The sequence below is a fragment of the Trachurus japonicus genome, chromosome 14 (assembly GCF_045865225.1).
Source record: "Trachurus japonicus isolate A0001 chromosome 14, Traja_1.0".
Lineage (NCBI taxonomy): Eukaryota > Metazoa > Chordata > Actinopteri > Carangiformes > Carangidae > Trachurus > Trachurus japonicus.
This window is the reverse complement of record NC_140920.1, coordinates 17,886,614-17,958,702: the sequence shown is the minus strand read 5'-3', so window position 1 is coordinate 17,958,702 and position 72,089 is coordinate 17,886,614. Positions and strand designations below refer to the sequence as shown.

At 41.2% G+C, this 72,089-nt stretch overlaps 3 protein-coding genes across 3 annotated transcripts; 1 reads left to right on the top strand and 2 right to left on the bottom strand.

Annotated features, from left to right (window-relative positions):
- Positions 1-28,767: 28,767 nt before the first annotated feature.
- On the bottom strand, positions 28,768-31,670 carry LOC146974659 (tubulin alpha chain-like). Its single transcript, XM_085798226.1, has 4 exons — positions 31,562-31,670; positions 30,226-30,448; positions 29,997-30,145; positions 28,768-29,900 (listed from the first exon to the last, which is right to left on the bottom strand). The coding sequence occupies exons 1-4, from the start codon at positions 31,562-31,564 to the stop codon at positions 28,920-28,922; spliced, it is 1,356 nt and encodes a 451-aa protein (XP_085654352.1). The 5' UTR covers positions 31,565-31,670; the 3' UTR covers positions 28,768-28,919.
- A 1,831-nt stretch (positions 31,671-33,501) lies between these two features.
- sap30l (sap30-like) lies at positions 33,502-40,874 on the top strand. The gene is made up of 4 exons (XM_085798220.1): positions 33,502-34,262; positions 35,936-36,058; positions 36,475-36,573; positions 39,381-40,874. The coding sequence occupies exons 1-4, from the start codon at positions 34,077-34,079 to the stop codon at positions 39,507-39,509; spliced, it is 537 nt and encodes a 178-aa protein (XP_085654346.1). The 5' UTR covers positions 33,502-34,076; the 3' UTR covers positions 39,510-40,874.
- A 2,999-nt stretch (positions 40,875-43,873) lies between these two features.
- LOC146974657 (heart- and neural crest derivatives-expressed protein 1-like) lies at positions 43,874-46,267 on the bottom strand. The gene is made up of 2 exons (XM_085798219.1): positions 45,438-46,267; positions 43,874-44,611 (listed from the first exon to the last, which is right to left on the bottom strand). Exons 1-2 carry the CDS (start codon positions 45,915-45,917, stop codon positions 44,516-44,518), a joined length of 576 nt encoding a protein of 191 aa, XP_085654345.1. The 5' UTR covers positions 45,918-46,267; the 3' UTR covers positions 43,874-44,515.
- Positions 46,268-72,089: the final 25,822 nt, after the last annotated feature.

Genomic DNA, 72,089 nt, shown 5'->3' with positions numbered 1-72,089 from the left:
ACGGCAATCCTCTCGGCTGCCACTGGGGGCTGGTGTCAGAAAGCAGCATTCTCCATAGACCCCCATGTTAAAATTGCTGATTTTACATCCTCAATAAACATGATCAAAGCCTGGTGTCTTCACGTTTTTTGGTCTCAACCGATAGTTTCTACCCCCGCAGACGCTCTGAGGGGGGTGAATTTCTTTTTTAACTCTACCGTTTTACTATTATTAGGTTTAAAATTCTCGCCAATTAGGGCGCGGAAACGTTGAGTGACAGGGAGACCGCTGCTTCGAGGCCAGTGGGCGGGTTCTCGGCCGGTAAATCCAACATGGCACTGTTCAGGCCGCCATATTTGGGTCACAAAAACGACTCCCCAAAACCAATGGGTGACGTCACGGATGCTACGTCCATATGTTTTACATGCATAGATGTACAGTAATGTAGTCATGGCGTCCTGAGCACAGAACAAATTCAAGACCCAGCTGTCCTTTGTTATCTGAGATTCTGCCCTCACTGTTTTGGTATTTTCGTATCTAGAATTTTTAAAAACCCAAGTTCCCACTAGATGACATGACACAGTGCAGTACAGAGTGTTCAGGTCAAGAGGAACTTCCAGGACTCACTGTCAGTTAGTGCTGTTCTGGCTTTAGCACGATGGCAAATCCTTAAAGGTGCTACAGCATGGGCTAACATCTGGAGCTAAATAGTTAGTGTTATTATTCACAGTTGCATATTTAGTTGCTAGAGTGAAGGGTTGTGGAGGAACAGAGGTCGGAGGTGAAGCGCCAGTTTTGGTCTGAGATGCTGTTGGTCCACTGCAGCATCCAGCAGCATGCAGTGATAATCTTTATATTTACTGTGCATATATAGTTCACAACATAGTCATCTGTCAGTGTCCTCCCTTCCTCTTCATGTCCAACCTCCACAAACTTCTTTATGACATCTCGTGATTCAACCTGAGTCATGAAGCTTTGAGCGTTTGCTTTGCATTTAGTAGCCCAGAGAGTGACATACAGTGCAGTGATTTGAGGTTTTTCAGCGGCACGTCAGCCACAGCAGAGCGTCAGGATGCACAAATAAAATGAAAATTGTCACTACATTGTGTCTCATTCTGTTCCACATCTTTCTCGCTCTCTCTCTGTCTCTCTCACTCTCTGCAGCAATGTCAGTCAGACAGAATGAAAATGAAAATCTCTGTGACTCAAATTGGATTTGCACTGATGAAGGTCGTTTCACTGGGAGCAGAGAGTAGACTAATTCACCAAATAGGAATTGATTCTGATTGTTCGGCAGCTCCTCCGCTTCTGCCTCTTGTGTTCCTGCTGCACAGTCTGTATTTCTCAGCATTTCCAGACAATATTTGACTGTCATTCAACATGTCTGGGTGATATTGTCCCCGCGAGGGTCATAAACACAGTGTGGTGGATTCACGACGAAGAAACCAAGTAATATTTTCCTATTTTTGTCACAATTATGTGTAGAGATGTGATGATTTGATCAAATTCTTGATACTCATGGGTCAATTTACCCATGATTTTCTACACTGCAGGTCTTGCAGTGCCTGTATGGAATATATGACACCAAACATTTTAGCCTCATTTGAACCACATTAACTTTTTGAGTAACAATGTGTATTTCTACAGGAACCAGGGTCTGAGTTCAGTTCTGGGCTAACTGAAATCCCTGGTTTCAGAAAGCTGCAGCCAACTGTTTAGTTTTGATTTGAGATTGCTGTTTATCATCAAGGTTCAAGATGAAGTCCCAGCAGAAAGTATACAACAGATGGACCAGAAGAAATATGCAGAAGATACTATCCAGCAGGAAATGTAATCTAGCGCTGAAAAGGAGTACCAAAACATCAACTTCATCGGCGTAAAATGCAGAATCTTCTTGTGACTTAAGTATAAAGTATAAACATAGACAATAACCCCAGGAACCTTTTAGTTCCTGAAGAAAAGTTTTAAATGGTTTTTGATGAAAATGTACCTATAGATCCCCCCCCTGGTGGCTGGCTGCTTTATAGGTCATAAACTTAACTCAGCAGACAAACGAAAAAAAGTGGAAGTAAAACTAATTTTCCTATTTTGAATGATTATAATCATGCAGATGTGTGTTTAAGTGTTTGTTTGATGCTATAAAACAAGTGTGTAACATCAGGATTCACAGCCTGGGTCGTGTAAAGGAAGGGCCTCAGAACAGTAGCTGCTCCAAAGGTCAACCAGATCAACCTGGCAGGGCCGTTGCTAGGAATTCTGGGCCCCCTGAAAGAATACTAAAGTGGGCCCCTACCCCCTAACTTTTCCAGTTTGTTTTCTTAGACTACGTATGTATTATCATTTTTTATTTAGCCTACTTTGTTTTGATGCTAATGCAGTCAGGGTCTTATGCAGAATAAATCAGTCATACAAAGATTAGACTACTGGGGTTTTTTGTGGGCCCTACTGGGCGCTGGGCCCCTAGAATTATCATCACCTTTCTCCCCTATACGGCCCTGCAACCTGGACAGGTCACCAGACTATCACAGGGTGATGTCTAGAGTTAAACAACTTCACACAGTCATTTCACACCTACAGGCAATTTAGAGACACCAACCAACGTACTGTGCATGGGAGAATATCATATCATTTTAAAATCAAATTCATGATACAGCAGATTCATTTTACACTTTTTCATACCTTCTTTTTGTCAGCACCAATAAAATGAGAAAAAAAAAGTTTTATCTTCAAACGAAGTGTTATACTCCCCTCTCCCCCTTCTGTCCTTTGCGGTCACCCTGCAATGATTTGAAGCAGCTTTTTTCCTCCTTCTTTTCTCCAAATGTCATTAAAAAAAGGGCAGTGAAGGGAGCATCCAGCAGGATGATACAGGCTGGTCTGGAGGGGTTGGAGGGGGGTAGGGGCGGGGGGTGGGGGTTTAAAAGGCCTTTCCTTCCCCCTCCTCTCTCCATCTCTGCCTCCCTTTCACCGTGAGGGATTTAGTTCACCCGAGCCAGTGCTGGCACTGAATACACAAAAACAGAAAAACACAGCTCACAGGGTAAATAGTTACTGAGGCAGCAATAAGAGATATTACAGATCCGCTCCGGGCTTTTGCAGCCACACTGTAAAATAATACACCAAAGAAAGCGTTAGATGTCTGGGCTTTTAAAACCGGAATGGGGCAAAAAAAAAAAAAGCAGGAGAGGCGCTTGGAGAGCTAGATAAAGGAGGGGCAGGAGAGGAGGAGGAGGTGGAGAGAGTGTAAAAATATAGCAGTGAGAAGAGCAGCGGAAAAAAGGTAGAATAGGAAGAGGACTAAAGAGAATTGGTTTGTTTTGTTGAAGTGCTGAGGCGTGAAATGCAAAACAAATTCCTATGCATGCAGACAGTAAAGTATTATGCTAAAGAAAAAAGAAGAGGTGGTTGAGGGAGCAGAGTTTTCCTGAGAGATCTGTGCAACCATCTCCCTCCTTCCCTTCCCCCCGAAAAACACCTTCAGAAATAAACTGGACTTTTTTTTTTTTTTTTTTTTACATATTGTTCTGCAGCCTTATCAGCTGGCAGCAGCAGAAGAACTCCAGAGAGACACAGCTAAACCTTTGTTTATTTAACATCTTATATATAAAGACGTTGGTCTTTGTCCCTTCTTCACCAGCCTCACTTTCTTTACTCTTCTTATCACTGATTGGCTCCTGTTTTCACACTCCTCTCATTTACCTGATTGAGTTTGCCTGGGCACTTCTCTCATTCACTCTCGTTTCACTGGCAGATACACTTTTTAATCATTGTTTCTGTGATGACTCTATTTTGATTTGTTGCATCAAATACTTATTATTTGTGTCCTTTTAGGAAACCAGCATGCGTGTCTTCCCAGTCATATTAGAAATGATTATTTGAGGATGAACTATTGTTGAATTATTGATTCTCTACAGCTTTAACCCTATAAAGTCTGAACCATTAAATAATTTTCAGAAAATTCTTTTTTTTTTTTAATTGGACCCTTTATTGGAAAAATGTTTTTTTAACCCCCCCCCCCACAAAAAAAAAGAAATTTGCATATCAGATTTGCATAGAAAATCTCCTTACATACCTGCTGTATCTCTTTTGATACACACATTTTCAACATGGTTCTACTATATAATAAGTTATGAAATATTATGTAGACTAGTTTTACTTTGCATCTAACTATTCATATTGAAGTTTCAGTAACAATTTTAAAAAATTTCAAAATTGGCAAAAATATCCATGAGAAAACACATTTCGGTCACTGACTGACAGCGGCCATATTGTCCCAAGTGAAGGCCTGCTGGTGCATAAATAACTGCTCCCTGGTGGATTATCTGATCATTGCATGTATCTGATTTTCACAGTGAGGATCTCAAAAACTCAAATTTGATATGGCAACATGGGTTAACTCAGCCATGATGCATCCTGACCTGATGCCCATGGTGACAATTAACCTTTTCTGAATCTCAATTAACCATCAGGATTTCAACAGGAACTCTTGAGATTATTCTCAATTACAAATTTATGTTAATATGAATACGAATGTGTTGGAGTCCTGCACAGATGCTTTGCCCTCTGGTTTGTCTGACAGGGTTCTCCAAAGCCAACAGCTACAGATATTTTCACTATGCCTCAGACCAATCTGGTGCTCGATTGTCTGTAAACACCCTCCGTCCCCTTTTCTTCACACCCATCAATTTCTTTTTAACTTTCAGCAACACACAATCAAAGCATCAAAGCACACCTTCTATCTTCTTTTTGGCCAGGTGTGCAGAAGGAAAGAAAAGTAAAGTCCTCCAAATGACCACTTTCATCCCTTTGGGTTTGAGGAGAAATTGTCCGCCATTATCTCCATCTGTAAAATCCATCATCTCTCACTTTTCTCTGTTGTTGCGGCTTTTCACCTCTGCTTCGAGTGCAGCTGTGTGACCGAACAAGTTTCTTTCAATGAGATGAAGCTGTGGTGTTGTGGTTCAACTGATTTTCAGTCTACATTTTGTCTCTAAAGAGTTGCATTTTAAATCAAGTTTGAAAAGATACTCACAGTATCGGCCACTGTCTGAACATTTCTCATTGATTGATTTTTATTGATTTAAAGCATCAGTTGCACACGCTACATGCTACAAGATATGTAGATTTACAAATATCCACATACTTCACTGAGCAAATTTCACCAACAAAATGTGCACAAACTTGATACAACGCAAGTGTGACCATGACTGAAGAAGCAACAGCAGTGACTGAGAGAGAAATATAATGAAACATAAGTCAACATTCCCTGTATGCAGAGCACACACACTACCACCTGCCTTTATATTAGCTACACAGACAAAGGCATTGTGAGAAACACAGGTTCACTATCTACACACACACACACTTGTCTGCCAGCATGTGGTCTCCAAATAGAAAGTTTTAGAGTCCTACTTTGGAGTTCAGTTTGGATAATCAAATCCCTTTTGTTTATTAATTTTCCAAATATAATTTCCTGCTAAAAGAGGCGTATATCCATGAAATATGCATCATTCCACCCAGAAAAAAAAATGATAGGAAGAGGCAAACAAAGAAAGCAAACACTGAAATTCTGTGGTAGAGAAAAAGACTAAAAGAGTCTTTAAAAAAAAGGCTGTTAATGACTCACCAAGTGAGTGATGATCTAATTTTACCACAGACAACTTCACTTCTCCCCATTTCTCATCCTTTCTTTAAAACCACCGGCACATCCTCCTTTAATTATATTCTCCTTCAGAGATGAGACATTTTTATATTCTGGCTGTGACGTCTGCTGTTGGCCCTTTGCCATGTCTGACATCGAGCAACATTGAGTAACATAACATGACACCATTAGACACCAGAGGAAGCCAAGAGATACACAAAGCAATCAGAAACATGTTTCATCATCAGTGACAAGAGTCCCTATAATTTAATGCTGCATTACAGCCCTCTGCTGTTCAGCTGAGGCAGATGAGCATCAAGGCTTCGACATGTGAGCAACATAGGTTTGATTTCAGATGTAGAGGTCTGACCTCAAAGTCGTTGGCTGTATTGTTCCAGTTTTGTCCCATTTCTTCATCATTTCTATCTTTGTAGAAACTGCAGTAACAGTTCAAAAAATAGACACGAGGGCCTTAAAGGGACAACGAGGAGTTTTGGAAAAGCGAAGCGTTTTCACACTACATTTATGAGCCTCCGCGCGCACCGTAGAATTCTTCGACCGGCGCAAGACGGACTCATGTTTTCATTCATCAATAATTAAAGTCAGAGGTTCAAAGAGGTTCAGTTACCGTCGTAGTTCTGACCATAAACAGCGATTCGGCGGCGTTATTCTCATAACTTGAAACTCCGCCACCACTAATAATAACAAAATAACGACAGAGACAAAACGATATATTTATCAAAAATGGGCCCATTAACAAGTGTGGGTAGCGTAGATTCATCCACATTAACGTGAGACTTTTTTATAACCAAATAGAAACTCCTCGTTGTCCCCTTAAAACATCCACTTTTTTTGAAAAAAGTTACTTACAATGATGCTAGGTAAGACGAGCCATGGTTTACGGTCTTTTCAGATGACGATGGTGACACAGCTTCCTGTTCCTGTGTTATGGGGAATTGCATGACTGGTTAGCACATTTGATCAGAGGCTAGCCTGCTAGTTTGATCTGGACCACACCTGGTACTCCAGGAGGCCCCGCCTTGTAGGTCACAGCTGTAAATTAACATCATAGTTGTTGTTGTTTTTTTTAAAGCTCTTGTGTCTATCACAAGCAACAAGGATGTTTCTTAGGTGTCAGTGCTAAGAAAAAAATAGCATTAGCACATCTTGTAACGAGAACAGGAGGAGCGGCAAGGAGGAGGCTTCATTCCCACAGCGATTGGTTGCTGCCTTCCATTTACCTTCCTTGCTGGATAGTGGCTACTCGGATGATCAGAAATTGACCTTTGACTGTGGACAGAATTGCCATCAATTATAAAAAGCACACTAACCACCACATAAAAGCTCATCTGCTGCTCTGTTGATAACAGGGTGGGTTCAGCTTCACTGTCATTTTACTGTTGTGTAAAACAGAATCAACTTCTAATGATGTTGAATAAAGACAAGCTGAAAAAAAGGTCTGTTGTTTTGTGTGGGGAGCACAAAGGAGAAGACATTAAATTAAAATGCACACAGACGCAGCAGTCGACAGTCACAAAACTAATTAAAAGAAAAGTCGGTGGTAGTAGGTGAAGGTTTCTCCCGCATCTGTTAAAAGTAATTGAGAGCTGCAGAGATGAGTTTGATTATGTGAGAGCGTGAAGTCGCTGACTAAAACCTGTTGCTTGAGTAAGATTAAGGAGCTTTGTTGATTTGATCTCTGAAGTGGAGCTGATGCAAGATACAAGACAAACAGCGGGTTCACAAAGTACATAATAATGTCCCTGTTTACATGGTATAACCCACTCTCTCCCTCTCTATACACACACACACACACACATGAAATCATTCAACCACTGAGGTACAGACCTTGTTTATTTAATATAGCCGAGCAAAGGAAATATCTAGAAGCCTTAGACTCAAGAAACACCAAGTTAAAAAAAAAGTGTCAGAAAACAATATAAACTGTTATTTGTTAAGGAGGACTCGTGAACTAACTGGGCCCTCTCCACTCCATAGAAAACCTGAGTCCTGCTAATTCAGACCAGCACAGGTGGATTTCAATTAATCGTCAAGACTCCCTAGCCCAGGTGTTAGTAATCTCTAATTAGTCTGTGTTTCATAAAGACATTTATTCTACCATGATTACCTATCCTAGATGAAGGCCTAATTTAAACCCTGTATTGGAAAACACTCTTAAAGTGATAGTTCAACATTTTGGCAAATTGGCCCATTGCCATAATCGCTATAGTCATAGCAGTAGGTTTGTTACCTTTATTTGTCGGTGTGAGCTATTTTTTAGAACGGGGGAGCGGAGCAGCAGGCTGCTCGGAGCTACGCTATGGAGGCTAAAGGAATTTCTTGGTTTCCCTCATCAAACTCATCAAATATAGGCTACAATCCAAAAACTCCAAAACACTGACTGTCGTGGACAAGTTGTGAGCTGCACAATCACCACGCTATGAGATAATAAAGGAACGTTAGGAGACGGAGTTGTTTTAGAGGTAAATTCATGCAAAACCACTGATGCGCGTTGCGTTCAGGGACAGTTTTTCAGAAAGCAGACTCTGTATTTACCTCGAAAACGGCTGCGTCACTATTTTTCTGCCTCTTCATTGGTTCCTGGCATTGCTGAGTTTGGTGGCCTGAGGAGAGACAACTTTGGCTACGGAAGTGTGGTGGGGGTCACCTGCTAATTGCAGGGTTGGAGATTTGTTCCAGCTCGTCGTGACCACAGGTTGAAATGTCCTTGGGCAAGACGATCGTCCACAAATTGCTCCCAATAGCTAGACTATCACCACGCACAGGAGCCTCGCTGCCATCTGTGCAAGTGAGAGAGAGAAAATGGGTGAATAAGAAGCACACTGGATAAAAAGGTGCTGTATAAAAACAGTCCATTAACCACTTAGAGATGCAGAACGGGCTGACCTGACTTTGTGATATACAGTAAGTCCTGATTTTCAGCAGAATTTAGATCTGCAGAAAATCACAAGAAATTCTGGCTCAATGTATGACTTCATACCATTCAGGACTGGTGACATTAAAGCTCTATATATCTAGACAGTGTAAAGGTAGATGTTTATATTTAATTCCGTACAGTGTTATGGTAGATGTCCATGTGTAGATTCTACAAAAATACTGTGAAAGTATCAAAGCCTCAGTTCACAGAGAAATGCACAGAGCCTGTATTCAGAAAACCATGCCGTCAAGACTTCCTGTAATGTTGTATGTAATGTCACAACAAAAAGGTCACCAAGTCCCACCCACCTGGATCCACCATCTAACATGAACAGGATTTGGTTTCAATGACACCCCAATCGGCTATTGGTGACAGTGGGCAAGGCGCACCAACCTGCATCGACCCGCATCAAACGACTCGGCAAGCAACGCGGGTTATAATCGCCATTGTTTACTTCTGTTGCACTTATGATATCATCGTGATGACGTCATCAGACGTGCAGCGGTGGAAGTGGGGGGTCAGACCCGACTTGTTTTGGTCAATAGGAAAGGAGCCAAATGTCGATTGTTAGCGGGTCAACCTGTGTTTAAAAAACCTGCGTCAACGCGCTAATTTTTGTAGGAAAGCGGCTTGAGTGTTTTACCTGAAATCTGCCCCATTTTTATTGGATCACTCTGAAAACAGTCAGCCAATCAGAAGAGAGGCTCAGAACATCCTCTACTCTGATTGGTTGACACTGTTGTTACTAGAGCTCCAGAAAGAAACCTGAGAGTGAAGATGTAAAACTACACTGATAAAATACAGGACTTTAGTTGTCGCCTATTCAGGGACCTCTTTTCGCTTTTTGGAGGCCAAGCCTTCAGGTAGCATGTCCTTCAAAGATCTAATTGAAATGGTGGATTAGTCCATTGATTTTTTTTTAAAACATGTTTTAAATGAGTGCTCTCACTGATGCACAAAGAATCTTTGGATGGTTGGGTCACATTGGATCCTTCATTGCCCACGAAATAAAGGATGCATTCAAAGGAGCCTTTGAAATGGGACCTTTTCACAATCAGCCTAAAACCGCAGCCTTGTTACGCAGCTCACATTCACAGGTAAATAATGTTTATACCTGTTCTAAATCGAAGCTCTCGCCTTCGTAGAAGGTGGGAAAGATGCAATGAATTGTTGAAATAGGGACAATTGTTGCAGTGGTCGAGAAATTAAATGTGTCAGGACCAGATGAGGACTCCCAATGTAACTGACACCACACAGGCGGAGACAGCTGAGGGGACAGGGGATGATGCGATGGGGGTGGTCCATCTGATGGGTGAAAGTAAAGAGAGAGTGATGGGTTTCTGACAGGCAGGTGTTAACAGTGTCACATCAGTCGTCAGTGGGCAGCAGTGATTCACCCTCTGTCTGTCAGTGATGGAATAAAATGATAGAGCAGAGCACGCGCCCTTGTGTGTGTGTGTGTGTGTGTGTGGCAGGCAGAGAGAGAGAGAGACATCTATGGATTCCCCTCACACTCTTCAGAGACGAAGAGTAAAAGAGAGAGACAGGAATTAATTGAAATAAATTTTAAAAGAATTAAAAATGAGGGAAGTGAAGAAGAATAATGCGGAGCAGGCGCGGCGTTATGGGTGGGCCTAACGGGCCTGGGCCCACCCACTTGTACAACTGGCCCATCCAAAATGACAGGGTGAACATAACTTTAGTTAATCTAAGGTTTAATTATTTATTTATTTTTATTTCAGATAACTTTACCACAGGTTTAAATGTGTCAGCAGATAATCACACCGCAGGGAGGCAGAGGGCAGGCTACGCTGCCTCCCTTTGCGTAACTCTACTGAGTGTGAGCGGCACGTACATTCACGTTGCTTTCGTGACTTGTAAACACACAGACGCCCCCTCGGTTTTAGCGTCCAGCAGTTTAGCGGCTAATTCAACAGCAGTGATGGATAACTGTACCGGAGAGGCTCAACATGAGCTTCATTTGAGGAATAAACGGCAGCTTTTACCTGACGGGAGACCGACGCCTGAGCTACGGTAGCTAACAGCTAGCAGCTAGCAGGTTTTTACCTACTTTTCCTCTCTCCCTCCCTCCCCCCTTTCTTATACACGCACACACACGGCCCAGGTTGTCTGTCATATCTGTTGTAAACCTTGTAATAACAGCTTGTTGAGTGCAGTTAACGGTTTGAGTGTGGATTATTAATTGTTTGTTTAATGTGAGTGGTGGTCATCGCGTCCTGATGAGTTGGGTTTTAATAACAGCTGATAACGTAACTGTGTAGATGGTGTGGATTGTGATGAGAAGGTGTTGCACATATTTTAAGACTTATCTGTGCAAACCATTGTGCAAAACCTGTTTGTTGTGACTTTTTGCGTGATAAGATGATTTGCCGAATTCTTCTTCCATTCCTGCAGCCTTTTGTCTCAGTGTTAACGATGGCAAAATGTCCAGATATTTTATTACTTTATGAAAATAAATGTCTGTGAGTTAAAAAGAAGTGGGCTACGCATTTCTGATTTGATTTGGCTTTTCGTGTATTTGGTTAAACACACAAGAGAGAGAGAGAGAGAGAGAGAGAGAGAGAGAGAGAGAGAGAGAGAGAGAGAGAGAGAGAGAGAGAGAGAGAGAGAGAGAGAGAGAGCTCCACTGGGTGAGCTAGATTAACTTTAAACGGGAGAGAGAGCGGCGCACCGCGCTGTCAAAGCTCGTCTCAGCCATAGGTCTCAGCAGATGTGTGCTTTCAAGGCAATATAGACACGAACGAGTCATTCAGGAATAATTTTCAACTCTATGTAGCCTATGTTAGTGTTATTTTTTCCTAAGTAGTGGCCCATCCAAAATTACTGTGGCCCGTCCAAAATTGAAATCCTGGCGCCGCGCCTGATGCGGAGAAAGAAAGAGAGAGAGGGAGAAAGAGAGAGAAAGATCAGTGCTAAGTGGTGAGGTGGTATGTTTCATTACCCGTTATTAAAGGAGCCACATATTATCCAGGTCAGGGCAGCAGAGAGCCCCTCAGCCCCCATAGCTTAGGCTCCTCAGGGCCCTTTTAAATTTAAATGTGCTACTCATAGGTGGAGATGGAGAGAGAGAGGGAGAGAGCGAGAGAGAGAGAGAGAGAGAGAGAGGCTTCAAAAGGCGAGGAGGTGGAAGTTGCACGAGACTTAGCTAAGGAGACGAGGGAGGAGAGTGACGGCTCAGGTCGGGGTAGAGAAAGACTGACAGTTGCTAAAGCTGCATGGGGAGTTGAGGGGGAGGGACGGATGAGTGTGAGTGTATGTGGGGGGGGGGGGCGTACAAGTTAGACTTGCAGATAGAGACTTTAACTAGTGACAGTTGAGGGGATGTCCACATAATGTAATGACCTAAGATCTATGTCAAAAATGTGCCATTGTCATAACTGACTTTGTGATTTCATTCATATTGATTTATTAGTATTACAGATTATAGATTAGGCTATAGATTGCATAGGGGAGCACATTTTTCCAGTTTCCTCTGTTGTTGACATCCTTCCCCCTCCCCATTGATGAAACCATGACGCTGTCCATGGTGCTGAAGTCACACACACATCTCACCCATGTTCCGTGTTTCGTAGCAGGTCATTCTGAGCTGTGTCAGCCAAATGAAATAATTAATGAAATAATCACCACAAACACTGCAGATCTGTGTAACCAAATACAGTGCTGTAATTACTGATTATGTCATTTTCCTCAGAAGATCAGTCTGTTGGCATCACACAGCAGACGCTTTGATTTATTATTATTTTTTCCTCTGAGTCATTCTACACACTGATTGACTCTGTGACTTAGACTTGTCAATTACAGGATCACAGCACAATGAAGAAATAATTGGCTCAATGGGAGGAGGCAATTAGTGAAACATTTTTAAATACAAATGACACTGCTGACTGCATGAAAGATATTATTAAACAGACTGCAGTCTCAATCGTCACAATAGAAAACACGGCATGTGGCCAACGTGGAGGCTGAATCTGTGTGTGTAGTGAGTAATTACCTCAAGAATACAATAAAACCATCAATAAATGGTAAAATGCACTAATCACAACAGATAGAGTTGTATAGTTTTTTTTCCCGTCAGATCTGAACAAACAAACTGTGTTTCTTGGTTTCTTTCTCAGAAGCTTTTATCCATCTGTCTTGGGTATACTAGGAATACATGTATCACCTCCCTATTCCCTGACACCTTTAACCTTGTAATGTAGTACGTTAAAAATTAAATGTGTAACGGTGTGTTCAAGCTCAAACAGAGGTGAATATTCATTTGAGTTTTTTCAGCTCTGGAAGAAAATGTTTGTGCCTATGTGACAAAACTATGTGACTCCACTTCAGAAAATTACATAAGACGAGAGAAAATGGAAGAAAATGAAGGAACTTTAACTCCTGATTAGTTTGAGCTGTCACATAAACACACTGCACACATAAAGGTGTGAACATTGCTAGCATGAGCAGTGCATGGTCCTGCATACCCAAATGTTGCACATATGGATCAATCACTGTAGAACAATGGGTAACATCACAGCACCCCCCAAAAATGTAATCACACCCTGAGGCTGACTGCACTAACCTTTGTTGGTACGACTCATCTTCTAGAAATCATGAATATCTAATATACATATGGATATTTCACACTAACACTGTCAGTTTACTGATGATTTTTTTTCTTTCTTTTTTTTTACGTACAAGGTCGATTGGGTGTTACTATTTATCAGTGTTAACTGTTGCACCGTAGAAATGAAAACAAGTGAGATTAGAAAACAGAAAGGGAAAATGAGAAATGAGGATAAATCTCTTACTGCAAAGAGAAAAAGGAAAAAGTGTGAGTGTGTATGTGTGTGGATTCACATAGCTGCAAAGCAGTGGGAATTTAACTCCCAGAAAAGCTGTCGTGATCATTCAGCACTAATAACCAGGAAATCAAACTGGACACCACATTAACCCGCCGCTGCAGTGGAACATTCAGTAGCTCTCTGTCAAATTACCACATTAGTCCTAATGGTCATAGAGCGCTGCGCTCGGCCTCGGCCCTCGACCTGTCAGACTGCAGGGAGAGGAGAGCGCCGCACCACGCCTGTGTGGTCTGACACCGTTTGACACATTTTCACAATCATCGGCGTCACATGTATGGAGATTTAAACATGTGTCATGTTTCGTGAACAGCATCACAAATGAAATTTGTTAAACCCCAACACAAACATTATTTTTTTCCACTTCATAAGAATTTCACATGTGTTTTTATTCTATTTGTGATATAAATTCAATGCACAACAACATCAGAACAAACAAGGTCGATTGGGTGTAACTGTCATTTCTGACACATCTGATGTTCTTCTTTATGGAACAGTTTGATCTATTCTGCAAATAAAAAAATAAATTAAAAAAAAACTTGTTCATTGTCCAGAAATTCAAGCATTAGTGAACTCAGGGTCGGCGTTAGGACCAGATTTGCTGTTTTTTTGGTGTTGCAGGGCTGAATTAATGTGTGTTGGCCAGAGGTTTGTGTATATTTCTCAGTCTGTGGTTTCAGTTGCAACATTAGCAGCGTCATTATAACTCCTCATTGTCATGCTCACATTCAGAGACGAGAACAGGCTGTTTTGCTGTGTAATCAACCACATTATACTCTCACAGGGGAGGTGTTCACTGTCTAATCAGCAAACACAACCATGTGCATTTGTCTCCTTGCTGCCTTGTATCACCTGCCTCTGCTCCGCTAATCACCCCCATCACAGGCCCCCACGCTGGAGTAAACTCGTTCCTCTCCGGGCACTTTTTTTCTTTTTCGGCTTTGTTAATATTCACAAACACACTGATGGGACACAAGAGGCAGCACCACACGGCAAGCCCAGGTTTGTTTCTGTCTGCTCAGCATTCACCATCTGACAAGTTTCACAAGTCTGTGAAGTGAAGAGATTCAGCTTTAATGAAACATCACAGAAAGAGAAGATGTAGAGGAGTTTGACCTGACTGGCTGATTCAATACAGCCTGGTAATGGTCTTTTTTATGCTGGCTGATGCAGCTCACATGGAGAAAGAGTGTGGACGTATAGGGAGGTGGAGTTTCAGGTAATGATGACTGACATTTACAGTAAAAACTCATTACAGTAATGGTGTTTAAAGGGATAGTTCAACATTTTGGCAAATTGGCCCATTGCCATAATCCCTTTAGTTTTAGGAGTAGATTTTTTTACCTTTACAGTAATTATTGGTGCAAGCTATTTTTAGAATGGCGGAGCAGAGCCGCGAGCTGCTCAGAGCTACGCTACGGAGGCTAATGGGTTTTCTTGGTTTCCTTCATCAAACTCATCAAATACACAATCTAAACACAAACTATGAAACACACTGCACATTCTCCACGCTATGAGATAATAATGGAACGTTACGAGATTGAGTTGTTTTCGCGGTAAATTCATGCAAAACCGCTGATGCGTCTCGTAACGTTCCATTATGGCAATGGGCCAATTTGCCAAAATGTTGAACTATCCCTTTAAGCTACATATTTTCCTCTTCTTCTGTGTTTTATTGGAAGTGTTGATCCATGACAAGATATAAAAAAAAAACTTTTTAGTATAGTTTATTATCTCTCAGGCTTCTCTCAGGAACAGGTTGGTGCCAATCAGAAGAGAGGAGGCTCTAACCTCTCCTCTGATTAGCTGACTATCTTAATTCAGTAAGAATATTTAGGAAACATTGATGTCCTTTAAATAAGCTATTGTAACTTTCCTCCATCTCCCCTGACTCTGACCCCACCAGATGAGAGGTTTCTTCAGCAGTCAGTCACAGCTGCAGCTTGTGGTGAAACAATCTCAGAATGTTTCTCAGCTGATGTTTTTTTTTTTCCTTCCTTATTTTAACCTTGTCTTTGCTTTCTCTTCGGTGATAAAATGCAATTTTTGGCTTTTATAAATGACTGACTGAGCTTCTTATTGTAACTGACTTTCACACTTTTCACACTAAACCTCCAAAAACTTAATCTAATTTTCCGTTCTGCAGACATCGCAGAGCTGTGCACACACAGGCTTTTCTGTTTTTTTTCTCTTTTGGACTTTGTATTTATCCAGGAGCTTCACTGAGCAGCACTGAAAAGCTGGAGCCTGTCACTGGTGTCTTCGGTTAAAGGTTTTTTTTTGTGCCAAATTGGGCAGAGAGGAGAAACAGAACATGTGTGGAAAATTACTGTGATTTACCAGCTGAGAAACAGACTCAGAACCTTCAACATTCCGTGTCGCCAGAGCAGTTTTGTTTCTGTTTTTCAGCCGAGTTGATTCGCCTTTTCATTATGTGGCTGAACTAGTTTGGTGGATCATCCAGAGTGAGAATAAACTGTTGTTTGTATCAACAACAAAACTATTTCAGTTTTCCAAATTAACCATGGGTTACATAACTGATCTCTATAGAGATTTGGTAGTGTACTGTAGTCATCAGTAGAGGAACTCCAGCCTCATTTTTCAGCCTCATGGGCTTTTTTTTAACTTGCTCTTTCTCTTTTAACACCATCATCCTGCTGTTTTGGTTTAATGGAGCCCAAGTGGAAAATTAGCACCACAACTCAACTCAAATATTTGCATAATAGTTTCCTGGTTTTATGAAACTTCTGGGAGATTTTGCTACAATGGCTATGAAAATTAGTTTTAGTCTTGTTTAATAAGTATTTTTACATGCAAGTGAATTCTAATTTGATGCTTTAGTTTCAACTTTTATTCCAATTTCTTGCAAGTTTAAAGATTGAGATTCATGAAAACCCTCCCCAAAAAACTTGTTATTCTGAATATCCCACAGAAATGTCAGAGTGAAATAAGAACAGGGATTGAAGTTTCTGAATCATTGACTTGACTGGTCAGGCAATTTCATTTTCCTAAATATTTACCCCCCCCCCCCAGCTCACTGACAGAACAGTCACAAACCCCAAGCCATTACTCCTCCTTCACATAAATGTCAGCCAGGCAAAATGAGATTTCCTCAGACCAGAGACTGAACTTATTCAACCTTCTTGTTTATTTGAACATCAACACGACAGAGAGAGAGAGCAGCAGCAAGGAGCAAGAGGAAAAAGACGAGGAGGAGGTTTAAAGCTCTGAGAAAGAAAAAGATTCCCAGACAAACTTTGCACTAACTTCTGAATGACTTTAAATGGCTTTCACAGTCTGTCTGGTCACATTTTAGGATTCAGAAGTCATTTTATAGCTGATCACTACCCTGACAGAAACGTCAGATGAAACTCTGTCTTCTTAAAGAGACGGATTAACCAGGTCAGGTCATTGATTCTTTGCTTCCCTGAGCGATTTTACGTTTTTATAAACGCCTAAACTCCGCCAAGCTCTTTGAAGCTCCTGCCCAGAATATGTTGGTGCAGATCTCTTGGTGTCACATCCTTCGTGCAGCATCTGAAGTGGTTTTCATGTCTGACTGGACGCTCACACAGGCACCGGCAGCTGGAGGGTTTTCACTCAGGGTAAATCAGGTATTTTGCTTTTCTGACATTTCCTGTCACAAAGCCTTTCATCAAAATGTCCCAGAGCATGCAGACACCTGAACAAATTATTATGGCACATGAAAATGAAAAATGGCACCCACACAGTTGTTGCACCTGTTTGTTGCTGAAACCACAGCCTTTCACTGCTGTGGAAACAGCCTCCACTTTTCTGGTTTTCAGGCTTTCACCAGACATGTCTGCACCTGGCTGGAGAGATTTGCTCCCATTCAGCCACAGGAGTGTTAGTGAGATGCAGCACTGATGCTGGATGATCCAAGATTTAGTTCATCCTGGAGGCGCAGGACAAAGATGAGGAGGTCACGCTTTTCTGGTGAACCTGGCTTTATGCATGGGGCGAGTTGAAACAGGAAAGGGTCAAAGCTACTTCAGACATGTTTTAAACTTGTCTGCTTTCTTCAACATGTTTTTCCAACATTAAACTGTGGCTGAAGCACATCTCTCACTTCCTCGTTGAGAAATCTGAATTAGGCATTATGTCCCTTGCACCACCTGTCTGCACCAGGTGAAAGAGCATAGCAACAAGTTGGTTTTCAGAACAATATGAAAGTACATATATATATATATGTGTGTATAGTAACACTTTTTTCATGGAAGGAGCTTAATGAGAATATTGCAAATATTTGTCTCTGGATGAAAACTGAATTTAATTGGCGACATGATAATAATAATAATGTATTACATTTATATTGCGCTTGTCCCAACATACAAAGTGCTTTACAGAAACCATTATTCATTCATACACATTCACACCAGTGGTGGTAAGCTACGTGTGTAGCCACAGTTGCCCTGGGGCAGACTGACGGAAGAGTGGCTGCCAGTGTGCGCCAAACGGCCCCTCCGACCACCACCATGATCATTCATACGCATTCTCTCGAGGTAAGGTGGGTAAGGTGTCTTGCCCAAGGAAAGACACTACAGCAGGACCGGGACAAAGCAGGATTCGAACTGCCAACCCTCTGATTATTGGACGACCCGCCCCATGATGCTCTATTGAAGGAAAAAAGAAAAAACTGATTTAGCAAAACTTAACCTGGGACTGGGTAATGCCACGTTTCATTCTGCATCAACATTCTGCAAATTACTTTGATTTCTCTCTGAGACCTCTCTCAAATCCACGCTGAGCCAGCGACATGAGCAGGAGGAGTTTGAAAGCGAAGCTCTGCTCAATCAACTTAAATCCCACCACATTCAGGGGTTGGGGAGTTAATCCATAATTCATGTGAGAAGACGCCGAAAAGATTGAATTGTCACAACTCCGGTGAAGATGAGGAAAAGGAGGGATGATAGAGCTGCGGGCGGGTGGCGGGTGTTTACACGTGTTCGGATCAGATTCCCGTTGCTGCGAGAAGCAGGACTGTTTAGCCTGGAGCTTCCCCTGTGCTGTTATGTTGCTGATCCTGACCTTTAACCTCCCACTGTGGAACGGAAATGAGAATCAGCAGGGAGCGTGTTTACATGGTACACTTCTGTTATTGTGTTTATGTAAAACTCAACAAGACCTCACACAGTTTTTCTGTTCAGAGTCATTTAAATGTAATTTGCTATTTAGAGAAATGTCATTATTTGCCTTTATTTTACCCTGAAGAGACATCTGACTGAGATAAAAGCTGTACAAACAGAACACATAAAAATCAACATGACAGCACTTTGAGCTTATTAAAACAAGCACATACACATATACATGTCTCATTATTTTGACTCATATTATGTTCATTATTTATCATGTAGCAAATCAACAGTTGAAGGTGCGTTATTATGGATTATTCATTGATTGTTATTGTGTTTTTGTAAAAAATATTACCAAATCAGCAAGGAGAAATAAGCATATAATTTAATTATTATTCAAACCATTTCCTCATATGAAACATTAAGAAAATAGTTGAAATTATCACAGTTAGATTCACTTCCCATCATGTCCAACAGTTTACTGTCAGATCTGTGATGCAGCCACATGCTGTTGAGAGGCATCAGATACATGTTGTAGATATCTTCATGTACACAGGATGTATATGTGGTAGTAATATATGACAGCATCACCTTTGGGACATATATTACATTTCTGTGTGGGTATACTGACTCTTTTCTCCTTCATTAGTAAAGTCTTAGTGGAGGTCAAGGGTCATGTTTTACAAAATAAGCATTTATTCAGTGTGTGTTGACTAATTTGGCGTCTGAAATTAATTTTCAGAGCAGACAAATCTCTGGGGACAAGCGAGGTAAGGGGTCAGGCGCATTAAAATTTTTATTCACATTAAAAATTCAGTTTCTGACCTCCATAAAGGGCAAATTCACTTTTTGGATTTTGGATGTTTTTTACTTTTCTGTCAGAGTTTTGATGACATTTTTAAAGAAAAAATATGCAGAAGCTTCAAGGAAAAGCAACAAGGTGTGTGTTTTTTTGTGACACTGGGAAATGATGCCCAAACATTAGTGGCCCTCTTGGCAGGAGAGACAGATTATCAAGGCACTGAGCAAATTATTAGAATCTGTGATGCAGCCCGCCGCCGCAGCCGCCGCCGTCACCTAACATTATCAATTTGCATATGTGTATGCACCATCTGTCTGCCAAGTTGCCCTTTCTAAATGCCACGAAAGGTCAGACGGCAATAAGTCAAAGTGCCGGCGTGCTTGGCGAGAGTAGCTGCTCTTACACACTTTCTTATGCATCATTGGTGCGTTTAGCAGTAAACAGTAAACACAACACGGAAATTGATCTGGAATTAATCATTAAGTCGCTGGTGTTTTTCTTGTCGCTGGTTTGATTGAAGAGCCCAGACCCCTGCACCCTCCCCCCTCCTCCAACATTTTAATATACAGCACACTGGAGCTACAGAGGGGTCGGCGCAGTTCATCCAGATACCAGACAAATATTGATGCTCCTGTTTTTTTTTTGGTTTGTTTTATGTGTGAATCAATACAGGGCCAGTGTTTCTCTGTGAATGAAGGCGGCCGTCAGGGAGTGATCGTTTCCTGCTGGAGCACCACAACTCAAACTGAAGGCCCGGCTGCTGGAAAATGAACTTGAGCCTTTAGCTGCCAGACATTCAATAAACAGTTGACTTCCACCTCTGCTGTGTTACTTATGAACTGTATCTAAGGTGGCCCTGAGAGCTCAAAGCTTTGCATCTTAAAGGGATAGTTAACCCAAAATTCAAATTTCACTCATTATCTACTCACCCTCATGTCGACTAAAAGGGCTGGGAGAGTCCTCCGTGCCTTCTCGGACTTACAGGGGGGTCCGCGCAGCAGTATTTGTCCATATAATGGTTGTGAATGTGGCTCACTTTTCTTCGTCCAAAAAGACACACCAAAAAACATCCAAATATCTCCATAGTGCTCGTATTGAAGCCCCAACATGAGAAATTGTTCCGCCGCATTTGCACTGACACGGGAAGAGCTGTGAACTGAGACACTGGGAGCTTCCGCTACAAACAAGCTTAAAATATAGACTTATTTAATTTTTTTCTGAAGAATTTCTCATGTCGGGGCTTCAATACAAGAGGGACATTACAGACGAGCAGTATGGAGGTATTTGGATGATTTGGTGTGTCTTTTTGGACGAAGAAAAGTGAGCCCCATTCATGCATCACACAGTGACAAAGAAAGCCAACACCTCACTGACATGTTAAAGCTTCAGGCTATGTGATTTGTACTTTGGCATGCAGAGTCTTCTTCCTAATGCCAGTGGTTCGTATTCAGGTAGGTGTGGATGTTAGCAGGGGGTAATGATTTTTGTAGCCTGCTTGCTTGTACGGACTTTGTGTGGGCATTGTGGGAAATGTAGGCTCCTTGTATTTGAAGGATGCATGAAGGAAAGAACCTCCTGCTCCTGTTGGTTGTTATTCTGTCAGTGTTTTACAAGTTCAGTCCTGAATTGGTGGTTTTCTCAGGTTGGCTCCATGCTGTTGAAAACATGTTATTTCCAGGAGACTTGAGCGTTGTAGGACGGCGTAGTGAATCTCTGGGTCGTGACCTCCACAGAGGAAAACATGCTCCTCTTTTAAACCCTCATTCCCAATAAACCCTTCAGAGAAAACTCTTACACTTGTGTGTACAGTGTGGTTTTATGTTCTTATATGACTCACATCTGGTCACTCACCTCTGGCAGAAGATAAAAATATTAATAACACAGCTGCATTGTGTTCCCTTTTCTTTTTTCACTCTACATTATGTCACGAGTTGTTGTAACCTACAGAGCAGTTTTAAATCAAATTGAACATGTTGCACAAAGCCAGTATTTTCTCTGTCCTCAAATATATGATCTCCGATTTCCCATCATGTTTTATCACTACTGAGCTCATAACCATTGCACAGCTTTGTCTATGTGCAGTTTCCGGTGGCCCACAATTAATTTTGACAGTTTTATCTCTGTCCTGACTGTCGGCTGTCTCCACTCAGAGCAGATTTATTCTCTCTCATACCTTTAGTCTCTGTGAATGTCTCCTTCAGCACTGATCTGTCTTCATCTGTGGGTGAATAGCTGAAGTAATGGATTACACCCGGAGAGACAAAAACGTTTTCATTCTGCAATGGTGGCAGTGTTTTCCCTCAGCATCTCATCCCTCTGCTGTTGATGTGGATGTTTGGCTGATTTTTGCATCAGTGGAGTGATATGTTGAGTTCAATTAATAAAGTTTAATCAGGAAGACTTTCTTTACACCTCATTTATTCATAGTTCGCTGGCTTTTCAATCCCATTTTGCATTCATAATCTATCTGTATTAGCACCAACCCTACTATTGATGTAAGGAAATATCCGCATGCCACGATATCACAATATATTTTCAGTGTGGCACTGTATCAGTTATTTGATATTTTATCAATAGTTTGCATGAGGGTTTGTGACAGTAGTTTTGTGTTGTATAGCCTCCCGCTGATTGTAATTAATTTGCTGAGATTTCACTGTTGGATATTGTAGCTACATCGATTACATAGATTTCTTCTTTTTTTTCCAAGATTGAGGCAGATGTTAATTACTCTAAAAGCTAGGATATTATAGCAATTGTGACATAAATACAGGTCTGGAAGTATAAAAATAAGCTCTATTTGTTTGTGCATGTAACATCATGTTCTTTCTATTATACAAGTTTAAAAAAATCTAAATATTTCTCCCCTTGCTTACAGTATCCCAATAGATTATTTCCAGATTTTTGCCAAAGCACAGCCCTTCATAACATCTTCATCCAAGAGTGAATCAGGCACCACGGCAACTGTTATAAATTATGCCGTAAGCCTGACCACGTGTCTAGTTCTACTCAGGAGGAAATGTAAAGAACTACCATAGAATTAGAGCTGTAGCTGTGTTCATGATCACAGGTTGGTTGCTTAATCTGGAACAAAATCAAACATAGTCTGATGATTGTGGTGTTTTCATGTTTATCTATGAGTCTCCTACACATGAACATATAATCTGTCAGATGCAGCAGACATGATGTGTGTGTGTTTCAGCCTGTTGACGTGGATGGTGTCACAGTGTTGAGACAGTTTATCAGATCCCTTCCTCACAATAATCTCCGCTCAGACTGGACCTGTTTGTCCTTTCACATTCTACGCAGTGTCAGAAAATGAGTCAGTGGTGGATATTTTCCATTGCTCTCTGTGACAGGCGGGATAATTGGCTTTCAGTCACAGTCTCTCCACTGGAGAAGCAGGTGCTTTTAAGGGGCCATGCTTTTCATAGTGCTGTGTCACATCAGCTGAAGTTATGAGGAAGAATCATGTGTGGAAGACAGTGTGACGGGATGAATTTTATTTTTTTGTTGTTGTTTTTTAAGGCTGAGGGCTTCTCACATGCACAGTTCTTTTGTCACGTAGCCTAATAGCCATTGCCTAATGGTAAAATGACTTTGTCCTGTACATAGCTGCTATCAGTTGTTACCTGGGAGGTTTGCCAGCCCAACAAGTTCTCCAGGTGCAGTGATATTTTCTGAAAACTTATATTCTCACAAAATATTAAGTAATGTATGCATCTGTGATTAGTGAGAAACGGTGTAGTGCTCCCTATTTAAAGCCTCCCTGTCTTGCAGAGTGCAGTTGGTGCAACCCTGCTCAGGCTGCAGTGGCGGCCCAATTTATCCTATTAACCATTTTTCTACCACTAGAATGAGTTTAGAAACATTATTTTTGGGCCGAGAAACCATGTAGTGTTGCTTTAAGGTGTGTAAGAGTCAAATCTAAACATTTTGAAACTAAAACATGATAACCTGAACAAAGATTTTCTATTGCCTGATATTAACTTAAAGCTGTTTATACTTACCTGTCCTGAAGAAACATAGGCCGAGTGAGTTTCAATGTCAAAATGTATTCCTTTACTCACTAACGTCTGTCTCTAGTTTCAATTGCTTCTTTTCTCCTGCTGCTGCTAGCGTGCCGAACAGCTGTTGGTTCTTGGCTCTTTGGAAAACCGCTAAGCTGGTTGGCACACCAACTTCTGCAGAAGAAAAGAAGATTCCAAAAGTTGCATAAGCAAAACGAGAGGATATGTTTTCACCACTGGATAAAATTGTTAGTGACAAAACAAAATTTTTTCAGGGCGATGAAGTAAATACCTGCTCATTCTAATGTTACGTAGGCACCATTAGCGAAACCCACAACTCCCTTTACTCTTGTCTTAGCAGGTCACAAATAAATATCAAAGTGGACTGTGAAGGTGTGTAAGATTCACTGTGCAGATAAAAACATAACACATGGCCATATAAACATGATTAATTATAGGTGTTTGTCAATTTGTCATCTCTTGCATCCTCACTCTGCTGCATTTTCACTCCACTGGCTGTCGACGTCTCTATATCATTGTTTGACGTAGCCTAATGCAGGCTTTTTGTTTTTCTTTATAATCTCTACTTTATAGCTCCACTCAAGGAGAGGCTGCTCATTCAAGCCATAATTATATCTATCCTAAATAAACTCCTTGGAACCCTTCCCTGCCCAGAGCTCTGATTTGCCTCTCTTGTCAACCTCTTATGTGTTTTTTTTATTATTATTATTTTTATGACTTTAATCATCTCCATGACTGATGGCACTAAAACACACTTTTACTAAATGTTAATCTCATAATCATTTCATCTGACAACACCAAGCTCCGATAGCTTTTAGCCAGCAGTGATTCATTCATCTCTGAAGTGATATTGCTCCTCAGTGTGGCCCATTTCCCCAGGTCTCCTGGGATGTCATAACGCTCAACTTGTCACACCGGCTCTGAGAGAGAGAGGTGCCGGGACAGCTTTGAATACATTGAGAGACCACTTTACATGTTATTGCCTCTTAGAGACATTTCCCTGATGATATAAACCTCTAAATTGCAAAGTGAAAAACCTGTTAATGTTTTGGCACTCCATCATCTGCCTCTTTTAAAGTCAGTCAGTCAGCACACAATCAGTATTTCCCTCTCCTCACAAGCCGTACATGTGTGACGAGAGGCATGGGGCTATTACATTCCCACAGTGACCTGTCAGAAATATCCATTAAAAAGTCTTTATTGGTCTCAGGGCCATTAGCAACAAAAAAGGTAATCTAATTGTCTTTACTCCTTTTAATACTTTCTTTATGATCCCCGCTCTCTCCATCTTCCTCATCCTCAGCCATTGGCGTGTTTGTACATGAGCAAATATCACATTAGACAAATGACGACAAACAAAAAGAGCATCATCAGTTAACCCACATGAGTGGCTTCACATTTAACTGGACTTTTACAGTGTTTGGATTTGCTGACTGGCTGCTTCTCCAAATTAACTATTACAGCTTATAATGCAGCTCGGACCAATCTGCTGTAGCAGCCCTCTGCTCTTGGAGCCTGAGCTGCAGGGAACTGCTCCCATTCAGCCGCAAGAGCTTCAGTGAAGTCCAGCACTGATGTTTGGCGATGAGATCTGGTTGGTTGAAAACCTGGCAGCACAATTAATGCCAAAGGTGTTGGATGTGGATGTCAGGCCCCTGCTCTGTGCAGGCAGGGCCAGTTGAAGGTCGACAAATTGTAGAGATTGATATGTCCATCTTCGTTGGACAAAAAAAAAGACAAATGTATTAAAAAAATTAAATGCCTATAAACTTTTATCTTTGGTTATTACAACCACAAATAGGCCTTTATATTGTAAAACATCAACACTTAAAGCAGAAGTAAGCGGAATTTTTGTGTTAATATAAGTCTATATCTTTTGACGGCAATCACTTACATAGAGTGTTTGGTCTGAAACACGGGTCTGTCAGTCACTCTGCTCTGATGTAAGCCAAGGAGAAAACTTTTCTTTTTTTTTTTTTTTTAAGTATATTTTTTGGCTTTTCATGCCTTTATTAGATAGGACAGTTCAGAGTGTGACAGGAAATGGGAGGCAGAGAGGGGGGGAATGACATGCAGGATAGGGCCATCCGACGCGGGACTCGAACCGGGGCCGCCTGCAGCGAGGACTATAGCCTCTACACATGGGGCGGGTGCTCTACCAACTGAGCTAAACACCGCCCCGAGAAAACTTTTCTTGTATCCTACAAGTTTTATCCAATGAGGAGAGAGAACGGCATGAAGGGCTGTGTGTGCAGCCAAGGGATGCGCATGAATGTGGTGACGTAGGGACGAGGACCAATAGATCCATGACGAGGGCGGGGGCTGCTAACTCCATCGGCTGACAAGAAGTTATGGTGCGTTCAAGGCAACCCGTAACTCGTGTTTTTCCGACCTGTGAAGTCGTACCAGTTCGATCTGGTACGAGTTCAAGGGTCGGAAAAACACGAGTGGCCGTTATAGTGCACTTTCACAGGCAACAGGTCGGAAAAACACGAGTTACGGGTTGCCTGGAATGCTACAAAGTCGTAAGCCGTGACTTGAAGCCGTAAACGGTTTCAAAAGCCTGCCTGGAACGCAGCAGCCAAAACGACCGGATCGCTTACTTCTGCTTTAATATAAAACACAGGGAAAGTGTAAAATATGGACATTCAAGTTCATCCACACCACTGGGAAATTAATTTTTTATGGCCCTTTCCTGAACTTGGAAAACTTTTTTTAATATCTGAATAATAATGCTCTCTTTCCTCCTTTATTTTACAACTTTCCAGTCAATTTTTATTTTACTTAGAAACTTGTGAATAAATTCAACTTGGTTATCACCAAAACATTATCCAGGTCTAGGTATACAAGCATCAAGTTATATTTTTGTCCTGCTCATTTTCTGTAGTAATGAATTTTAAGTGTTCTGCTGCTTACACTTCTACATTTCAGCTGCAAATGTTCTCTTTTGATCAAGTAGCAACACTGTGCGAAGGTATTGCAAAGGTAGGCCCTTTTAGAATGTGATATTGCTGCTTTTACTTGGTAATAGATCTGAACCTCCTCCTCCTCTGCACGGGTCTAATCAGCATGATTTAATCCACTGCCAGTTTGATCCAACCCATTTCCAAAAGAATGAAATTCAGAGGCAACTCTATAACTGTCATTATATGCTTGCAATTAAAGGACAGTTAAAAATACAATTAACTTGCCATGGAGAGAAATTATGTGAATACAGCAGTAAGTCTTTTGAGCTTTTAAAGCCTATAATGTTGAGTTACAGGTTGGAGAAATTTGCAGTTAAATTTAAACTAGGGCAGTGAAATTTGAAAGATGGTGGTATTTGCAATGTATTATGGGAACTGTCGGAACTATAGTCTTTTAAGCTTCATTTATACTATCTCAGCTTCGCCCTTTAAGTCATAGAATAAGTGAAGTGTAAAAAATGCTGTATTACAGAGCACATGGTGTGCAGTATGTGAAGGGATTGTCATGCCAGCCTTGCCCTGGTTTATATTAATCTGTCACACTGGTGCAGTAAAACATGGAATAACACCATTGTAACGTCCTGTTGGGACCAAGGGCTCCGTAGTCTCCTTACCTGGCTTGAAAGCAGCCTCTCTCCCTCTCTGAATACCAATTATATTCTACACCAGACTGGGGTCGGGCCCCCGGTTCTCACGGGTAAAACACAAATCACTTCCTAAGTTAGTAAATGTGTGATCTGCTCTTTCTCTATTGAAAATGTCCGGTGCTGTAAAAGTCATTTAGTTTTTACTAAATGGTGCCCCTGGTGCTACAGGAGAGTCTCAGCATTTTTTGGACTTCAAGGTTTGCTGCTTCATTCTGGTGGAGTCCAACATTTATTGAACACCACTGCCCTCAAGTGACAGAATGGAGTAGAGCAACAGCAGCATCTCCACAGGCAGTGAACAGTGGCACCTGCCATTCACACTCATGTTCTGGTCCTCCCTATTGATTAGAGACCTCTAACATATCAGGACTCATTAGAACCAACAGCAGTTGCTCCATTGTTTGTGTTTCCACTCTGCTGCTTCCAGAAAGTAAGAGACTTCAATGTATGTCATAGCCAGATCATCCGGCTCTTTCTTACAAAATTGAGAAAATAAGAGATGTGCCATATTGGTTTGCTCTCTCCTACACTATATACGCGACTCACTAAAAATTAGGGATATTCACCTTTCAGGTGAAATTTCAGGGTGAAGCTAAAAAGCATTCTAACCTACAGGTGAACTTAAAGCAGAAGTAAGCGATCCGGTCGTTTTGGCTAACTTCTTGTCAGCCGATGGAGTTAGCAGTCCCCGCCCTCGTCCCTACATCACCACATTCTGCTGCACACACAGAGAGGACCGCCCCTTTATGCCGTTCTCTCTCCTCATTGGATAAAGGTTGTAGGATACAAGGAAAGTTTTCTCTTCGGCTTACAGCAGAGCAGAGTGACTGACAGACCCGTGTTTCTGACCAAACACTCTATATAAGTGATTGCTGTCGGAAGATATAACTATTTAAGACTTATATTAACGGAAACATTCTGCTTTCTGCTTTAATGTGACCTTCTCTAAACTTTTGAATGCACACGTCCAACTGTTCAATGTTTCAGTAATTTTTGCACAAGTTGCTGTTCTCTGACAAGCAGCTTAACGGCAAAATTCACAACAGTTTGATCCATGAATCAACCAATAAATGTCCTGGTTCAATTATAACTGGTTTAAACAGTCATCCTCATCATGCTATTCACATTTTGATATCATGAGACCAAGACGACACCTAATTGATCAGTTGTTCAATCAGCCGTGTAGAGGCTGGTAACTCTGTAACCCAGAACCTCAATGACCTTTGGTTGCCCTTCACGAAGAGTGGGACATTTTAGCAAACAAGAAGTCCACCTGTGAACAGCATGAGACGTCGTTGTCACGCTGTAATTGAAGCTCAAGGGCACATGACAAGTTGAGACATTTGTTGTGGTGTACTCACCACTGTTTGCTTTTGTTTCAATAAATTGTTTGAGATGACCTTTGCATGCTTCTACTGAAATGCTCTACTTTCATGATATATCACTGAGCTTTCATGTTTTCCATAAATTTTACCCAAAAGCCAAATATCCCTAACTTTTTGTGAGTAGCAGTGTATGCATTTATACATAGGGGCTTTGTAAAGTGTGATTACAGCTACGATATATTACTCATTAATCATTCTGCCCTTTGATATAAATCTTTCTGTATTGACATTTGTTCTTCACTTTAAAAACAGGTCCTGTTAATTACATTTTAGCATTTGTGTTGTAGAAAACCTGCTTATATGCATGTAAAATTGCTTTATACTAGTAAAAAATCTTCACTGGTCTATTATAAATGCTGTCACTACACCTGTAGCTTTGCTCTATGGAATGAGATCTGAATGAGATTCAAAGAAAGCGAGCAGCAGTTCAGGTTGAGAATAAGTTTATTTGACAGTTAGTTAAGATGTCACAGACAGTGAAGTTTTATTGGCCATGTTACTTGCAGTTACTCTTACATCACTGCAGTGGAATTTTTTCCCCACTTGAGTGAGTTAAATACAAAGGAATGCATTTATGTTCAATATTCCTCTCCATCCTCTTCTCCTTCACCGTCAGCCGAGTCGACTCCAACCTCCTCGTAATCCTTCTCCAAAGCAGCCATGTCCTCTCTGGCCTCGGAGAACTCTCCCTCTTCCATACCCTCACCTACGTACCAGTGAACGAACGCACGTTTGGCGTACATCAGATCAAATTTGTGGTCAAGCCGAGCCCAGGCCTCTGCAATCGCAGTGGTGTTGCTCAGCATGCACACAGCCCTCTGGACCTTGGCCAGGTCTCCACCAGGAACCACGGTGGGCGGCTGGTAGTTGATGCCAACCTTGAAACCAGTGGGGCACCAGTCCACAAACTGGATGGTACGCTTGGTTTTGATGGTAGCGATGGCGGCGTTGACGTCTTTTGGCACGACATCGCCACGGTACAGGAGGCAGCAAGCCATGTACTTGCCGTGGCGAGGGTCGCATTTCACCATCTGGTTGGCTGGCTCAAAGCAGGCATTTGTGATTTCTGACACTGTCAGCTGCTCGTGGTACGCCTTCTCAGCGGAAATGACCGGGGCATAGGTGGCCAGGGGGAAGTGGATACGGGGGTATGGCACCAAGTTGGTCTGGAACTCTGTCAGATCAACGTTGAGTGCACCATCAAAACGTAGGGAGGCAGTGATGGAGGACACAATCTGACTGATAAGCCTATTCAAGTTGGTGTAAGTAGGACGCTCGATATCTAGGTTCCTGCGACAGATATCATAGATGGCCTCATTGTCTACCATGAACGCACAGTCTGAGTGCTCCAGGGTGGTGTGGGTGGTAAGGATGGCGTTGTAAGGCTCCACCACAGCAGTGGACACCTGGGGGGCTGGGTAGATGGAGAACTCTAGCTTGGACTTCTTGCCATAGTCCACGGACAGACGCTCCATCAGCAGGGAGGTGAAACCAGAGCCGGTACCACCTCCGAAGCTGTGGAAAACCAGGAAGCCCTGAAGACCCGTGCACTGGTCAGCCTGAGGAAAGAGAGGGAGATCAAATGTTTAAGATGCATCATTAGGTTTGAATTTTAGAGCCAAAATCAGGGTCATCCAATTTGCATAGTTACCCACCAGTTTGCGGATCCTGTCCAGCACCAGGTCAATGATCTCTTTGCCGATGGTGTAGTGACCACGGGCATAGTTGTTGGCAGCATCCTCCTTGCCAGTAATCAGTTGCTCTGGGTGGAACAGCTGGCGGTATGTCCCAGTGCGTACCTCATCTAAGAAAAATTAATAGAAGTTAAACAAGGTTTGACACAACTCCCCCTTATCAATAGCTCATAATGATTTATTCCCTTACCGATGACACTGGGCTCCAGGTCCACAAACACAGCTCTGGGGACATGCTTTCCAGCGCCAGTCTCACTGAAGAAGGTGTTGAAGGAATCGTCACCGCCACCAATGGTCTTGTCACTGGGCATTTGTCCATCCGGCTGGATCCCATGCTCCAGGCAGTAGAGCTCCCAGCAGGCATTGCCAATCTGAACACCAGCCTGACCAACGTGCACTGAAATACACTCACGCTGGGAAGAAAAGAAAAACCATTAATCTTTGTTCAGTTAAATTGTAGTTATCAAAGTTAATATAACATTTAGGAGCATGTTTAAAAGCAGACAGCTGGCCTATGATGAGCAGATGGTTAGCTGAGGAGTCGATTAAAAAAAAAAAAAGTATTATTTTCTAAAATCAATTGTTGAAGGATCTGATCACATGTCATGAGCTGCACTAGAGCTAATGTGAGACTCGAGGAGGAAAAGGGCCCTTTTGTAAAGAGGCCAATTCCAGACGTGCATGACTAAAGTGAACTGACACGTTGCACATTCATTTACTCTCTGAAGAGATAGCTGCTACAGTGGCCTAAGAGGTCCATACCCTAACTGAGAAACGCCCATGAAAATGTGGACAAGCATAACTAAAATAATTCAATATTAATAAATGTAAGAATATGTGAGGGGGAATAAGAAAACAGGTTATTCCCAGTGGCCATTAAAAATCATCCACAGTCATGACATGAATTTGTCCTTTTGTCCTTTGTCCATTTGAATGCGTTGTGTTGAATTGCAGTCTCTAAAAGCCTACGCCACAGATCACAGGGAGGCTGATTATTCATACATAATACATAAGGGCTGAAGGAAGAAAGAAAACATTTTTACATCAAAATTTCGTGGTGAAATAACCTAGACACGGTTGTAGTTGAAGATTAATACAAAAGGTAATAAGCAGTCAACATGAAGGCCCCCACAAAGCCGCTGATGAATGAATCCAGATTTGAAAGGCTGACTGCAGTGTCATGACGGCCAGGCCTCTTCAAACAGGCGGTAAAACAGAGGAGTGCCTCACGTCGAGCTGATGCGCATTGACAGACGCGATGTAGGTCAACGAGCCGTCAGAAAAACCCACAGAAAACGGGTGCAAAGGCTGAGCTTTGATCCGGCCTGCGTTCTACCGAGCTGCATTTTATTTGCCATGGTTACAGCTAAAACGGAGCCGTTTAAGAGGAAGTTAGCTTAACCATCCGACATTTTAACGACCGTCCGTGCTGTTTTTTGATTCATTGATTCATCTGATTCATTTTATTTTTCTCGTTGTGAACACGACAATTTATGAAAAACAAAAGACTGGACTTCCTCACTCACCATGTTTTTTTAGGTTGTGAAGTCCGCCGAGGTGGGATTTTCGAAGAGGAAGAACAAAGGGTTAGCTCTCACTGAATGGACGTTAAGAATCCTGTGCAAGAGGTTAACTGAAGTTGGTGGTGCAACTGGGTGGGGTTATATAGTGTCTGGCCAAGGCGGAAAAGAGACGTGCAATCCGATTGGCTGTAACGGTCACGTAGCCCTTCTCTTATTGGTTGAAATCAAACTGTCATCATGTTTGAAATGCTACCAGCTGCTGTCGTGATGCTGGTGGATACGTAGTGAAAAGGTGAAAGAAGCATACAACCATAGATCTATGATTACAACACACGTATTAAAAGTTAATTTACAAACAATTGAATCCCCAAATTCGAATATACTTAGTAGTTTACTTGAGCATTATTTTTTTGCTACTACTATAGTAATCATAGGCCCACTCAGAGCGATATCCGCTCTGGGCCCACTCACCTGCTGTATTTGGTTGCTACAGCAAAATGGAAAAACCTTTATCATGGTATAATGATATTATCTAAAATGCAATGATTACTTACAGACTGAATTCAGCCCCTTGGTATTACATCAGCTCTACCTCAGGAAATATTCATTGAACAGAGGACATTTTGTTGTGTAATGAGAATTGTACTTTAAATACATTTTGTTGTTCATTGATCATATTTATATAGTTATCCTTATGTAAGGATAAGGATTTTACATGTATGTTTTTAGGCACTGAACTATGGTATGGTCAACTAAAAGATCTGTCATGTTCAGTGTTCCAGGAACTGGACAAAAGGTGGAAACTACGTGGCTTGGAGTTTGTTTTTTTTAAAGAATGTATTAATGAACTCAAGAAAATGCTGTCAGTAATCAGGATGTAGTGTGGCATGGGTGCATGTATGTGTTAGGATTGAGAGTGTGTGTGTATGAATGTATGTGTGGAAAAAGCCTGAACCCAAACCAACCCAAACTAAGAAACAAGGGCCCCAAAAACCCCCACAGTGCTGGAGGTCCAACCCGGCCCGAGTGCAGAGAGAGAGTGGCTTCCCAGAGCAGGCCCTCGAGACTCCTCCGGCCATCACAGATCTTACTCCTTCCACCATGGGCCCCCACACTACACCGTTTGAGAATTGCAGATGGGCCTATGAGAAAATCAAATCATAAAAATGAATGTGATCTATGATGCACATGTTAAAAACATGTCTGGGGACTGCAGATGAAAAATAGCCTCTTGGCTAATTCTGGCGCATTTACAGTGATGTTATTAATGTGCACTGTCCCTATTTTCAAATAAACTTATTATTAAATGAACAGGTTGTGTCATAAGGTCACTGCAAAATATGACCTCTTGGGAGATCATAAACAGTTTTGCAGTCTATTAACACGTGACCTTTCTTTCGAAGCCCTTCGTAAATAAGAATGATTTTACAGATGAAACTCAATTATGTAGTCTTTGCTGATGCATGTCTCCTTTGTTCAGATACATATTCCGGCAGCATGCAGTGATGTGGAGTCAACACAGTTGTTTTATGGCTGTGTAGCTATACTGTTACATTTTGTGACGATACCTGATCATATTTTACAAGGGATTTATGTCATCTAGAAAGATACAATATCTCAACTCGTAAATAAATAACTCACCTTCTTTTAAGGGTAAAGTTATATGTGCGTTTATTTAAATTGATTCGAACTGCTATAACTCTTTATTTATTATTCTGTGTAAATTGTATGTTAAGTCTCCGTGTTGCAGTTATAAGCTTCACGTACTCGCAGAGACGCCACCTTTAACTCCTACTCATAGTAGAAAACATATGACGCAAAGTGATACAGGAAGAAGCCGCTTGAAGATCGACGTTTGTCCGAGCCAATGGAAAAGCCAGGTTCGCCCCTTGGGCCCACCTTTTTACAAAATCGACCAATCCCGATCTGGGAAGAGAACTTCCGCCACACAGACGAAGCATGTCCCATTGTACGAGCTGTTCTCAAAGAGTGCCGCGATTGTTGCAGTGCAGGCTGTTAAATGCGTGATTTCTTCAAAGTTGTCCCATCTGTTGCAGCAGTTTGACGCCGTCTATCGCAGAGAAGTGTGAGTTTGTTGTCATATTTGAATCTTTTGGGGGACGTAGCGTGTTGTTACCGGGACAATCAGCTGCGGTCTCACCAGAGGAATTTGTCCGTTAGCGGCAACTGAGCCACCTTGCGGTCCTGCTAACACGGAGGCTAGGCGACGTTAGCAGCAGCTGTTTTGTAGAGTGACTCTGATGGACGTTTGTATGAATATGTCCTTAGCCAGAGGCTGTCGTGTTTCAAAATAAGTCGCAGGAGTCCAGACGAAACACCAGGGGTTGTTAGCTCGCAGGCTAAACCACTTAAGCGAGCTAGCGACCTAGCTAACGCCACCGGGTTGTCTTTCACAAAGGGACAACGAGTGAACAAGAGACTTTGTCGCCAACCTTACACTGACACTTCGGTGATTTTGCTTGAGCCGTAGCACAAAGAGCATTACAGTCGTTACAGGATGAATGGATTCAGCACAGAGGAGGACAGCCACGACGGACCGCCTGCTCCGCCGTTTTACGGACAGAGCTGCTGCCTGATCGAGGACGGGGAGCGCTGCGGCCGGTCAGCTGGAAACGCCTCCTTCAGCAAGAGGATCCAGAAGAGTATATCGCAGAAGAAACTGAAACTGGACATCGACAAGAGTGTAAGTGAAACTGCAACACATTGTAAATTCTGTTAAATTGATTGACTCAGAGTCCAAGGTGATGGCCAGAACTTGGGGGAAACTGCTCAGACTCTTGAGCTGTCAGCTAATGCTAGTTAGCTTGTTAGTTTACGTGAGTAAACAACAGGACGCAGTCAGCTTTTCCTTCATGCTAATGTCACTGTAGCGATGAATTGCTGGTTTGTCGACAGCGGGTTTAAATGTCAGGCTAGCGTTAGCGCGGTGCTAGCTAGCTGCCTTGAACTACGTGTAGGACAGCAGCATCAACTTTGAGCCTTTCTCTCCCTGCAACAGTTTCCTCCAGCACGTCTCCGACGCTCTTCATAAAATGGCTGTAGCCAGGGAAGCTCGGTGAGTCAGGGAAGTTAAGACCGGCAGCTGCGACCGGCGTCCTTTCAAAGTTATTATGTTTTTATTGCTCGTATTAAGTTTAATGTCGGTCGAAGTAGCTGCAATTTTTACTGAAATCAGCGCTGGTTGTTTGTGAATTAGTCCCACTTAGGTGCGTGTTATACGACAGTTTTATCCATTTGTTATAGTGGCCTACTTGCAATGTCCCTCAGATAAATTTTTGTAGCTCAGCACTGTCATGTCCCCAAAGCTGATTCACCAATCAGGCAAGTGTCACGAGGCCTCAGACCCTCAGGATCCCAAAGACCTCTGGCTTCTCAGTGTGGCAGTGACTCAGTGGTGGTGATATGTTTGGATTATATGGGAGAATGGTCAACTTAATAATTATCTCAATCGTTTTGTCTATTAAATGTCAGGAAAAAAAGCCCAGGGTGATGATTTCAGATGTGTACAACACAGCAAAACAGATCAACTTACAATAGTGATATCAAACTGGCAGAATGCAGCAAATCATCACACTGAATCTAGAGATAGATAGATAGATAGATAGATAGATAGATAGATAGATAGTAGTTGTAAAGATGTTTGATAAAATTAACCACACTATCCTCCACCTCACTCCATCTCCATTTCTTTTTTTAACCCCTTTAAAAGTCCTAAAAGGAGCCATGTTGTGTCGACTCAGACAGCACAGACTGGTAAATGATCCGTGTGCTTATTATCATTTGTTCTGCCTGCAAGTTGCTCCAGGCATGTTAGGACTCATGCAACATGTCACATGTTGTGAGCATGGCTCACGACATGCTCAACAGTTCACAGTAGGGCAGGATTTGTATTTCAAGCACTCAGCTGTGGCAGCAAATCCAGCAAGACGACAGGCTTCAATTGTTCAGTTAATGACCCCACAAACAACCTGTTGTGTTACGACTAGGCAATAGGCATGGTATCTCACCACAGAGTTACAAGCAAAACACGTAAAATAAAGTGTCAGGGTGTTGTGCACAGTCAGATTATTTATAGTTTTGACTGTTTTATACTAGTTTATATAAGGTGATGTTAGTACACAGTGGCGCTAGCATTACACCCTGCTCTGTTTGGTTACAGGTTTGAATTTCAACCCGGGTGAAACAAGTGATTACATCCTTTTAAGTCAGCAATTGAAAAAAGTACAACAGAAACAATGCATGACATGTATGTTGACGCAAGTTTTTACAATTTGGATATTAGCCAGCACAGTCTGCCTTGTGTATTAGTATGATCCTGTGTGTACATGGTTGACTAATCATCCAATTTCCTCACAGGTGCGACACCTCTACATTTGTGATTTTCACAAGAACTTCATTCAGAGCGTCCGCAACAAGAGGAAGAGGAAGACCAGTGATGATGGAGGGGAATCCCCGGATCATGACGTCGAGGTGCCCGAGGTAATGTTGACTAATACTGTTAATTCCAGACATTTGTGAGTATAGAGCAAAATGAACATACAGTTATTTTTGCAGAACAAAGAAAACTCATTTATAGGAGAGGACGAGCATTCAAAACATCAGTTTATGGTGAAATAAGAATATACTTACATAACCACCATTACTCCATCAAAGAGATTTATATTCATCCCGTATTTAGCTCTCCTCATGGGCTTTTCACTGTTTATTGTTGCAATGACCCAATTTCTCCACAGAGATCATTAAAATTTCATCCACTTTGAAAGCTGAAACAGAGGCAGAAGTAGCTGGGAGCCTTGAGTAAATCACTGAAATGTGCATGAGATGAGGGCAAGGTGGAGAATTATCCTCTCTCTGTACTGTATGTCTGACTGTCCTGTCCTGTCCTGTGTGCTCAGGTGGACCTGTTCCAGCTGCAGGTGAACACATTGAGACGCTACAAGCGACACTACAAGCTGCAGACCAGACCTGGCCTCAACAAGGCCCAGCTGGCAGAGGTGAGAGCACACTGATAACTCATCTACCTGCCTTTTAATGGATGACTATGTCGAAACATTTCAGGAACTGAACTTAGTGAAGTTTGTCAGCCATAAATCCTGAAGCTAAAAGTTCCTGTCTGTCAAACACAAAACTACTGCAGCTGCCACACGTGCACTGTTTCTTTCAGCTGTGTTTAGTGCAATTAAAAGCAATATGTTCTGGGAGCGCTCTGTGGTAGAGTGGTTAGAGCAAATCCCATGCTGTCGTCGCCCAAAGCAGTGATTGCTAGTGTCACTCCTAGTATGACTACTGACTGAGAGGATCTTTACTGCTCGTCATTCCCCAGTTTCTCTCTTCACGGTCCTATCAGTTAAAGGCATAAAATGCCCCAAAATAACTTAAAAAAAAAAAAAAGCAACATCCTCTGACAAAAAATGTGAATAATTGTAAAATAAATATTTTTGGCTTTTGATAACTGTATAAAACAAGTCATTTGGTAAAATCTTCTCAGTGTTTGGGAAAATTTAATTTATTTTCAGATTTTTTAAATAGATTATAATGTCCTAACAATTGATTAAAGCAGAAGTAAGCGGAATGTTTGTGTTAATATAAGTCTTAAATAGTTATATCTTCTGACAGCAATCACATACATCCGAAACACGGGTCTGTCAGTCACTCTGCTCTGCTGTAAGCCGAGGAGAAAACTTCTTGTATAATTTCTTATATCCTACAACCTTTATCCAATGAGGAGAGAGAATGGCATGAAGGGCTGCGTGTGCAGCCAAGGGATGCGCGTGAATGTGGCGACGTAGGGACGAGGACAAATAGATGCATGACGAGGGCGGGGACTGCTAACTCCATCGGCTGACAAGAAGTTAGCCAAAACGACCGGATCGCTTACTTCTGCTTTAATTTAAAGTAATCACAGGTTGAATCTGTGATTGGGGCGGTACGGTGAATAGCACTGTCGTCTCTTAGCAAGAAGACTCTGGCTTTAGTTCCTTTCTCAGTGGAGTTTTCATTCTGCCTGTGCCTTTGTGAGTTGATGATGACAATTCATAGCCAATGAGTCATAGGTCAACTTCACAACAATGTCTTAATGTTCTCCAAAAACACAACAGGCTTTCCAGGAATAAAAGAGGAGATTTTTTCTTTTTTTTTTTTTTTTAGATTTTTTAGATTCAGATATTTTATTCATGTACTTAGCAAGAAAAAAATGTCTTACAGATGAGCAGTTGCGACAGATGTACATGAAAGGGAACCCCAAAGAAGCAGAAACTGCTTATAAATAGGGGACCCAAATTTAACCCAAAGATTAAGGTAGTATTTCCTGTGATGTGATGGAGACTGAAAACCTCTGGTCTGTAAATCTAGTTTGTGTTTATAAAGTGAGTGAAAGGGTCTGTTGACAGTTTTCTTTTTCAGACTTATCTGGATTAATGTGTCACTAAAAGATAAAACTCTTGTTTCCCTACCATCAGTTAATCCACTCCTATAACTAAACACCAGTCCTTCAGAGTTACAGAAAGTTAATTTCACAACCTTTAACCAGCGTCCTGGGAGAAAACACGTTTTTCTTTGATTCCTTTCGGGGATAATCAGGCCAGTAGTTCATGAAAGGTCAGCAAGCTGCCTTCATTAGGTGTTCCCAGCATCTTTCTTCTCCACCCGCGCCTCCATGTTACTCATTTGCTGTGATAAACGTAGTGTTGCGGTTCCAAGTCCACAGTAATTGGTCGTGGAGAGGTTGTTAGACTAATTTGCCAAATCGACAGGTGGACTTGATGCAGCTGGCCCGGCCGCCGTCCTTATAAAAACCTCCCGTATGCAGCGCTCGCAGCCTGCCTGCCTGTGGTGGAGGGGTGGGGTGAGATGGGGGCTGACGTGACCAGGCTGTGGAGTAAAGGAATGAATGAAACTGGGGCTGTAAGTTGAATGTTTCCCCAGGCTTTTAGTCAGGTTCAGACCCGGCTATTAATGAGCCTCCCACATCATTAATAAAGCGCCAGTCAACAGCCCCACAACCAGCTGCAGCTGTGGCCTCCGAGCTCGGCCTCGATCAGGAGAACCAGCGGTTGCCGAGCGCAGCGCAGCACAGCGAGGCAGGATGTTTGTTTTTAGTCTCCTCGATGCTACTTTACAAATCCAAAACAGCCATTACACTGGCTCCAGTCCAGGCCAGATTAAAAACAACTTTTCAGTTGTTACCGCTTTCACAGATAAAACCTTTTCTCAGCTGTGATGGTATCGCTGTTTTTAAATACAAGACATGAAAAGAAGTACTTGTTTGTGTTAACAAACTGTTTACTAAGACTATAATTGACTAACAGAAGTACATGTTTTTTTCAGTAACAATCAATCTTTGAAGATAGGAATGTTTTCTACTATAGAAACACTTTTTGTAATCAACAGCCCATTATTTAACTCCTGGGTCCTCAGGAGTACTATGGTAATAAAGAAAAGAAGATTATAAATGCTAGTTAAACCAACGCTCCATGTTTTTGTTATGATGCTCCATACAGTAGAAAGGTAGATGTCCTGTCCATGTGGGATTTTTATTTTTCTTAAAGCAAGTTTAGCTTCTATATTAATACTGTGAACGTTTAAAAGCCTCAGTCCACAGAAAAATGCACACAGCCTGTATTCAGAGAGTGAGCCTTCAAAGCAGCTGTCAGGACTTCTGCAGGCTCAGAGCCTCCTCTGTTCTGATTGGCTGACACCCACCTGTTGTTATTAGAGCTCCAAAGAGAAGCCTGAGAGAGGAGACGTAAAACTACACTCACATGGTTTTTGGTTTGACCTTCACCTTCTCGTCCTCTTGCAGACGGTGAGTCGTCACTTTAGGAACATCCCGGTGAACGAGAAGGAGACACTGACCTACTTTATTTACATGGTGAAGAGCAGCAAGAGCCGCTTGGACCAGAAAGGTGACGGCGGCAAACCTCTGGACTAACAACAACAGCAACAACAACAACCAAGTGCAGCAGTAGCTACAGCAAAGTCTACAGTAACTCATAACCACAGTGACAGCAACAGCAGCAGCAGCAGCAGCAACTCTCCACAGGAGCTGGACACCACTAACAACAGCTACACCCACCAACACCAGCTCCTCCTGCAGCCCTGCCACCGTCCCACTCCTCTGCCGGACCAGAACCTGAACTCTTCGTCGTCCTGGAAGGACACTCGACAGGAACCTGGAGGAGAGTCCAGGGAGAGATGAGTTTGATCTTCTCACTCATTTCGCTCCTGTTTAACAACATGAATACAGTCAGTGCACATGCCGGTCGTCACAAGGTCGATCGTCCTCCTTCTTCTCCTCCTCCTCCTCCTCTTTATCCTCCTGAAGGTGTTTCCTCCTCGCCCTGGTCCCTTAAAGACTGTTTGGGACCAGGACTCACTCCGCAGGGTTTTTAACGTCGTCATGCTGTAATGTAACTTGTCAATATGTACAAAAGAACCACGTCCCATCTCAAGTTAACCTGGTTGAATGCAATGTACAATATAGCTGCCTTAAGAGTAAAAAGCAAAACACATTTTGGGTAATTTTCTTTATTTTTCTTTTTGCCGAGTTGACTGTTAACACACCCACCATCCGTGAGGAATGCCTGTGCCAAACAGAGACCTGTAGGACATGAATGATGCTAAGTGGGAATTTTTTTTTCATTATTATTATTATTATTAATATTATTATTATTATTGTGAGAGGAGGGCAGAGTCGCACACAACTCAGAGTGGCACAAAATTCTGAATAATGTCTAAAAACAAAATTAAATCTCCCGAGGTTGCCCCTTTTCCAACTGCCCATGATGCATTTAATGACCTGTTGTGGTGAATGATGTAGCCCGCTCGTCTCCTTTATGCCAGCTGTTGAATGGACTCACACACTGATTCATTTCTCTGTGCGTTGCAGGTATCGGTAGCTACTTTTTTTTTTTTTTTTTTTACACATGCATATATATTTCAGTTTCTTTTCTTTCTCTTTAGTTGAGCCTTAATTCTACAAGTTGTATAAAGTTGTGTTTGTTTGCATATGATTTCTGTTTGTCCTTATTTTTTTCTTCACCCAAAATCAAACGTGTGTGTATGCGTGTGTGTATGTGCATGAGTGACAGGGGTGTAAAGAGTAATAATAAGCGCCATTTTAATATTTAAAACCAGTGTGTACAGCCGACAGCGATTCAACTCTGGATTTGATTCCCGTCGTAGCTGGATGTATTTCAAGAAGCTGGACCGACAGGTTGGCCAGATGTCTGTAAAGCAGTTTTTTTTTCCTTCCTAATCTTGAGCAATTAATCAAATTAAAATGAGGATTTCTCAACTTCCAGATGCCCTTTTTCCATATGAGACTGCAGATGTCAGTATTTAATTGAAATCTGTAGAAATTGAAACAAGGTTTAATATGAAAAGGAGATGTGTGTTCTCTTAATGAGAAATTCATTACATTTGTATGTAAACACTGAAGCACAATTATCTACATTGAATGATTTATTTTCCAAATTTGGTATCTGTGTAAAATGTATAAAACAAAGTTCCCAGAATCCAAGGTTACGTCATGAAACTGATTATTTAATCTGAATTCGAGTCTAAATCTAAAGTGAAGTTAATATTTATATACATTGGATTGGGTCTTTTTTATGTCACGTTTATATTAAGCCACATGTTGTGATGAGAAATGATCATTCAGCTCTGTTTACATGTAACGTTTAATATGATGAAAGGTTTGTTCAAAGTCTTTATACACTGCTGACGCCTCCAGAAAAAACCCTCCTCCCCTTAAACTCGAATAGTTTTTTGGGTTTTTTTTTTTTTTTTTTGATGGTTTGTTTTTTAATTGTTTATTGTTTTTCTTGATCTCATCATCCTCTGTCACATCATACTGAATCTGTCCACCACACTGAGTTTGTCTCCTTTTAGACAAGGTTCTAAATTTTAGTGTCTTGTTGTATTTTCAGTTTTGCTTGTAGGTTTGTTAGCGTCATGTAGATAACATCCAACTTTATTAACACATAGGCCACATTAACCTAATTATTGTATTAGAAGAAAACACATATTTAAATATGGCTGCTTATTGCTAATAATAATTATAATAATAAATGTATTGTACAGGCAGTAACAACAGTCTCGCATCTGTTCCTTCACAGACCCATCAGCTGGTAAACATGAAGCTCTATTGTTTTCTAATGTTTTTATGAACTAAAAATGTCTAAGTTTTCAAAATTAGGATGAAATAAGGACTTTTGCCTTGGAAGGTGAAGGCTGGTGGTTTCTTCTGTTTATGCTGTTGTTTCACTAACAGGATCTGACCACTAGGTGTCACTGTGGACTCTCCTTGAGTGAAGGCGGCTGGAGGGAGCTGCTACCTGGAGACCAACACACAGGAAGCACAGTCAAAAGTTGAAGTTAAACTTTTGGTAAGAATCTTTTTTTTAAAACCAGCTTGAGAAACATGAGTTTGGGACTTAACTTTTTTTTCTTTTCTTTTTTTCAATTTATGACTTCCTCACTCTTCAAATATTTTTTGTACAAGTATAATGTGCAAATATGATAGGCTTTATGTTTTCTGAGTTTTTGGCCATTAAAACATGTTTCCTGATAGATATCTTAAAACAAAAATAATCCTCCAAATAATTATTTAGACTTTTGTTAAGAGAGGAAATTGAATGAGAAAAGAATACAGACAAAAAGAATAATTTCGGTAATAACTTTACATTTTTAACCCCTCTATCAAATCTGTCACTGGCCCCAGCAAACATATGAAGGAAAAGATAATAAAAATGAACACGTTGCCGTCACCTCAGCTTCTGTGTCTTAAAATAATTCATTTATTTACGGAACTATATATATATATATAACTTCACATCTAATGTACATTACCATCAACATTTTTGCACAGTAATAAAATGTTGTCCCTTTTTCTGTTTGTTTTAGTGTTTTACATGTGGGATTGTATGGAGGACCAGCAATGTCACAGGATAAATGATAAAGCATTTCCTTCATTTCATGTTTGATAGGTGTTAAAAGTGAGGAATATAGACTATAGCATATAAATTTCTATATGATCCAACCATTTATAAATATGTCTTGAAAAGGTTTTACAAAAACACCACAAAACACTCAAATAAACCATTCCAGGATATATTTATAATTACATTAATAAATAGTAAAATCGATTCTCTCTTTAATTCACATTAACTTTCTCCAGCTGCTTTTCCTATAAACTAAACGATTAGCTAGGCTAAATCATGGACCTGAAACCAGGATAAACAGTTGGTCATGGGACATGTATTTCAAATTCTATTTTGTCATGAATTAATAAATATATTTATGAATGGTTTATTAAAGTTGTTTGTTATTTTTGGCAGCTTTCAGGCATCCATTGGAATTATTGATAATAGGTTCTTTTTATTAAATTCTCATTAAAATGTGAAATGAAATAAACACTGTATCTCTGTTCCCGTGACACTGCTGATCCTCCAAACCGTGAATATGTGCGTCAACTTGACATTTCTGCGTCTCAGTCTAAATGTTTTTCCTCTTTTCAAACCGGACAGTGACAATTGTAATTCTGAGGTAGATTCAGTTCAGTATATTCAGTCATTTTCTACAAGAAACAACAATAACAACAGCCTAAAGAGTTTTTAATACGGCCCGAGCTCCGTCTGAGATCTGACCGTGACTCGTGGATTCATCAAAAATAATGAATGGGATGAAATCGTGAACAAAAAAATTAAAAAGTCTCTCCTTAAAATGTGCTGCCACCGGACTCTGCCGCGGTCGACTGCAGAGGGTTGTTGATGACATTTAGATTTTTATTGTTTAGTTTCCATTTGTTCCCATTTTAATAACAGCTGAGAAAAAATGCGCAACGTACAAATCAGTTTATTTCGTTATAAATCCAGGTATCTGTTAACTGCCCGAGTGGCAAATTAATGTTTTAAAATCAAGGTATTCAATACTACCTTTGGACATTTTTAGCCAACATTGTTTATGTTAATGGTGGCGCATAGCCTATAGGCTATATTTTATTAGTTTTCAGTCGTAAATCTGCAATGTAAAAGAAAAATCAATTTAAATCTATTTGAGCGAATTTAGGCAATTTGTTTTCCGTCTTGATGACTTGTTTCAGCTGATGCCAAATGGAAATGTGTTAATTTATACCTAGATTTAGCCTATACATTTCGCTCCTATTGGAAAATAATTAAAAACAATTCAGACTTAACTTTTACTAAAAGCGTGATTTCTGATTGAACAAGTGGAAATAATAATAATAATAATAATAAGACTTTATTAAGGACACAATCAGAGGTCCATAGGGACTAACATTAATTATGATGACATTAATGATGACAATAAATAGTGAAACGTGTGTTTGCTTTAATTTCTGACACTGTTTTTTGCATGATTTCTACGTGCGCGCGCACTACTAGTTCTGCTCAAATAAGGAATTAAAGAAAATCTAACAAAATGTAATTTTAGTGAATTTGCGTTGTTCTTTCAGACCAAAACCTCCTCCTATTTTACTCTTCTCATCATTCGTCATTTATTTATTTTCTGCTTGAGCGCCATCACCGCACCAGAGCCACAGCGACACACCTTCTGAGGGGAGACAGATGTTTTCTGACACCATGGCAACATCTGGTCTACAGTACCGGAAACAAAGAAAAAAAAAAAAAAAGCAGAAATACCACAAACATCACACACCTACAGTCAGACCTGTGAGTCCACACCGGGAGAAGAAGAAGAAGAAGAAGAAAAGAGGGTCAACAAAATGTAAGCGTCCATCGTGGTGTCCGCGTGCGCCTTTTGTCCTTTAATTCTCTCCCCTTGATTTTGCGCATCATTGCACGTGCACGGTGGTGTGTTCAAGTTCAATCAGTCAGTGGTTGTTTTTTTTAATTATTAATGCATCTGATTTGAATCCAGAGTCTCTGGCGAGGAGGATGAGGAGGAAGAGGAAGGTCACTGGTTGAGCTCCAGGGCCCAGACCTGCTGCGGCCACCCGGTCCGGCCCTTCACCTTCTTCTCGGCTCCTAGAGACTCCTGCATGCCCTCGGTCTGGGTGGAGGACGAGGAGGAGGAGGTTTAATTTAGTCAGTTACAGGAGAGGCTGCTTAAATTATCTGACAACATTTCCCTTTCCTGGACCTAGGACGTTTCCTGTGACGTCACTCCACGACATATTAATGTCACAAATTCACCCTGCAGATTGCATTAGGAAAATATGCTGCTGACAAACTAAATGTAGTCAAAAATGATTTCACATGGACTATGTAATATAGCTTAAATTATATAGGCTAATATATCTATATGTAAACAGCTTATAACAATCTAATGCTTCACAGACACCATGCGCGAAATTTCATTTAATTGTGTTTTTAATCAGAGATGGAACATGTATTAAGAGATGTGTTATACTAAAAAAAAAAAAAAAGTCAATGTATGTGTTCTAATGGTACTTTGCAATTATTAAAGTGATGTGTAGTTGAAACAAGTATTATGTGACCTTTGAGCGTTTAAGGGTCAAATTGTGAATTAAACAAAACAAAACGTAATGATTTGACTAATTAGGAGTTAATGGAATAATGAAGCAAACCCACGAGCCCACATTCTGTAACGAATTACATTATTTATTTACATAAACTGTGAAGCAAACAATGTACAGGCCTATGTTTTATGTTCTCTGCAACTTCCTGTATCAAATCCTGATTTAAGATTGTTGCAAAAAAAGTTCTTTCTATTGAGACTAAAAATCCTGTTTTAATGTAAAGTAAATAAAAACACTTCTTGCCTCCACTGAACTGTATTAGCACCAAAGCTGCAGGTATCCATGCACAGACTTGAAAGTAAGATAAAATGCAGTTAATGTTTGGATCCAACTCACCAGCTCTCGTTTCCTCTTCAGGTCCCTGTTCTCGATCTTCTTGATCTCGGCCTTGAAGCCCTCCGTCTCCCCGGTGTCTTTGGCCAGCACGTCCATCAGGTAAGCGATGTAACTGGTCGCCAGACGCAACGTTTTTATTTTCGACAGTTTGGTGTCCGCGGGCACGTTGGGGATACACTCCCGCAGCTCGGCGAAAGCGGTGTTGATGCTCTCGGTCCTCCGGCGCTCCTTCTTCGGCCCCGACGCTCTCCTCTTCCCCATCCCCGCCTGCAGCTCCTCTAGCCGGGCGTCGTGCGTCGCTCCGGGCGCCCCGAGCTCCGCGGCCGGGTAGGGCGCCTGGATCTGGAAGTCCGGAGGCATCTCGCCGTGGTTCACCACCCAGCTCTGGAAGTAGGGCGCGTCCTGGTGGCAGCGCTGGACGAACGGGAAGGGTTCGTGCATCAGGTGGTGGTGATGCTGGTAGCCCCCGATGAGGTTCATGTTGAGCTGGGGAGCGAGCGGCGCAGGTTCCGTGGTGTCCGTCGCCCTCGGTCTCTCTCAGCTGCGGCCCCACAACGGTCACTGCTCGTCGATGTGCAGCCAGCGGGACTCATGCAAGACCTCAGCGCGTTTCCCCCTGAATTCATCCACGACGGAGCCGAGCGCAGCCACCGAGCTTTACATGGTCGTCATGGTGGAAGCGGCTTCGGCCGAGGAGGCGGGACAGGCCGCGGAGGGAACGGGGTAAATCCAGAGAGCGAATCTCGGCGCTGCGCTCCGCTCGTGCTCTGCTCTTGAAATCTCCGTTTGCCAAAGAGGCTGCTCTGATTTTGCCCAAGAAATCTGACCCCCGCTGAAGGTGTGAGGGCCCCCAGGTTTATATGATTTGGATGTCAGCGTGGAAAGGAGGCAGCCAATAGAGGAGAGCGCCCAGGATGGGAGGAGAGTCTGGAGAGCTTTGTAATAACATGCGCCATGGTGCCATAATCTCAAGGCAGCGAGTATCTTAGTTGGGAGTCGCTGTTGTTGTTGCTGCTGCAGATGTGAGGGGAAAAAAACAGATTTTTTTGGAACACCTCGGGTTTGAATGTCCCTCTCTTGAAGTTTGGAGAGGTTTTTACGCACGGGATTTACGCACCATCTCCGAGGGGCAGACCTGTTTAATTAGGTGCTGCTGTGATTCAGCGGTTTGAATAAGGAATTATGTGATTTCACTCATCAGCTCGAGACCGATCATCATGTGGGAAAGTGAAGAGTGTGGCTGCAGCAGGGGATTCAAGTGTAGAAATAGATGATATGATAAATAAATGGACATTTGAAAAGTCCTTGCAATAAACACAAATAATAACATATTTATTATTTTTAAAGATCGTAGTTCGGCCATAAAACTGATTTCCAGAATAAAAAGAACAAATACGTGAAGTCAGACTCTTTATCTCAGCCTGCAAACACGAGATTATTTTCCACTTTTCCCACATTTATCCTCAGCTCCTCCAGTCTGATGCCTGTGTGGTGATTTTTCATATTTTCTTGAACGCGTAATGGTCTTTTTTTTTTCTTTTGCATGGAGAGGCTGAATTTAGTGACTTTTATTATCAGGGCAAGTTGGCCTGAGCAGATTATCCGTGTCCAGTAATAACAGCAGGTAAATCTCAGGGCACAGTGAGAAGTGTAGATGGTTTGATGAATTGTGTTGGGACGCACGTACGCACGCACGCGTCATACCACCACAGTATAAGGAGGTATAAGAAGAAAAAAGCGCGGCTTTATCTGAGCATTAATTCGCCCCCACAGCTCCTCACACACACACTAAAACACATCATCTTATCTCCATCGCCTAAAAACATTATCCCATTACATTACACGACCTTGACGCTATTTAGAAACCATTTACGACCGCGTCTTATCTAAATACAGCCATAAATCAGGAGGTGTCACCTTCCTGCAGCGGGGGCTCGTGGAGCTGCGTCTATTCCATAAAAGCTGCGCAGGCCCCGCTCACTGTTTACACCGCCGAGGTCTGCAGCCGTGCACGGTTCACCTCCACCTCCACCTCCACCTCCCCGAGCCCTGATAAATAATCATCACTCACACGTTTCTGCCGCTTATAACAACTATAATTATAGGTTATTAACTTTTTAACTAACACGTAATTTAAGGGAAGTTCTGTTTTCACCAATTTTCTTTGTGTATTCTTGAATATTCATATATTTTTGTAATGTCATATTTCGATCTGTTCATAACTTTACTTCATGATGATTTTACAGGTTTTTCTATCGTCTTCTCATTCGTCATGAAACTTTTCTCCTCCCGGGTTGAAATCGTATAAAACATTGTAAAAAAAAAAAAAAAAACTTTGTAATTCCATCCCATTACCGGGACCTTTACATTTACTTTTTAATGTTGATGTTTACTCTCTTTTACAAAAATAGAAAATAAAACTTCCTTTGTAGTTCATAAAAATCCATATTGTTAATTATCTTGAGTGTAATTCCGATCAGATGAAGACATGCAGATCCATGTCAGCGTTTAGTCCGTAGTGAAAACCACAGATCTTTCGAACAAATAATAAAAAACTCAATAAAAATGTGTGATAGGGAAAAAAAAGTGTAATAGGGAAACATCTGCGTGATCTTCAGGCAGGTATGTGACGGAAAAATGCATTTCTGATATAAAACAATTGAAAAATTGTTTTAAACAATTGAAAAATTGTTTTAACACCTCAACATTCAGTCAGTCGTCATTTTATTTTAGTTCACTAACATTTGTAGCCTATATTTTTATCTCTTATTTTCTCATGAAACCACACAGCCTGTAATCTGAATCTACATGTTTGTTCTCACTTATAATTCAGAGACAGTGAAATTTTCCCTTTTTTTCAACCGTAAACTTTGTTTACTCAGAGATGAAAGGGACAGATTTGCTTTTAACTTTGTCAACATAGTTATGAGCAGTTAATTACTAAATGCAATTATGAGCTGCTTTAAGAAAAGATTTAAACGTTAGGAGAGGTGATTCATTCGTTATTGCTTAAACCACTTGGAACAGCAAGTTAGAATTACTATTGTCAGAATTTGGACAGTTTGTATCATAATCATGTTTTTTATTGGTGTGTTTCAAAATAAAAGCACCTCAGAGGAGCAAGAAGAGAAAATAATATCTGCAGTAAACCAGTAAAATCACAGAAATTAAAGATAAAGATCCACAGTGACTGACACAAATTAATTAAAATTAAAAACACATTATTTTATGAACTTACATAAAAACTAAACAAGCGTTTTATGAATAAAGACATTAATACAACATTCAGTATAAACACAGGGGCCATACAATGGTGATTTAACATTTCCATTAGACTTTATTGTAAAACACTTTTATTACTCTATAATGATGTGAGTATTTTAGGCCCATGCAGCCTCAGCTGCTGTTGATTTTGAACTCCACATTTGTCACATTTCAATTTTAGGTCTTGGGACTGTATTTTATTTTGTAAGGAGGAAATGCAGCAGCTGCAGACTCACAGTGAGGGATAGCGCTCTCTGGTGACAGGTGTTAATGTGTTCACCTGGGATTTTACCTTTTCTATATCCCTACATGGAGCTGCAGAGGCTGGCAAACGCAGCCTCTTCCACCACCAACTTCCATTTTCACGTCTGTGTGACGTCAGATCTTTTTGGTCCTAAGACAACAGAAAATATCATGTCAATTTTACCAAAAGATGTTTAAAAAACTGCAGCGTGTATGCGTCAGTTTTGAAGATCTTCAGGTGTTTGGACAGGAAAGCTTCCAGGCTGTTACTTGGTGTAAACGCACCAACCTGTCTGTGATGCCGAGGCCACATTCAGCTGTGTTTGACTTCATTGCGGTCACTGGGCTTTTGGTGGTGCGTACGTTTGGGCTTTGTACTTGTCGGATTTGTTATACACAACTGTGATTTTGATTTGGAACAGTCCATTTGAACAATAGAGATGTTAATATTGTCACCTTGAATTAATATTGTTTCACAATTTATAGGTAACGTTGATTTGTTGTTGTTTTTTCTCTCCAGGTTCATATAGTGTCAGCTATGGAGAGAAGAGGGTTTTCTCTATGGCTCTGTAGGATTTCCACCCAAAAAAGATGATGCTATCATCCAAATTTAAACGCCCGAAGACACTGAAACTGACAACTATAAATGGCAACTTTTGACATTTTAAGGTGAACAAATTTGATGTCTTAACGCAGACGTCAATATGGACATTTTGGACCAAACGGCTTTCCGTATCCTCCTCTGTCCTGCTCACATGTTCTGGTGCTGTCAGGCTGAGGAACACCATGCAGCCTCCTGAAAGAAAACCTGACACTGTTGATTAAGACGTCCACTACGCAGAGATGAAATACAATACCGGTCATACTCCCGCCTCCTCCCCCCACTCTCTCCATTTCTTTCTCCCTCTGTATGTATCACTTTCTCCTCCACTTCTTCTTCTCATCATTCCTTCTTTCAATTCATCACTTTCCTCAAACATTTAACCAGAACCTTCCCCCTCTCTCTCTCTCTCTCTCTCTCTCTGATCTCTCTCTTTCTCCTGACCTGCTATCGCTGGACGTGCTGAAAGACCTGGGCAGCAGTAATAGTCTCTTCATATTTTGCTTTCAACCGCCGTAGACTCCAGTCATCTCTCCCTCTCTCCCTCTCTCCCTCTCTCTCTCTCTCTGCCAGGGGAAACATCCAAAATAGGTCATGAGGAGCCATCTTGGCCGTGTTATGAATTCTCCTCATAATTGTTTGTGTCATCGTGTAGATTTTTCAATAGACGCTGCTTCCCTCCTCTTGAGAGTGCTTACCCTCAACTCCACATTTCCAAACAAATATCCCCGCTGGTTGGAAGGTCCGGGGCGGGGGCTCGGGCCTCGGCACGGAAACCGCCACAGAACAGCTCGGACCAAAAGTGTTTGTCATACAACAGCAGCTCTGACGCCGTCACGCAAACCCTGATTGAAGTGCTGGGCAGAATTAACTTGTGGCGGCTTCTTCTCCTCCTTCTTCTGGGAAATACATGGGCAAACTGGGTCATGCCGTGGAAGTGGCGCAGGAGGCAGCCCCGGTGCATGATGGGAAAAGGAACAGCACCCCTGAGTCGTCTGTTGATCTGAAGTGGAGCAGGACAAGACGAGGGAACAAAGGATGCTGAATGTGATCTGTGTCGTGCCGCGTTCAAGGTCACATCAAGGTCAGAGCTCAGAGGAAACGTCATTAGACGTCAAGACTCAGAATCAGACAAGACGGTTAGAAATCTAAAGCTGCAGATACACTGACAACGCTTTATTTGTGACGCTCATTTCAGAATTATTAACATCCAAAAATCATTAGATAAGTCCAGAGGAAACTAGATGATACCTGAGATGTTGGAAATCATTTTTCAACACCTAACTAGTCAGAACATCAGTTTCTCTTTCCTCAACCTGCTTGTTTCTCTATTATTATTGTTCATATTTTTGTCGCCCTACTCACTCCTGTTCACCTGTATAAACAAGTTTCAGCTGAATCAGAAACATGTTGTGATGTGACCCCACATCCAGTCTCATCCTCTGCAGCAGCTGGTGGTGTTCAGTGTCTCTCATTTCTATAGTCTGCAATTATTCATTACAGGCCTTTGACCTTTTTCTAGTTATTATTATTGACACAGGTTTTTTTTTTTCTCTCGCTGCACTGAGGCCGGTTGGAATAATAAAAGTTGTTTATTGTGAAACAGGAAACTGTTGACCCTCAAAATATACTATATATATATGTATATATATCGAAAGATATTTGAGGGATTATTACAAAAAATTGTGTTTATGTAAACTTTAGGAATATCAGATGAGTAATTGGTTTTTTGCTTGTTGATACTGGCTCCAAAAATTTCACATTGAACTCTAAATAGAATAGAATTAGAATGGAATGAAATAGAATCACTTCTATTATTACTGTTAAAATACAGTGAAATTTCTTCTGCCTCTCCTCCACTTCTTAACATAGCACATCTCCAGTGACACGGTTACACTAATTTCTCTATGAAAAACACTCTCATACCCATTAATAAACTGTACACACTATGAATAAAGTATATAAAGAGAGATAATATTAAAATATTGCACATTAGAAACAGTTCTTAACAGAATAATTGCTCATATAGTAAAACAGTGAAAACGGCCGTGGCTAAAGTCGTTCTTTGACTCCTCTGGTTAAAGCTGCAGTGACGGTTCAGTGATTAGATCACAGTGGTTTAGGTATGCTTGATGCACAGAGTTTGATCTGTATGAACAGACTCCAGTTGAAGAAACTTTATAGTTTGGCACTAAGGAGTTTAACCAGACCATTGACTTTTACTGCAGCTTCTTCTTCTCCTGCTGCTGCGTCTCACTTTCTTCTTCTTTGACTTGGATCTGCTGGTTTCCTCTGATCCATACCTCCTCCTCCTTCTCCTCTGTCATCCCTCCATTGATAAGTGATTGTCGTCTCCACCAGCGTCTGCTCTCTCTGGTCATCCAGCGTCTCAGAGCTGCACTAACTGTCCTCTGTAGCTGCTGTAATTCTGCCCGTCCTCAGCCCATAAAGATAAGAGCGGGGCAGCTGGAATGTGGAGCTGAGAGGTGACAGTGACGAGCTGAAGGGACGTAAACCGACATAAACGCCAACACGTCCTGTAACTGCCTTTTTTTTTTTTTTACCTCCTCTGTGTTTATCTGACAGACGCTTTGGACACTTTTTATAATGTCAGTTATAAAATAAAACGGATTCAGTGTGTATACAGGTCACAACTGCAGCCGCTCCCATAGAAGGAGAAAAAAGTTTTAAATTTCATTTTTGTCGTCTGCAGCAGCTGTATGGATTGTATTATTTAATGTAAAAAGTAATCACCAGGAGTTCAAACAGTAATTCCTGAGCGCCAGTGGCTGTTTTTGTCCATCTAACAGCCCCAAACCCTAAAATATGAATCCAGTACAAATCCCAGTGCTCATATTTTCAAATCAGAAAAATCTTTAAAATTGTTAAAATGACCTTCACTCTTTACTATTTGTGCAAGAACGACTCAATCTTAACAATCAAACAGGCCAACAATGGGTGTGTGCTCTCAAAGAGTCACAGTGCTTTTCATATATATTATAATGTTTTTAATGTAACTGATCGTGCTCCTGATTGTTTTTAACCTCTGTAAAGCACTTTGATTGAAAGTGCTCTACAAATAAAATGTATTATTATATTGTAAATGACCAGATTAATATAATGTGAATATTTACATTCCAAAATTCTTTCTATATATAGAACTCATCATAAACACTATATATTGCATGTCCATGTGCTCCTGTTATATATGTAGTAGTTAAAACCATGATGGGAAATGTTTGTATGTAAGGCTGGAAATTCACTATATGAAAACAGTGTTGGTCCAAGAGGTCAAAGGTCAGAGCCTAAACTCTGCTGCCTGCTGCAGTTCAGCAGATGAATGAGCTGATGGTCGTGCACGGGATTATCGACTGCTGATGAACCCACAGATACTTCACTTCACAATGACATAACTCACTGAGAGAAAAGTTGTTTCAAGACTTCATTTGGTGTCGAATAATTGTCTGACAGTCTAATAAGTGTCTCACAAAAACAGAGGTCACAGCGAGGTCAAGATGATACATGGGGAACATTTTAAAATGTGTGTCTTTTTTAGCGATACAACAACTTTTTGAGTTTGTATAATCAACTAGTGAGTCAATACCAAATATTTGAAAATTTGAGGAGTTTAAACCATTATTCGGAAAGGAAAAATTAGCAGTTTGAATTTATGAAAATGAAAAGGAAGATGAAAATATTTCCTCAACAATTTGTGTTTTGTGAATTATCATGTTGACAAAAGAAAACCCAACATCAAAAGAAAGAGAGCATGTATACATACTGTATATACATACACACCTGAAATAAATAAACATAATATATATTTGTTTGTATTGTGCCTATTATTTATAGAATTAGCTAAATAATACGAAAATTTACACTGGATATTGTAGCTTCGTGGTAGCTTGTACAGGTTGAAATGTACCTACACTGTCTTGCATACACAATTAAATGTCACTAATAAGCAATAATCACAACTTTTCCTTCCTTATTGAAAGATACACACACACTCCAATCTGCTCTGCCCAATCCAAGTTTCTTCAGCTCATAAAAATCAAATATTAATAGATGATTCATTGAAAGGATAAGTGATTTATCATTTAATAATAAAGAATCATTATTTTGTTGCTGATCTTTAATTATGGATCAATTATTAACTATTAAATACAATTACATCATCAGACCATGTGATGCAGCTCAGATAAGCTTCACTTATCCACCCACACTGATCTTCACTTTATACTTACACATCAAATCAAGACTCCCACCTCCACACACACACACACACACACACAGAGCCAGGTTCTGTGGACCACCGGCAGGTCGGGGCTCTAATGATTTCACAGCAGCAGATTTAACAGAGGGTGGCTGCTCTGTGTCAGACGACCCCAGAGGCTTTAGAGAGGCTGACAGTCAAAACATCGGCACAAAGCCTCGACCCTGAGAAACCTGGAGGTGGAGACGTTCAGGGACCGACTCCTCTAAAAGCTTTTTAACACTGAAGAGGCCGCAGCAGTGTCGATGGTGAGGCGGCCGACAAAACTAGGTTGTCAACAACATTTAGAATCTGTTACATTGTTACTGATCAACGCTGTTTCAATTTAAAGTTTCAATGACCCTCCTTAAAGCTACTAATATTCTTGTTAATCAGATAATTTCTTTCTTAGTGAATCTTGTTATTGAGTTCCCCAGGGTCATCTTCGCTTTTTCTGAGAATAAATGTGCAAATCAAATGATGCTTTTTTCTAGTTTTCATCCACAACTCTTTCAGTACAACACAGCTAGTTGTGCTCTGTTTTTCAGTTTGAGAATATATAAATATTTACTGTTTAATTTGCCTTCTAATGGGTAATAGGGGTGTTATGAATAATCGCTTTGAATCAGAAAATTGGTTTTGATTTAAAAGATTTGAGTGCATCAGTACACGGATTCATTCTTTATTAGCTGATGCTGCTAAATGTTGTTGGCACAGAGTGTGTTGTTGTTACATTGAGTGAAGATGTGCAACTTGCAGGACTGAAAACTGAACCAGGAAGTGAAGAATAAGAAGTAAAAGTTGTGCCTTTGGACAGCGGCATTTCTAGACACTCCAGATGCCCTAGGCCATAGCCACCTTGGAGGCACCTCCAAAATTCCCAAACCATTGATGATTCAATTTTTTATACTATGCACAGTACACAGCCATTGGCATCATTATGTTGCCATTGATATGGACCAGTGTTAGCCATCTCTGGGGGCCCCCTTCCAGCTCGCCAATTGCCTGGGTTGCTTATCCTGTTGCAACGCCTCTGCCTTTGGACCAAATGTTTTGGCTGTAACATCGAACATGAACATAATTCCTGCCTGTAACAGATGACTATACAGAGTAAAACCTGCCGTGCCTGGGCAAGTCATATGTGTTGAGTCGAGACCTGTTGTCTCATTTGACTTTAATGTATTAAATGTATGTATATAATGCCACACCTTGGAGAAACTACAGAAGTCACAAAAAAGAAACTAAAGTAACTTAAATTGACAAGTAATTTTCAAAAAGTGAGGTGAGCAATCATCCATGTTATTTTGAGGCAATTATGTTAAACCCATTTCTGAGAATATGGGTATAGCAATATTTGGATATTGCACTTGGCCATATATCAATTTCAATTAGCCTACATTGTGATTAACTGCTAATGTTTTTTTCCCATGTATTAAAAAACGAGTGATAGGAAATTATGAATCGTCATACAATTTGCTACCTCATTCTGCACCCTAAACGATTAGCCTATATCCATGGCAACAAGTGGTATCTGAATGTATAGCTGGTTATCAGCATGAGTGAATCAAGAGACACATGTTGAATCAACTGTGAGAGATGCAGCTTGTTCTTAACATTCATTTATCACTCATGCAAGAACATATGAAGAATTGCATCTGTATGGCTGTTGTGTCCAGTCCCACGCTGCCGTGGTGCTGAGGTCATTGTGCTTGGGGACATAATTGCCCCTCAGGCTTTTTTAACGGCAGAGGCAGCTAGTTAAAGCCGCTGCTTGTCCATTCATACCCAGCTCTCTGCACCTCCTCGCTCTCCCACTCATTAAAACAGTGAATGGGCCACAGATGTTGAGTCGCCCATTAGTTTTACCTGGAAGCAGCTTTGGGAGAGTTGAGGTTAGAGGAAGCAAAGTTAAACACCAGGTTGAGGGCTTCGTTTCCCCCCTGCTGGGGCCACCCAAGCTAAAGCAGCTTGGGCTCAAGACGTTGGAACATCAAGCTGGAGATGCTTGCAGAGATCTCCGAGATTTTCTATAATGCATTAAAAAGAAATAGATACATCTACTGGTTCTATTTCAAAAGTCCTGTTTCAGTCTTTGGCCGACAAACAAATCTTTTAAGCTTGGATCTACTCACAGGAGCAACATCTCCAGCCCTGATCCTCAGCGGAGGTTATTCATTGTTTTAACAGGTTTTTTGGAAGAATCCTCAAGGAAGGCAGCTATGAGACTTTGATAAAGTCATTTTATCCACACCAAGGTTTCTACATGACATTACCTCAGGTATGTGGCCCCCATCTTGTACCTTATTTTGGTCGGGGTCTGTTTTTCACGTTACCTCTCTGAACTCAACAGTGGTTTCTCTTCTGGTTTGTTGTAGGAACTTGAGTGATCCTCAACCTGAACCGGATAGAACGCCTTTGGGATGAACTGGAGACAACAATTGCTGAAGCTCTTGCAAAATGACAATCATCAGCACCATCCTGTTTAGCATGACAACTTCCAGTAGAAGAAAAGGCAAGACAACCCTAAACCTTTATTTAAAATAATAAAACAGGCTGGGTCTAGCCCTTTACCATTCTAACCTAACCTCCGTTGAACAAACCCTAAACCCTTAAAAAGAGATGAGGTGAACACAGCTCGCAATTCGTCCACAACCTTTTGTAGGCTACAAAGACGAGACGAGCTGCGCCTAACTGGTTAGCATATTAATCACTCAGCATAATCACTTTTTAAAGTGATTGGATTGTCTGTGGCTAGCTGATTAACCCTAGAACACTAACGTTACAAAAAGTAACATTATCACTAACGCCGGGTATTTTTTACCCGATATAATATACCCATAAAAAAATATTTCTCACCAAAGTATATTAAAATACAACAATACATGGCAAATTGAAGTACACTTCCTTAATTTTCCACTATACAATGTTTCACAAAATGAAAAAAGGTATCATGGTGACCCTATAAAAAAATGTCCAAAATTTGTGATTTTTTTTTGTTTTTTTGACAAAAACTTCTTTAAAAAAAAAACTAATGGAGCTGGGACTTTGTCCTTCAGACCACCCATTTGTGGGACATTTGAGCCTTATTTGGTGGAGTAAAAAGAAAAAAGAAAAATTTTCAGCATCACCAGAAATGGTGACCAGATTTAGATACATAAACACTAACGTCGGGTGAAATCCACCCGAACATGTGCTTGCTGAAAAAACTAGGGATGGGAGCAGGGAAACCTTCAATGACGTCACTGAGCAGTATGAAGCTACCCAGGGACCCATGAAACTCAGACAACAGCAACATAATGAAAATTATGAAACAATAATTTCATGGGTGAAAATCACCCGACGTTAGTGTTCTAGGGTTAACATGCTAACTTAAGTAGTAGACAAGACATTCAAAACTTGAATGTTTCTTCTAGACTGGTTGGTAAACAGCTGTAAACGCTAACGTTAGCTATGTAGCTATAGCTTATATTTACAGTAATACCTCCTTTAAGCAGCTCAGCTCTGATCAAAAAGAGTTAAAGTAAGAGATTGCCTCAAGGGCAGGTCGGTCAGATTTTTCTTTCCATTTGTCTCAGCCATGCTGAAACGCTTTCCTATCTGTGCACACCCTAAAATAGCCTTGTAGCTCTGTGTCCCAGCTGGCATCAGGCCTCATGATAGTGTCAGATCAGCCTGTGGTATGCAGCAACAAGCTCTTGGATTGGATGCTTATCACGTCAGCGTGTACTCTGATTGGATGCTTATCACACCCGTATCCAGTTGTTGGCTCATGGAGTGACCTTTACGGTATCAGCATGGGATGTCATTGCAGGGCGAGGTGGATACGACGGGACTTTCCCTGTTTCTTTTCACACCTTTAGGCTCCGTCACCAGACTGAGGTTCAGCAGCTGTGTCGTGTCCAGGAGGTTGAGCTGAGAACAAACTGAAAATGAGACAAATAGCAAAATGAAAAATGCTGGCGGCATCATGATCACAGGGGAAAATTCCTCCTTTTATTTTCATTAAAACCTCCATATGCCGGCTGTACAGGCCTGTCAGGGGTTTAGGGGCAAGTCAGGTTCTTTCAGTTTATTCATATGCACAGTAAAAACATATACTAATAAAATGCTTTATGGGTTTCTCTTTACTCAAAAACAATAATAAAAAAGAGGAAAACTTATCAGAACAAAACTAAGGTGCTGGTGAAATAAGTTAAAAACTGGATTTCAAAAAAGTCAAGTCTGTGCCTCGTGCTGCAGATAACACAGTCAGTGAGACGATATGCATCAGTGATAATCAACATTTTCACGTTCATTAAGTCCATAGACACAAAAAGCAGTCAAACTTTCTGATGTCTGCACTTATTTTAAAAATCCCAAGTACTCATCACTAAAGACTTACTGTGACTTACAGTGTGTGTATGTGCTACATTGCCTGACTGAGGCTGTGTTGCATTTATATTGCCATCATAGACAAAGAGCTTCTAGGGACTGAATTCAACTGAACCCGTATCACACACCTGTCTGTGAGGTCATCCAGGTGAAGGACACTGCATCACTCTTTCTTCTTGTCCATGTCCATGAATCACTGTGAAGCCCCAAGCCGCCATACATTAGTTTCCCCCCTAGATAACGGGATGATTGATTGGACATCGAGATACAGTATAACTAAATAACAGTCTATAGAGCCTATTGATTGAAAGGAAACATTCAGTGCAGTGGAGCAGGAAAATACTGATCAGTGATTTATATGTATTGAGCCTGATATCAATTGTTTACTACGTAGCTGACCAGCCTTGAGGCCCTGGGTGTCTCCATGGATATTGGATGACTGGTCATCATACAGCTACGTAGGGGAGAGCAGGGTCGAAAGTAACATTTTTCAAATAAATGTCATTTAAAAAGATAGTATTACAGAAAGAGACATTTTTTTGTTGTGATCACCATCTCACATGTGTTCTCTATCAATACCAGGTGTTATTTTGTAAAAATGTGAAACGACATCGGTGTAATTTGACTTTGAAGAGAAGCTGCGCTTTGTTACTTTCACCACTTTTGTCCCTCATGGCAGGGACGAAGATGTTTGATGCCATATGACAATTGAAATCCAGATTAACTGACTGGCTGTATTTCTCTGTGAAAGTCCACTTTTACGTTTCAAGTGAATCTTTTGATTACAATGGGTTGAAGCACCACTTAGATATTTTCTTCATGGGGTAATATATCAACATTACTACCTACTTAAAACACTTAAGTATTCAATGGTGTGAAAGGCCCCTTGGTTACACAGTTTAAGGACAATTTGGAGATGTTGTTTTCCATAAACTGGTCAAACAAAACCAGGACATATAAGTGTAGGTTTGGATACCTCCTGATAATTCCTCACATGGAAAGCAGGATTTTCCCCAAGTTTATCACAATATAATGTTATATATAATGTTTTATACTGTTTAAATGTTTAAACTATACTGATTACTCAGATGGAGCTGCTTGGCTGAAGGACTGCCTGCACTTCTGTGGCCTGGACATAAATCTGACCGTGAGTACTTTGTGGTCGTTTAGGTCAGTCCTCCTGTGGGAAAAGGGAGATGAGAGACTCGGGGTCAATCTGGGCTAAGCCCTGCTGGTGCCAGTGGACCCCCTGGTTCCCCCCAACAGACCTGAGACAGTGATGACACCAGACCCAGGTCAAAGAGAGAAAGAGTCTGTGTTTGTCTCAGGCTGCGAGAGGTAACAGCACCAGGTACGTTCACAAATTACGCAAACAAAAACATGGCTGACAGAGATGATGACACAGGTGAGCCATCGCACCAGAGAGGAAAATGTAAAAAAAAAAATTCAGTCTGATTCTGTGAAGATTTGAATTTGAATTTGAATTTCTGTGTGTTTTTTATCTTTTATGTTTTTTTATGTCACATTAAAGGCATAATTTTGTTTTACTATTTTCATAGACCAAACAATTAATCTATTGATTTAATAAATTTAGCAACAGATTGTTCATTAGAGGGAGCAGTCTTACCTCCAGTGAAACTGCAGCTACACTTTTTATTTAGCTACAACATTTCCAAGGATGCTTTTCATCGTTCCAGTCCCAAAGCAGCTTGTTGGAGAACTGAAGGTCTGACTATGTTCTGTCCATTACACAATAGGTATAGGTATTTGGTAACATATTTATTATTGGTCATCTCATATGTTTACTTTTTTCAAATGTGTAGTGTATGTAAGAGACTTCTGGTGACCTCTGACCCCGTCAAGTGGCAACCCGCTTGACAGAGTATTCAGGGAGATTCTTCCAACAGTGGAGCCCAAGGGCCAGTACCAGGTCCAGTACCAGGTCCAGTACCAGCACCATGACCCAGCAGAGTCCAGTCCAGAGTCCAGTAAACCTGAGTGCTGAGGTTTTGTCTCCGAGGTCGAGGCGCGATCCCGACGCTCACTGCGCCATTTTCCCATTTCCCGGCTTTTCCATGTCGACTTCACTCTGCAGCCAACGCTCCTGAGGAAAAACAGAAGCCTCCCCTGCTGCCCCCCTCCCCTCAACCCCCCTCCCCACCTCTCCTTTTGCCTCTTGGGCTTTTTTTATGGCAGGGCTTCTAACGCATGACCTCTGCCATGCATTAGCCTTCATGTACACGTCCATACACAACAAAATAAAACAAGAGCAGCCTGTGATGGAGCAGGAAGTGCAGCTCAGATCTTTCTGTGCGGTGAGTGCGGCTCCCCGAACCTTCGTCTGTGCCAGCACTCAGCGGCGATAACAGCGTTTTGATTTATTCTCTGCAAAACACATTTGTACTGTAATCCAATCAAACAGCAGCCTCAGAGAGTAAGAAATCATCTTTGCCTTGTGGAGATTTTCATTCAGCTCTTTTCCTTCTCGCCGCGCTGCCTCGTCTGGACGCCGGCCTCCTGTGCATCGTCCGACTCACTGCTGCGTGATGTGGGATGACAAGCTGTAATTTGGTGTACACATTTACCTCATTTGCATGAGAAGCGCTTTGCGCTGCCTGCCGCCGAGTTGCACCGGCGGTTACTCTCAATCTAAATAACGGCGACTGAATGATGAGCGATGCTGGGAAGTCGGGGAGCAGCTCATTACAAGCAGAGCAGCTTTTTGTCAAGTTGCGGCCTCTGTTTGGTCGAAACTGCCATTTTGACTCCCAAACAGTCGCTGACAGAACCACTGACCAGGTGACAGGCAAATATGAAGGAGGAGAAAAAAACTGATCCGACTGAGAGGAGAAGAAAAATCTTCAAAAGCCAAAAAGTCCAATCTGGGTAACATATGTCTCACTGACCTTTGACCTTTAGTTTGGAAAAGCTCACTGGAAGCTCAGGAAGAGCAAGAAGTGGAATGAACTGTAATTGAGTTAACTGACAGGTTAGCTGTCAATTCAAGTCTGACACATTTAAAATGAATAAGAAAAACATGAATAAATATTTTCTTCACATAAATTAAATATAATATATTAAATATATAATGTTAACATAATGGTCACAACATGTTGGACCATGTATTAAATCATTGCAGATACATTTTAAACACTTCTTGCAATGAGAATTTCATCAATATCATATGTTACAAGAAAAAAACAACCAAAGCAAAAAAAAAACAAAAAAAAACTGATCAATAATAAGAACAATAAGAAACACCCAATAGTCGATAAAAGCTTTGATACAGCTCCCAGAACAATAATAAATATAAGTTAAACAGCTGCATCTACAGTGACTGTGGCAAAATTGATCAAATGAAAATTGAACCAATAATCACCGTAGTCAAACACTAAGTAGGTGTTGATTAACATGTAAATATCAATGTAAACACCGTGTTCCTGAGGCACATGAGATAGAGCCAACAATATTTGTCCAAATAAAGACTGGAGATTGTAAACTGATATTCTCTGGTTTGATCCAAAAAGACCTAAACTTTTAAAAAGGTTTTTTTTTTATATTATTATTTAAAGAGTCAGTCCTGTCTCTGGTTCATTTCTAATCAAAATTTACATGAACCTCAGCAGTAAATTTTTCCTCTGTCCTGGTTTAATTATTATTACCACACACACAACATGAGGCAGGTGGTTTATCTGCTGGTGGATGTTGAGTCACAACAACAAGGAGCTGAGAGTCTCGTCACCTGCTGTATGTTACTGTATTTTCTACATCAGGCTGTTTTGTCACTAAAACAGAAAAAGGAAAATGTGTGATGTGCAGCTGCTTCATCAGCCGTGACCAAGTCGTGGATACAAGATCTTATGTATAAAAACGTCTGCACACGGGAAGCTCAGCAACGTGATGGATGCTCTAGTCTTGACATGTATGAACCTCAAACGTGCGAGTCCCTGGTACACTTTAAAATCTAAACTCAACTTTGCCCTCGTCAGTTTGTCTAGTTTAACTTGAGTTTCTGGGTCACTGTGACAAGACACAGCAAAACAAAGCCAAATAGAGACACTCATATGTGAGTAGGCACTTAATTTGCTATGCTATTTCATTATCTATAAAACAACACATTGTTAAATCATATTCAAAAGATATATAGAGCAATTAATATTCAATGATTACACATTTCCATTTTTATCTTTTAGACAAAATGTCAAATTTATGGAAAAAACTAAAACTTTTCTACACTGACACTGAGGTCAGACATACAATTTAATTGTCTGAATTTTTGTGCAAATATACTGAAAAGCAGCAAATTTAAAATGAATAAAACCATGAAAACAGAATGATACATGATTGAATGATGATAATTAAATATGTTTTACGGAGAGGTTTAAATAAATGTACCAGTGCAACTTCTGTGGAGAAGACTAGAAATTAATAAAATAAAAATTAATAAAATATTTTTACATTTTGGAAATTAATTCACACAATTTAGTGGGTGGTTGTAAATGTTTGGACTCATGAGCTCAGTGTCTCTTTAATCTTGCTGCATGATATTAGGTGGTGAATCACACACGAGGAATGAACGACACAGCTTCAAAAAATGTGTTACTGTACATGGAGGAATGACACATCAGCAGGAAAAGAAACATGGCGGCCAAGCTTCCATAAGCTGTGTCTCATTTTGGGGCTGCATTCTTCGGCGGACACATTTGAAGGCCGATTACGTCACAGCGTTGCAACATTTGGAGGACACACTGCACCTTTCCTTCGTGGCCTCCCATGATTCTTTATGAGCCGTTAATTAGTAGCCACCTAGCATGCTAGCTATCGTAATGTTGAGGCAGCTCTGTCGCTGTAGCCGTGGTAGCCCCGCTGAGCAAGTCTCTACTGGCCGCGTAGCCCGATGCGAAGAGCTGAGTAGTTGTTGGAAGTGTAAAAAGCCACAACTTTCAAATGTTTGACGTTCGAATGTTGATTGTGTTCAGGAACAATCAGGAAATGCTCCGAAGGCTAGACCGTCCCATGTACAGTACCAACCCACCTGCCGTTTCCAACGGCTTCATTGGCAATGAAGCCCTTGCCAACGTAGACCACATAGGCTGGGTCCTCCGAAGGATCCAGCCCTTAAAGGATAATTTCAGTTTTTTACAACCTGGACCTTATTTCTAGCATAAAATACGATCATTTTACTCACCCAGACAACTTTGGTGTCATTTGGAGTTGTTTTGACGAAATTAGCCCCAGTGGAGCGGCGCGTATATCCGTATAATGCGAGAACACGGGGCACGCAATGCAGCCTCTAAATAACACATTATCCGCCGCAAAACTCGTTCATTTCGCCAATATTTTGTTATGATACACTAGTGCTATTCCCCTCCGAGACCGTGGTGGCATGTTATCAACATACGGCGCCTCTAGGTTGACTACTAACCTCTTATCTGGATGATGTCATCTCCGACCGCTGCCCGGCGCGGCTAACTTGCTACCGCTAATGCTATGGTTCGTTTCTGTGTGTTTCTGACTTGTCAGAACAAAATGAGCAGCTGGATGAAGTTCAGCTTCCACAGGCTTCCTCTCCTCCCTCTCCTCAACCTGGACTCACTAAAGCTCCGGCTAGTTGCACTAAAAATGGACCTGAATGCCGAAGTGGAATGATTATTATCAGAATGAGCCGGGCAGCGGTCAGAGATAACATCATCCAGATCAGAGGTTAGTAGGTCAACCTAGAGACCCCGGATGTTGATAACATGCCACCACGGGCTCGGAGGGGAATAGCACTAGTGTATCATAACAAAATATTGGTGAAATAAACGAGTTTTGCGGCGGATAATGTGTTATTTAGAGGCTGCATTGCGTGCCCCGTGTTCTCGCATTATACGGATATACGCGCCGCTCCACTGGGGCTAATTTCGTCAAAACGACTCCAAATGACACCAAAGTTGTCTGGGTGAGTCAATGATCGTATTTTATGTTGGTCCAGGTTGTAAAAAACGGAAATTATCCTTTAAATCGGGACACAGCTCTCTGTCAAATGTTCACACACAAAGCTTTAACACAAAGGCACATCTGAGGCAGATCTCATGGATGTTTTGTCACAGTACAGATGAAGTTGTGTGGATCTCACAGGCGTCTTTAAGGTTTTGGCTATTTGACGTTTGTTGGAGAAAACCGTTTCTTAATTGTGGAAGGAGCCCAAGGTTTGCTGCAGGTTGTTTGGTTTAAGGATTAAGGTTAAGTCATTGTTTCTTAAACATTCTTGTGCAGACATAACTGAGACCTGCTCATGTATTCCTCTTCAGTCTGTCAGGGAGAAACCGCCTGACATCATTTAAAATAATCACATAAATCTACAACTGTGTAATCAACCGTTAATGATTTTCCGTGGTGGTCGACGCCAGAGATGAAACAGGAGCAGGTTATTGATGATTACAATATGAAACTAGATGTTAACATTAAAGCTCCCTACAGAAAATTGTAGATCTTCATGTGAAGTGTGATTATAAATCCGATCTAGGTTCTACACTAACACTGTGAGTCCACAGAGAAATACATACAGTCTGTATTTAGAAACTGAACCTTAAAACCAACTGATTGGACTTCTATTACTTTGTGATGTCACAACTGAGCAGTCACCCTCCCACCTCAGTTTCTCTGAGTGCTTGGGCTCAATCCCGGGGTCTGGGGCCTGTGTGGGTTCTCTCCAGGTTCTCCAACCCGACAACGCCACCCTCGCCCTTCGTCAGCTGATACTCCAGTTAATGGATGTAGAAAGCTGGCACAGAGGTTGTTATCTCTCGATGATGATTTGTTGTCTCAGTGAACAGGTAATGTGGTCGTCTGTGTGTGTCTGTGTTTGGCCTCCTGCATGTGAAAGTGTCTCCTCCCTGTCCAGCCCCCTCGTGAGAGCTGAACGTTATATATTGTTTATTTGTGAGAAGGATTACATCGTCCCGGAGCCTATAATCCATTCTCAGTTTTAAACACACACACTCCCCTCCCTCCTCCACCCCACCCCACGCCCTCAAATCTACGGCCTGTCGCCAGTGGCCCGAACTCTGAACCTTGCGGGCTTCCCTCCGCTTGTGAGAACTAACCAACAATCTAACCTCCACCTCCCCCTCCCTCCCTGAACGGCGGCGGAGATGGGGCGCGTTGTTTTACAGCGCGATCTGTCTTGTACGTCTCAGGGCCAAATCCTATTTTTACAGCTTGCTTATACATTCCTGCTGCAAATGGTTTACATACCGAGGCCGGGAGCCGTCCTAAATCAGCTGGCAGCTCCGTGCAGCTGGGACAAGGTGGAAACCTTGTCATCGGCCCCCTACACTGCCGGCGATTAATGAACCCCAAATTAAGATAATAACATCTCGGTCTGACCCGGGCTGGCAGATTACATCACCTCCATGGAAATTCAATTTCGACTCTTGTCGCTTTCAGTCACCGCTAGAATCGGCTCTATTTACCCACCTTGTTATTTTCTCTCTACATTTATTTTGAAAGGCAAAGGAGGAGAAGGGGGCGGGGGGGTTGCCCATTCATGAAAGTGGTGGCGTGCGCTCTCATTCTCGTTGGTCCTTCAGTGCTGTTCAAACACCGCTGAGTGAAAGTGGAGAGGCCGTATAATGAGCAGAGGAGTTAGGGGGTGATGACTCTGCCTTTCAGGGGCCGAGCACAATCTGCACCAGTGTTTGGGGCCGAGGGCCCCGAGTGCAGCCACACAAATCCTCTGTTACCCACTCTGTTTTAAAACCTTGTTTCATTCATGTTAGCAGCTCATAAATGGCCGCCCACCGCCTCGGCAAAAACAAGCTCCGGTTTTATACGCTGCAGTCCATAGCGGCAGCGGTGGAGGCTCTGATCGCTCTCCTGTATTTCTTTAATAGTCAAAGCTCTGGTTTGATAAGGGGTGATGCTGAGGGCAGGACGTGATGCGTTTAATGACCACAGCTAAAGTAGAAAAACAGCTGGATGTTACAGTTAGAGCAACAGAATGAAACAAAAACTAATCCCATGAAGTGTTGTGTTGTCTTTTACTGTAAAATGGTTCAGTTTTACAGCTGGAGGGTTTGTGAGTACTGGAGAGTGAATGTGCAGGGGTCAGCATGTAACCGGGGTCTCATGGCCACAGGCGCAGGGGCCTCGACCCTCTGTGCAAACTAACAGGTCACCATGACTCCCTGTCAGGAAGTGTTCATTCACTCAGTTTCTCTGATCTTAACGTTGTTCTATGCAGGCTATGTTGTTTATTTAGGATTGATTTTAATTTTAGGCTCCTGACTATATTACTGAACTTGTATTCTCCATAGCTAGGCTACAGTTTCACTTCAAACTAAAATTATATGTGTCCACACTAACAACCTGAACACACACTTACCCGAACAAACTCATACACTGAGCCAGTGTGAGCTGTGTAAACAGGAAGAAGATTGTTTCTCTACAGGTGACAAGTTTAAATCCAGAAATCAACTGGTCAATTTAACTGTGATTCAGCAAAGACGACAAGGTCAGTGACATTCCATCATTATTAAAGGAAGGCTGATGAGCCAATCAGGGGCCACTGTTAACTTCTACATCATCATTTACAAATGTCTGGACATATTTCTAATTATACACTTTTGTTGTCTTTTTAATTTGAGATGACATCTGGGGTCCTTTTCTATTCCATTATTTTGATTTTTCTGTTTCCCTAATTTTCAGTCACATTTTGTTTGTTGGGAAATGTGAGCTTCGTCTGGAATTTAGTCTTTTTCCCACCAACTGCAAACTTTAAATCATCACATTCAAACAAGACAATGAGGCGTTATACATCATGTAGTAGTGTTTATGTTGCTGTGAAAGTGTTATCTGTTTGTCCATCCTCCCTCTCACTCCTCCGACTCCCTCCTGCTGAGGCTGCTTCAGTGACATAAGAAAAAAAAAGTTAACTCTTAACGTTTTCCTTTTTTTATTCTTACCCCCTCCTCCTCCTCCGTCTCCGTCTCCACATCCTCGCCTCGCTTCCCGAGGAATTGCTTTTCTTGCATGTGGGAGAAAGAAAAAAAAAGTTCTTAAAAGTCTTATGAGTGAAAAGGATGTTACCTCATTAAAGAAGAGGCCATAAATCTGTCTCCCTCCTCAGCAGCACCGCTCCACATCTGGCCGCTCACTCCAGCCACTCATTGTTGCTCATTCTCGCTGAGCCCTGCACTCGATTTATGGCCGGCTCTGCTCGTGTCACATGTTGTTTAGTCCTGCTCCCCCATCACTGATCTCACGCTGGTACCGGCCCATGTGATGCTCTCAGGATCGACAGAGTCTCTGACTTGTGGATATCGAGCTGTGACCTCTGTGATTTTCCCCTGGAGACGAACAGGAAGTGACCAGGTGAATTAATTTTCAGATAAGAAATAAATTGTGAGTCCTGCTGTTTTCTGCAGTGTAATATAAGAGATTTATTTATTATTAAGACATATTTGCATGAGACATTTGCAACATATAATTTGTGAATTTTGTCATTAGTATTTCAGGGTTTTTTTTTCTCCCAGGGTCACACAATATGCAAAAACAAAGAATTGAATGTGATTTTGTACCAAAAATCATGAAGAATATGATTTATAGTAGAGGGCGTCTCTGTGCCAGTAGCTGCAGTTCCTCTACTGACCCTTCAACTGTGAGTCTGTCAGTGTAGACCTGATAATTTTACAGCAGAAATAAACATGCAAGATGGCCTCAGTTTGAGCTCCAAAACTGCTCTTCAGAAACCTGTGCGTGATGTCACGGAGGTTACCGTATGTCCATCTTCCCAAAGACACTTGCACATGTGGACAGGAGGAGGAATTGAACCACCAACCCTCTGACAAATGCACCGCTCCATCTCCTGAGTCACAACCAACCACAAAACAATGGAGATGGTTGTCCACTACTTTCTTCCTTGCGTCCTCTGCCTTTCATTCAGATCAGGGAAACCTTTTCATTCCCATCATGGCTGAGCAGAATATCGACAAATCCTAAATTTAAAACTAAGGATACATGATATCGAAACCCAAATCAAATATTTACACTCATAAACCCAACAAGGTTGTATTTGTGCCCAAACTGAACCAAACTTTGCTAAATCACTCAATCATTGTATTTTTCCAGCAGCGACTTGTGACAGTTTGATGAGGTAACAACATGAAATCAGACGTGTGTCCTTCAGAAGAACAAGCAGCACGACTTGTAAACATGACGAAAAATGGCATTAATTCCATTAAAATTAGTTCATACTTCCCACACAGTGAATTTCTAATAAACCTGGTCATGTACAGTGCAGTAAATTCAACATTAAAACCACACAAACATAAATTTTAGTGTAATCTAAGCAGCCTTAGTGAACATGATTTACTTGCGATATAAACCTTTACCTATATCTTCTGTGTGCTGCACAGAAATAAAACTTTCTAAATCTGAAATGACACAAACCCTGGTTCCTCTGTGCTTTGACTGTTTTTTCTTTACTTTTACTACTTCATAACCAAATGTGGACAAGCCTCCTGGGCAGACGAGCATCCACTCCCTTCTCCCACGGTCTCTCGCAGCCAATAGATCAGTGTAACAGCAAAAAGCTGTGACGCGGGGTTGTGATATACTGTGACTCGACTTTAACTGTGTGTACAGGTCGGATCTCTCTGTACGTGTAGACAGAAGCGCTGAGGCCGTGGGCTGACACGCAATGCCAGACGCTTCCAATTACATCTGAGGAACCATCAGAGGGGTGGGGGCGGGCGGGCGGGGGGCTCTGAGCCTCTGCCCTTTACGAAAACAACGAGTGGCACGAGAGCAGGCGAGGCCACTGTGGGTCTGGATGAGACCTGGATCCGCAGTCCATCAGTCCCAACGTGACAGGGCTATTGTAAGTTTAAAAAAAACATTAGGTTAAAGACAAAAAAACAAGCTGGAAGAGAGGAGGGTTGATTTCTGAGTTTAAAATTCTGAATTACCATATTATAAACTGCAGATTTAGGAGAATAACACTGTAGGGTCACAACTTTGTGAAAACATTCCCAACATCACAACAAAAGAACTTGCAGATTTAGAGAGAAAAAAAAAACATGCAAAGTTTCAACAAAAAAACAAAACAAGTGCATCTCCTCACTACATGGTGTAGCTATGTAGCTTCCCTGCTCCTTGTGACATGTGGACATGTTTCCTGGCTGGATAAAAAGTGCTTCATCTCTCAGCAGCAGGGTGAAACTTCACACACAGTGCTCTTCTGTTACACCTGCACGCAAACTTTGTATTAACATAACTCACAGTTCACTACTCATTAAAAATCTGTGGCACTTCCTTTGAACAGGTTTTCACTCTTTTTTCTCACCTGGAAATTTAGAAACAGAAACACATCAGCATGACTGTGCTAGGTAGTCTGGATAACCTGAATCATTTGGTCTGTCACATCTTTTTTTGCACAACAGACACAACATCAATTTAACAACAAACAAAAACACAACAAGAAAAAAAAGTACCACATATAATGATATATATTATAAAAAATATGAGCTATTTCATGATATAATGGTAGTTTGATTTTACGTGACACACACTGAAATATAATTTATTACAGTAGAAATTATTAAACTATTATTACATGAAAGTTTGTATGTTATAAATTGAAAATGTTGGCTCAACATGAACTTTTCATGTTTTTACGCGATAAAATAGGCTACTTTCTTTTTTTTTTCCAGGTGTGGCATCAATACACTTTCATATTTTACTGATCAATTCAACATTTATTACATTTCAGAGGGCGTTTCGACCTAACAGGTGGTTTTGGATGTAAACAGTGAGTGGATGATTTTACAGATGATTGTTTTAACATTAATAGTTTCAGGAGACGAGTTTGATTTTTTCGAGTTCGCCCTCATTGGGCCCAAGATTACAGCAGAGACAGAGACAGAAAACATGGGAGCAAAATGACGGGAGGTCATATGGCTCGAATCCCAGTTCACTGGATAAAACAGAATATCCTGAGGTTTTACATGGGAAAGTGAAGTGGAGGTGAAGGGTGGACTGGACCTGTTGGTGCCGCTCAGGCGCCTGGAAGCGCTTCAGTAAACGTGTGATGAGCCGAGTCGATCCAGACTGAGTCCAGCTGTGATGTGTTTGTTGTCTCTTTTCATCACAGGCATGTACACAGTTATCTCATTTCTCTTTCATACACCTACCCCTCCTTGTGATAATTAACGTTAACCCATAATACATCATCATCTGCATCATCATGCACTGATATTTGACTAGTAGTAAAAAAAAAACTTTATCAATTTCTCAGCTGCATGGTTGAACTTAAATTTCAGATCATCTGCTGCATCAGGCATGAAAATATGTAGAAATGTAAATGTGTGTTGTGCACATCAGCAACAACCCTGGGAAACGGCATACTAGAGACTTATTGAATGAGAAAGAATGTAACACAGAATGGTTGTTGTTTGAAAACCTTGTTTATAATACTGAGAATACTTACTTACTTAACACCGAACCAGCAACAAAAGTCAACACACCTCCCATACGTATTTTGATCTTGTGTAACATATTGTTCTCTGTATCGCACCTGATGAGAAAACATTACCTAATGCTTAACTGGAGGTGTGATATGTATAAATATTTTTACTATTTATTGCACCAATAGTTACAGTAACATTAACAAAATAGGCTATGTCATTTTTCTGGTTTCTCTATTTGATTTTGATTTTCATATTTAAGGTACTTTTTGCACATTTAAAGTTACCAGATTCCTGAATTTTTTATTCGCACAATGTTTAAAATCATATAACATTTTATAATAACACACAATAAAACATTTAAACTTCTAACTCATAATTAATCATTAATAAAGCAGTCTTCCTACAAACTTCTATCTATATTCTCAGTTATAATGTTTAACCCCAAATCAATAAACGTAACAATTTTATTGACTGTGCTTACATACTTCATACATAATGGATTTCAACTGAAGTAACATTGATAATAACTAACACATTATTAAGAAGATGACATTTGCTTAATAGTTTAGATGAACATTTATGCTGCACTTATAAACATAATAATTTAGACACATGCAACATCTCTTCTGTAGAGGATCTATAGTCTAACTATACATTTCCTCTCTTAATACCAATTCAACAGAAAACAGCTTGGACTCTGATTGGACTCTTCACTCTTGAACGTCCTGGCTGGGTTTGGCTGTAATTACATCACGCGGCGAGCGGCACCTCCAGCTCTCGGCCCACACTCAGTCGCAGCCGCTGCGCGGCACTGCGAGCTTCAAAGCCACTGCTCGTCTGGCTCACGCCAAAACCAGTTACGGTGGTGGAGAGCAGACCACCGCCACACAAAGGAAGCTTTGCTTTAATGTTATCAGAGACTGATTCACGTCTGTGCAGCGGCGTAATGATGCTGTATTTCCCTGCCAGCCTGACAATGGCCTTATGGCTTTTATAATACAACTATACTCCATTAGAGGGCCACTTTTATTACGTTTCCAGCCCCGGAGAAGCCCATTCATCTCCAGAGAGATGGATAGTTCTTGTTTTTTTGTGATCATCAAGATGAATGAGTCCAGGCTTCCCTGCGGCCCTGCTGCTGATGGAGGGGCGGGCAGATGGGATTACAGTATCTCTGTACAGAATCAAGAGGGGCACTAACGCAGATTATATTTTATTCATTTGGGGGGAAAAAATCATTTTACCTCATTAACCTCAGGCAGCTCAATGTTTATCTGTTTTTGTTTGTTGCTCTTAAAAATATACACTTAATGATTTTAGCTGAACATGGCTCTGAGCTCTTCTACATAAATCAATAGAAATCTATAAAACTGCATTTGTGGCCTACTTTATGAGACTGTGCATTTTATATTTGAAAAAAAAGGCTTGTGATAAAAAAAGATAATATAAAATATATCATGGATCTC

Excerpts from the sequence above, each read along its gene's own strand:
- LOC146974659 (XM_085798226.1), bottom strand. Across the intron at positions 30,146-30,225 it reads CCTGGAGCCCAGTGTCATCG|ATGAGGTACGCACTGGGACA; the intron begins GTAAGGGAATAA and ends AATTTTTCTTAG. Across the intron at positions 29,901-29,996 it reads TGGACAGGATCCGCAAACTG|GCTGACCAGTGCACGGGTCT; the intron begins GTGGGTAACTAT and ends CTCTTTCCTCAG.
- sap30l (XM_085798220.1), top strand. The coding sequence starts at position 34,077 with ATGAATGGATTCAGCACAGAGGAGGACAGCCACGACGGACCGCCTGCT. Across the intron at positions 36,059-36,474 it reads ATGACGTCGAGGTGCCCGAG|GTGGACCTGTTCCAGCTGCA; the intron begins GTAATGTTGACT and ends CTGTGTGCTCAG. Across the intron at positions 36,574-39,380 it reads ACAAGGCCCAGCTGGCAGAG|ACGGTGAGTCGTCACTTTAG; the intron begins GTGAGAGCACAC and ends GTCCTCTTGCAG.
- LOC146974657 (XM_085798219.1), bottom strand. The coding sequence starts at position 45,917 with ATGAACCTCATCGGGGGCTACCAGCATCACCACCACCTGATGCACGAA. Across the intron at positions 44,612-45,437 it reads TGAAGAGGAAACGAGAGCTG|ACCGAGGGCATGCAGGAGTC; the intron begins GTGAGTTGGATC and ends TCCTCCACCCAG.